At 34.2% G+C, this 54,938-nt stretch overlaps 4 protein-coding genes, 1 long non-coding RNA gene and 1 pseudogene across 5 annotated transcripts; 4 read left to right on the top strand and 2 right to left on the bottom strand.

Moving 5' to 3' along the window:
* Positions 1 to 2,639: 2,639 nt before the first annotated feature.
* Positions 2,640 to 10,635, top strand: LOC133191805 (uncharacterized). Its single transcript, XR_009721742.1, has 3 exons — positions 2,640 to 2,707; positions 7,368 to 7,397; positions 10,471 to 10,635. It is a non-coding gene; the product is annotated as an uncharacterized LOC133191805 (long non-coding RNA).
* A 1,811-nt stretch (positions 10,636 to 12,446) lies between these two features.
* Positions 12,447 to 13,251, top strand: LOC133191738 (carbonic anhydrase 14-like). The gene is made up of 4 exons (XM_061327474.1): positions 12,447 to 12,455; positions 12,575 to 12,638; positions 12,728 to 12,885; positions 13,042 to 13,251. The coding sequence occupies exons 1-4, from the start codon at positions 12,447 to 12,449 to the stop codon at positions 13,249 to 13,251; spliced, it is 441 nt and encodes a 146-aa protein (XP_061183458.1).
* Positions 13,252 to 18,390: 5,139 nt separating this feature from the next.
* Positions 18,391 to 29,547, top strand: LOC133191737 (arrestin domain-containing protein 17-like; annotated as a pseudogene).
* A 5,113-nt stretch (positions 29,548 to 34,660) lies between these two features.
* On the top strand, positions 34,661 to 40,199 carry LOC133191803 (arrestin domain-containing protein 3-like). Its single transcript, XM_061327538.1, has 7 exons — positions 34,661 to 34,829; positions 35,089 to 35,208; positions 35,329 to 35,555; positions 35,851 to 36,033; positions 36,544 to 36,756; positions 37,330 to 37,510; positions 39,779 to 40,199. Exons 1-7 carry the CDS (start codon positions 34,706 to 34,708, stop codon positions 40,003 to 40,005), a joined length of 1,275 nt encoding a protein of 424 aa, XP_061183522.1. The 5' UTR covers positions 34,661 to 34,705; the 3' UTR covers positions 40,006 to 40,199.
* Positions 40,200 to 42,919: 2,720 nt separating this feature from the next.
* Positions 42,920 to 46,566, bottom strand: LOC133191736 (uncharacterized). Its single transcript, XM_061327473.1, has 5 exons — positions 46,539 to 46,566; positions 46,106 to 46,345; positions 43,825 to 43,959; positions 43,460 to 43,716; positions 42,920 to 43,288 (listed from the first exon to the last, which is right to left on the bottom strand). Exons 1-5 carry the CDS (start codon positions 46,564 to 46,566, stop codon positions 43,094 to 43,096), a joined length of 855 nt encoding a protein of 284 aa, XP_061183457.1. The 3' UTR covers positions 42,920 to 43,093.
* A 698-nt stretch (positions 46,567 to 47,264) lies between these two features.
* LOC133191735 (uncharacterized) lies at positions 47,265 to 52,193 on the bottom strand. Its single transcript, XM_061327472.1, has 5 exons — positions 52,042 to 52,193; positions 51,791 to 51,930; positions 51,611 to 51,693; positions 48,367 to 49,511; positions 47,265 to 47,661 (listed from the first exon to the last, which is right to left on the bottom strand). The coding sequence occupies exons 1-5, from the start codon at positions 52,158 to 52,160 to the stop codon at positions 47,265 to 47,267; spliced, it is 1,884 nt and encodes a 627-aa protein (XP_061183456.1). The 5' UTR covers positions 52,161 to 52,193.
* Between the last annotated feature and the right edge of the window lie 2,745 nt (positions 52,194 to 54,938).

Below are 54,938 nucleotides of genomic sequence, written 5' to 3'. Positions count from 1 at the left end.
TAATTTACCAATACTTTATCCAGAATGCAGTTGTTACAAAAACCAGTGAAATTGTGTAACTCTACGGAAATCTCATTTTAGGGAACAGACCCCTAGAGAGAGAGAGAGAGAGAGAGAGAGAGAGAGATGAAGGGGGCGGGAAATGTGCACATCACATAAAAACACCGATCTACAGAGAAATCTATAAAATATTTGATTTCAAATAATCTTTGATCCGATGTTTGTACAGCCAGTGCTGTTGATAATCTTTGATACCAAACTATTTGTATCGGGAGTCTCTGCTCTACAAAATAGACTACCGGTAATCAAAGCTTAAAAATGTCTATAAGGCAAAAAATAATAATATTCTTATCATTTTCAAAACAGCTTTTAACAAGATGAAAATCTAAATAGCTTTTGAGACGTACGCAGTGTGGCTTTCTCCCTGACACAAGAGTATACCTCAAAAGATCCCTTGATTGTAGCTATATATTTTCCTTTAGTTAAACTGTCAATCAAAATAATAAACCAAAATAACTAACCAAAAGATAAAAATTAAAAAAAATAAAGCAAATAAAAATTTGATATGAAATGTTATCGTTATAGAATAATAAGAGGTATGTGGGCCACAACGCTCACGTGATAAATATTGCTGTTCCTCAGAAATGTTTAGGACTTTTACCCTCTTTATTCTCATAAAAGAATTTGACAAACCGAATATTGTGGCACCAACTTAATCCTGACTTAACCCAATCAGGATCAAAACATGGGGATGTTCTGATGTCAATATTACTAACATGGCTTTGCTGTTCCACCTGGAAAAGTATTTTTACAAAGTATTTTTTTTTAACACATGCAATATATAAATTAAAAAAATCTTCAATTTTAGCCCCCCCCCCCGAAGCCCCAGGGTCCATAATTTAACAAAATTTTATATAACATAGGTGTAAATGCCTATTAATTAGATTTAATTTGGCCCTGGCGCTATTGAAAAGATTTGTTCTTCCAACCTTCACTGTAAAACTCTAATACCCAGTCGTGGACCCACCCTAGCCCTGGGGAGCATGATATGATCAAACTTGAATCTACACTTCCTGAAAATGTTTCAATATAAATATGACTAATCATGACCTATCTGATCTTCAGAAAATGATTTTTAAAGATTTTTTTTCTCCTATATATTTCCATGTAAACCTTGAAGCACTATTGTGGCCCGATCATACTTTTCCTGAACAAAGTTGAATCTACACTACCTGAGGAAGCTTCCTTATCCCTGGCCTGCTGTTCATGAGCTGACGATTTTTAAAGATTTTATCCCCTACGTATTCACACAAAGTTGAATTTTCACTACCTGAGGATACCTGCCTAATACTCTAACTTATCATGGCCCTGCTCCTCTTGTGAAAAAGATTTTAAAATTTTACCCTATTTTTATGTAATATGTTTATCCCCTATTGAGCCCCTATACCGTATCCCAAGGAGCCATGATTTGAACAAAAGTAAATCCACACTATGTCAGGAAGCTTTCATATGAGTTTCATATTATCTGGCTCAGTTTGTTCATGAGAAAATTTTTAAATGATGCCACTAAATCTTCTTATTCTTAATTAGGCATGGCTTTTCATTTGAACAAAGGTAAATCCTCTTCACCAAAGAATGCTTTGTGACATGTCTGGTTGAAATTGGTTCACTGTTTCTGGAGAAGTCGAAAATGTACACAGTTTACAGACGACGTACGACAGACGGAGACCATTTTAAAAAAGCTTACATGAGCCTCCACTCAGGTGATTGGCTTAAAGGGAAAAAAAATCTAAGCTTGTATATTTACAGACTCGTAGAATGCCGGGGGGAGGGGGAGGTTGCAAATATACAAGCTTCAGACTTTTTCTAAGTATAGTATTTTGCTATAGTACATGCATAATAATAAATTTTCCTTTAGATACTGCTTGCTCCCCCCCCCCCCCCCACACACTTTTTGTTGCTGTAAGAAAATTCCAGGGTTTGGACAGGTAATTAGTTTTTTAAATTTTTTTTTTACATTTTTTTATTTGCTTGTTAGATTATTTTGAAAAGTTGCCCCCCTTACGTTTTGGTCACCCCCCCCCCCCCCCACATTTGAAGCCGTTCTAACGGGCCTGATTCGTTTGTATATCAAATGGACTCATTTTTTAAATTTTTTAATAGCTACGTTGTGCATTTTAACAACCAAATTAGGGCATGTAAAAAAAACGAACATAGATTTTGAACTACAAATCTGTGTCTACAACCTTAAAAGATAAAGCATTCAGTACAAAGTTGATTTTTCAATGATAACGGTCTCGTGAATATTGCATAGCCTGCAGCGAGGAAATCATTGTGGCCGAAAAAGTTTTTATTTCTCATAGCAAAGGTGAAAATTATTTCCATTGTCTGATAAAATCGAGGAAAGATTCCTCCACTCTTACAGATTATACAGGTATATAACGCAATAAATCTGACTAATTTCCTTCTTGGAAGTCATATCCAATGCTCTGGCACATGAACAAAGTCAATAGAAAAAAAATCATCAATACCAAAAATTGTGAATACTTTACGAATATTTGTGTTATAGAGTCCACACTCGGGAGCAGATATACATAAGAACATTGAATGCAATTTTCAGGTAATTGAAAAGATATCATGCACCGGGTGTTACCTTTTTATCTGCTCGTTCTAGCTTCCTGGATAAAAAACGCGGGAACGGGAAGTGGTAAGTTTTTTTTTTTAATTCATTTTTTTTTAAATTAAATATTAACATGTATATTGTTGGATGGAGTATTACACCCTGATTTGTTATGGATGTGCTCCCAATTGCTCTGGTAGGAGAATTTGTCAGAATAGAAGATGGTGACAAAATAAAATTAATTGTAGTATTTATTTATCTGACGAAAGCAATTAATATTCATATAAATAACGTTCACAATTAATGATGCCTATAAAATCCGAGTTTAAAAATATGTTTACCTATGTGGATTCTATTTTGCATATCAAGAAATAATGATTCTAATCAAGAGTCCACTCAATTCCTCAATTAAATAACAAAATTTATTGTTTATTATTATATGATTAATTGATATCGAGGCTTTTTTAAATCCATATTGACGACGTAGATTAATTTCATATTTGTTTTGTTATCTAAACTCTGCTGAACAAAGACCTCTCTCTCTTTCTCATTGAAATGTCGACTCGATATATTCCAGTGAGCTTCAAATAACAGGCCCGTAGGAAGCAATTTCAGTTGGGGGGGGGGGGGGGGCACAGCCATACATTTTTCAGTTGACGTTGAGGGGGCACTACCAAAAACTTCCTGACAAGCAAAAAAAAAAAAGGTCATCAGACGTTTTTATTGAGGGGGCACAAGCACACATTATCTATGTTTACTATAGTAATCTATATATCGGCAAAATTATTGGGAGAGGGGGGGCACCCCCCCCCCCCGTCCCCCCCGGTTCCTACGGCCATGAATAAAGATACCTGACACGTCTGTTTTCATATTTTGACATTTTACTAGGAAAAAAACGTTAATGGAAACCTAACAAGAAAACGTCATGATAAACGTGATGACTCCAACTTTTCCATCATCAACTTCCCTTACTTATGTAGCAATATGTACATATGGAGTTTATGTTTCCCAGTTGATCCGATTTGCAAGAGCATGCTTTAAGTGCAAACAATTTCTAAAAAGAGGCAAGTTATTGACAAACAAGTTGATGAAACAAGAATATCAAGTCTCGTTTAACGTCATCATGGTCGATACAATGGCCTTGTCAGCAAATACAATCTATCATTAAGTTGAATGCTGACTGACGTTTTTCATACCAACTGTTGGGGCCATTATTTACACATTGAATTGTCTACGGATTTTCCCTTTTTCCCGATCATGACAAGGAGCATACGGCATGTGTGACCAGTCGGTAGGGAATGCTTATTCCTCCATGGCACCTGATCTCACATTTGATGTTTATAGACACTCTCTACCATCGGCTCATACATTCACCCCTGTCGTTGGCTCGCGTATACCACACTGATAAGCACGAGAAATAGTGCGTTTCTTTTAATTCATTATAATTAAATGTCTGAGCTAATGATAGTCCTTAAGGATGGATATTTACAAAATAGATCTAAAACTATTAGTTTAATTTGAAATAATCCTTGAAACGTTATGTCAAAAATCTTGACGAGAGCCCATTGCAGAGGTGCCTGAGAGAGGAACGAGCGACAACTCTGCACAGGAGATTGGTTTTTAGAGGTCCGTGTTTACTCTGCTCCTGATTTGTATTTTTTGGACTTTTGAACTTGATTACTGTTAAATCTTCATATTTGACGTCGAATTTACGTCATTTTTGACAACATAACTAACTTATGACGTCACGATTGATAAAAATGTTTAATCCTTAGATGTCTGCATATATATCATCATGGCTAATTATGGGATATTTTTAAGTTTTGTGTAAATCACACAGATATACCACATATACATCTTTTTCATGAAGTGCAAGAAAGCATACATGTATTTCAAGAAGCGCGTTAGCAACGTGCAAGTCTGTGTGATTTACACACCAATAATTTACACTAATAAAAAACAATATCCCTATATTTACATTTATCACTTTTAAAAGCTCTGAAAATATACTCAATGTTTGAATTTCTTGCTGCCCTATATCGGTCTATTATTATATTAACGTCTCTGTAGCTTCATTGTGACGTCACTTTAGTGCCAGATTCTCCGTATATAATATTTCTTCGCTTGAGCATAGACCTAAAGCAAGGTCTTTGGCTTGAATATGTACACGAAGATGGCATTCAAATCAATTTCATAGTTGGTTAAGTAGTAAAACACAGCATATGTAAATATATGAATTTAATGTTCAATATACGTCAAAATGTCTAGATTGAATGAAAAACCCTTCATTGTGACGTCACTTAAGTGCGAGATTCTCCGTATATGATATTTCTTCGCTTGAGCATAGACCTAAAGCAAGGTCTTTGGCTTGAATATGTACACGAAGATAGCATTCAAATCAATTTCATAGTTGGTTAAGTAGTAAAACACAGCATATGTAAATATAAAAATTTAATGTTCAATGCGTCAAAATGTCCAGATTGAATGAAAAACCTATCAGCTCAACAATTGTATTTTATTATTACTATTTAAAACATGGAATTTAGCTAACATTAATTTTTCGATTTTATGTCCTTGTTATGTTTTGTTTTCTACTGAACGGTCTACGGATTTTTCCGGCTTTTGTTTCCCGATCATGACAAGGAGCGGGTGTGACCGGTCGGCAGGGAATGCTCAATGCACTCCTCCATTATACCTGATCCCACCTCTAAATTTTGAGGTCCGTGTTTGCTCTGCTCCAAATTTGCATCGTTTCATTGGACTTTAGAGATTGAATACTGTTTGTTATCTTCATATTTCATTTCTCTTTTGCAAAACCCATGTTAAGAAAACGCAATCGAAAGTGAGAAAAAAGAAATTCAGTCATTTTCACAATACACAAAATAAACTATCCTGATACCAAACGTCTATATGACCTTGAATGTTATAATCTCTTCTCTAGAATAAGTGACACAGAGCGTGTGATGGTGACGCATTATAAATGTTATGAGGTGATAGGAAGTCGGCTTCAGGCCAGGTATTTATCTAATTATGTCTGTCTACACTGTGGTATGAGTAACACGGAGCCATATCTTATCAATCAGAGAAATTTCATATCTTTTGATTTGAAAAAGTTTGTACTACTGCTTTCCTCTACATCCACTTTAAAACATATTATTTATCATTGTCGACCTGTTATATCAAGATTAAAACAAATATATTAAAGTACAGAGTCCTTCCCACAAGGAGAATTTATTATATTCACAGTTATTATCTGTATTTACAGGAAACTTTATTAATCAATGGATTGTTTGTAAGAGTTTATGTTCGTCCAGATTTAATCAAATCCATATTTGTGGTCGTACTTTTTTATGGGAAAGCTAAGTATTTCTGCTTTTCATTCCTATACAAACTATTTTAAAATTAGAATTTTATGAAGGGTACTTTTTTCTTGCATTCATGCCTTAATTTCAAGTTTAGTAAATATTTTGAAAAGAAAAATCAATTCAACTTCTCATTAATCTTCAATTTTTCCTAGTTGAAATATGTCTGAAGTTAGGTTTCTTATAAGATAACATTTATTGGCTTTTCGACATGTAAAATCAAAGAGAATATCTAATCTATTCATCCTTTCCATCCAAGGGAATGGTATTTATTTAGATGATAGGCATAAAAGTGGCACACTTATTGAATGCCAATAACCAATATAATATGTCCTTCACGCGATTCCGCACTGATATAATCCTATTTTATTATTCTAATAAACAAAATCTTATTTATTGGCTCCTTTCAAATCAATTTCTGCTGAAATGTTTTCAAAATACCCGCGAAGAGACAAATTTTATCTTTCGTGAAATTTACCTGCTAGAAATTAGAACTATGCAGACTGGAGAGTGTCAAATTTTAATCTGGACAAACATTTTCTTTTTAATATCTCCTGTGTTGGCGGGAGAGGTAGGTTATTATCGGGAGTTTATATTTGAAGATTTCAGAAAAAGTTAATTATTAGCTGTTGTCATATTTTCCCAAAAAAATCACAATCAAATTTTTGACTTCGCACTGTTCTGATCCAGAATTTGTTATTCTAATGAAGCTAATGATTTTATTGATATACACCAAAGGACTTAAATAAAACTGTACTTAAGAATAAAAATAGAATGATAACATATCAATTAGTTGATATATTTACATTAAACCATCTGTCTTCTTTTACCACTCATTAGCAACACTTAACATTATTCATATCATATATTTATTTATATATATTAATTGAGAATAAACAGACTTTATGAATACCTCGTAATATCCAAGAGAAGAAATCCTATTTTAATATTTCTCACGATTTAAGGCATTAAAGTTTTTTTTCCAAATTTTTTGATGTCTGAGTCTAGAAATGTGCAATGTGTCTGTAAGTAGAAAACATCTTTAAAAAGGGTAAATTGTATAGAACATGAAGTTACATTGGGGTTTTAGGATAATAAATAGGTAGAAAATCTTAGGTTCTACGCATTCAGAATCAGTTATTTCAAAGTCCAAAGAACGCTGACATATCATTGCAGATTTATGGCCAATTGCGAGATGTCTTCAATCATTCGCAACTGAGTACTGAGTTTGTAGGGAATTTCAACAGATCCAGAGGCAAAAAAAAAAAAAATCAAACATCGTTTTGAAGAACATTCCCTTAAGTTACAGGGATAACATATTTTCTCTTTTCAATTTTATTGTGGGTTAGATTGTATAAATTTCAAAAGTATGTTTAATTTTACAGGTAATGAGTGGGGCTATGCACCTGGAATTGGTAAGTGGATTCCTATGAAATGAAAATTAGAAAATTATACCTTTGTTTTCTGTTACAGTTTTCAAACATTTATTTACTCCTGAATTCCTGTTGAAAAAAAGTTAAATGCATTGTAAAAGTGTACTATATTATTTAATTAGTTGTAAAGTAAATGATATGTTCAAGGTGTTTTTTTTTTTTTAAATGAAAATGATCTTTCATTTAATATAATGATGAAAAAGAAAATACAATATAATACTAGTAATTCATTTAATATAATGATGAAAAGCATGTTCCTCCGAACAAGTAAACTTTTGATATTTTGGTGGTGAAGAGCTGATAAGATGCTTGTGTTTAAATGAATATAAATGACCGTTCTTTGAATGAAAAAAAGGCTGTAGAGTACATGTCTAATCAAATTTGAACACCGCCTTTATTGAAAAAAAGAACGCTAAATTCAGAAGGAATACATTGTATTTAGCTAACTGTACGCTGTCAATTGAACATCACATAGCTCTTGGTTGAAAATATAATCCATGGGAATGAGAAAGTGGTCATTTTTTTCTATGAAATGTGAAGATAACAAACAGTACTTATGCTTAAAAAGTCTAACTTAACATTACAAATTCAGAGCAAACAAGCGCCCCTGAAAACATCAGAGGTGGGATCAGATGCCATGTCGACCGGTCACACCCAACGAGCCCTTTGTCTTCGTCGGGTATCTTAAACAGTATAGTATGAAAACGATGGCCTAATACTAGTAATTTGTATTACAAGTTTCAAGTAAAACTAACCATAGGTTGCATTTGCAAACAAGGGCATTTTATTGACAATAGAATTTGAGATATTTTTCTCTTCAAACGAGATTGCAGATATCCTGGTAACATCAACGTATTAATCAATATCCTGCCTTGATTTAGAACGCAGAACAAGCTCTTATTTTGATGATATTAACAAAATCTGCACCTGATAATGATATATTGCTACATAAATAAGGGACTCTGATGATAGAAAAGTTAAAGTCATTGCGTTCATAAAAAAAACGGACAACTAGCCATTAACCAGCCGTGAGGTGTTAGTGAAAAAAGATGGCCAACCTCTCTCTATCAAATCGATCAAACAACTAATTATCAACTGTTCGATCTGCAACTGACTTCCCTGTCATCCAATGGTCTGTTAACTGTTAGCTGTGATCTCGTTTCTATATATTTTTAAGCAACAGTATACTTAAACCTCAAATAGTCATCATTTCGTTAAGTTCTATGGTCGATACAATGACCTTGTCAGCAAATACAATCTTTCATTAAATCAAATGCTAACTGAGTTTTATCATATTAATTCTTAGGCCATTATTTACACACTGAATTGTCCACGAATTTTTCCGTTATTTCCTGATCATGACAAGGAGCACACGGCTGGTGTGACCGGTCGGCAGGGAATGCTTACTCCTCCATGGCACCTGATCCCACCTCTGATGTCTTAGAGGTCCGTATTTGCTTTGCTCCTATTTTGTAATGTTTAATGGACATTTGAGCTCGAATACTATTCGTCATCTCCACATATTTCATTTCAAATACATTTATTACATGTAAATAAATACTCCAGTACATTAATAAAAACCACAGGGCGACATCTTTCAAACAATACTTTGAAAAAAATTGTGCCCTTACATACATTCATATATGTTGAATTAGCATGTAAACTTTTGATAATTAATAATTGCGTATAATCCGTAGAAAATGTGTGATCAAAGAAACCCAAACTATATACAAATACTTTTTATAAGCTCAATGCACAGCTAGTAAGGATTAGAATACTTCTTATTTTTTCTATTCAGGTTTTTGAAATCAGTTAAAGTCGTGTTAAAGAAAATAACAGTAAGCTTGAATATTCAGTAAGATCAACTCAGATATACGGACAATACCCAAGTGTTCAAAAGTGATCAAGATCATCAATATTCCAAAGTCAAATTAAGCATAAAAACAGAAGCTTAACAATATGTCTGAAACAAGTCAGTCAAAACACAACCCAATAATGATTATATATTTGCCCACAAAGTCATTATAACGACCGTAGAATCTATAAAATGCTGACTTCAAACTAGGCTGATGAATTTCCCCTACGTCAACCTATCTGTCAGAAACCTGGCTCGGTTTAAAAGTCAGTTGTACTCGGAGCATGCTTTTAAATATCGAATAAGTTGGAGACGTAGATACCATATGCAGGTGATAGTGGAACATCACTAAACAATCAAGGAAAGCTGACGATGGAAAAAGTTATCTCGCCCGCCATACAATCTGGTTGTCAGGTGACCCCCATCGTCCACAACCAGCAAAACATCAAAACACGAAACATGTGGCAGACTTTGTTGTATCCCTTATTTCAAGTCTACTTGACACAGGAATGGAAGTAACTATCGTCAAAACGTCGTCGTCGATATATTCGAATATAGAGCTGAAGGCTACAGCATGTGTCATCCTTCTGTCATGTAAAATTTTCGTGAATTCAGCTTCATAGGAATATAAAAACAAGTCAACTAATTATAACAAAGGAGCACAATTGGAAAAAAAATTCCAACAGTTTTGTTGGAATACATGGTCTCCAAAGACTACATAAATGTTGTCAATGAGAAACTCCAACATCCTTTTAATATCAACACCAGTGTACTTTTATTTAGAATCTGAGTGATTTTTAACAAAGTAATTTTGTTGATGACCAATCCCAAGATCAGAAAATTTCTGAATTCAATTTTTATTGAAGCAGTTATCTATGATATCAAAATGCCTAGTTTTTAATATAAGGAATGGTTGTTTTAGGTGTAGAAAAGTCATACATTTTGATGTTATTGACTTAAGAAAAATTAGGTTATTTTAAATTTTCTAAAAGTTCTTTGGAATTTTTGAGAATCCAAATCTGATTTATACTACTTCCAGAATATGTTGTAGCAAAGAACGTCCGAAGTTTCTCTTTTACAGAGGTTCAGTATTAATTCAGTATTAATAAATAACTCCGTAGAGAGGGAAATAAATGCTACTAATCTATAAATAAATATCATGCATTCTAAAAAAGCACCTGTATTTTGCTTTTGATCAAGGACCCTCAACATGGGTTAAAGACTACCCTCAATGTGGAGGTACCAGCCAGTCCCCCATCTCTGTGGATACATCTAAAGTTGTCCTTGACACAACTCTGACGGCCTTCAACTTCACAGGTTATGACAAAGTGAACAAAGTCAAGATGAGCATGAAAAACAATGGGCATACAGGTAAGATGTTTAGGTGTTATATGCTTGAGAATGTTTGCAACCATCACTTCTTGACCAATGTTACCTGTGTTTTTGCATAAAATTCTGATTAAAGATATTTTTCTTTATGAAAATTAAAAATAAAGCAGTACAAATGAAGTAAGAATTTTTTTGAAATATTTTCAAAAAAAGTTGCTTTTGAAAATATACGTTATAAATGTTCAACAAGGTGGAGAAAAAGAATTTGTCTTCTAATGAAACCCTTCTTTTTGCATATTTTTTTAATATCAAAACAAAACGTTGTCATTATCTTTAAAGATACGAATAATATTATCTTATTCATTCCAAAAAAAAAAACACAGTGAAAAAAGAACACTTCGTCAAACTGCACTAGCCCCTCATTTATATTTTGATATCCTTGTACTATCACCTTATTTGTCGATAGCTTGCCTCGTTGAAACTTTTAGTAGGTAGAACATAATCTTGCCTACCGAATCAACACGGAGACATAAACTTCATATATTGCTTCATTAAGAAGGTAAGTTGACGATAGAAAAGTTAAAGTCAATCGCCTTTTTCATTAAGTTTAATTGTTAGTTTGCCATTAACGTTTTTCTTTAAGAAAAAACATTCAAATATGAAGCAGATGTGTCAGAATTTGTGGTGTCTTATATTCCGAGTTCTAAGGGATACATTGAATCAACATAGGAATAAAAAAGGAAAATGATCATTGATAAAACACCATCGATATATCTAAATGTCGTATTGAAGGTCAAGGCAAGAGACTTCTTCTTTCCATGTAGATTAATAAAAAAAAATCTGCTTCATATGAATACAAATATAGGTCTGCATGGAAGGTATGGATGAAATACCAACAGAATGGACTTGATCTCCAAAAAACTACATATATATTGACAATCAGAAACTAGAGCATTATATCTTTAATATCAGTTTTGAAGCTACTTGTATAGTATCAGATTTTTTTAAAATATAATTTTGAACATGACCAATTACAGGGTATGTACATTTACGAGTTTCATTTTAATTTATTGAAAAACAAACCCAGCTGTCTATGATATCAAAAAGACCCTTTTTTGACTGAAGGAAAATAAAAGAACTTGTTGGAGAAAAAAAGTAACTATAAATAATGAGGTTGCTGAACCTACTTTCTTAATATTTTATACAGCATGTAACAGTGGAATATGCTTGAAATACGTTTATTCTCCATATTCCCCAGAAAATGTCTAGAGATTCTGAGGCCTCTTGTTAATCAAAAGGTCAAAGCTATTAACACCATTGATTTGAATCAAGCATGGGGCAACGTATGACTGTCGGTGCTTTAGTTTTTTCAAAATTATTTATTTCACTCTATTCTTCCTGTTTTCCTTTCTTTTCACTTTTTTTTTTATTTCAGTACAAATAGACCTTTTGGGTAATATGATGTCAATATCAGGGGGAGGCGTCAGCGACACCTACCGGGCTGAACAGTTTCACTTCCACTGGGGCTCTGAAGACAAGAGAGGCTCTGAACACGACATCAACGACCGCCATTTCCCCATGGAGGTAAACTGAAAATACACTTCATAGCAAGTTACCCTTCAACCAATCCTAAAATAAAACAATAAAGATAGAAAAAGAATAACAATCTCTTGCTATTTATCATGTTTATCTAAAGATGCACGTGGTACACTACAATACGAAGTACAACATTTTCGCTGACGCAATGAATAAGACAAATGGACTGCACGTGCTGGCGTTCTTATTTGAGGTAAAGGAATATTCAAGTGAAACTTAAATGTGATTTCAGATTTGTGATATACATTTATATGGCACATGTGAAAAAAATTGAAAATAATGTACTAGTTTACCTATAGCTGTGTTTTACATACAAGTATACATACAGGTATATGAAATGATTGTACGTACCTAGGCTTTAGTATAATTTTCTTTATAGGTAGGAACAGAAAATCACCATTTTGATGAAATCATTCAACATTTTTACCAAATTGCTCATAAAGGTAGTTTTCGTTATTCTCTAAATTTTTCTTAACATTTATTCAACATGTTATCATTGAACTTTTAAATCACTACATTATATGAAAAACAGATGATCACGTGAATCTGACTACATTTCCATTGGCTGGGCTATTTCCGGAAGACCTACAGGTTTACTTTCGTTACCATGGTAGCCTAACCACTCCTCCTTGTTCTGAAAGTGTCATCTGGACAATCTTTAAAGACACCATAAAAATTTCCGAGGACCAGGTTCGTATGAATGCTAACACAAATATCCAATAACTTTCATTACTACATGCTTACCTAAAATGAAAACACACAAGTTGTTACATTAATATTTTACTATTTATACATAACTTTATTCCCAAATGTGAATGGAACTGGTTATTAATATTGGTATTTCAGTTGATGAAATTCCGTCATAATGTACACCGGAACTACGCCAATGAGGAAGATCGAGACATATCTAACGACTTCCGGCCAACACAACCTCTCAATCACCGCTATGTTTATGCAAGCCATCCTAGCGCCATATCTCTCTCTACAACACTGCACAATATTTGGTTAAATATATGTACACTTAGCATTATTTTCATGATCACAGCTTTTTTATAGAGTTGAATTATATACAGTTCAATAATAGATAAATTAAAACATCTCATTAAAATCTCAGAAATTAATTACATATTTTACATGTAATATTCTAGAAATATATTTGTATGGACTCTAGTAGATATCAAATCATAGAAATTAAAACCGGTTCAAGTTGTTTGCTAGATTTTCTTTCTTTTGGTCCCGTGCTTTGTTAATGGAAATATGCCTCCGAAAAAATGACTTATCAACGTGCTATCTTAATCATAATGTGTTGAAAGTGCGACCGCAAGGGCGAACGCAGATACTTATTTAGTTTCGATTTAGATCCGTTTCTTCAATTTGGTACATTTGGTACGTCTATAGTACTTGGGTCTTAGTTTATAGATATGTATACCTATTGATATGTAAAAAAAAGTATTTTTTTTTTACATATCAATAGGTATACATATTTATAAACCAAGACCCAAGTACTAGGCTCTGACGTCAAATGACGTCGTATGCAAGGTTCATTAGCAATCCGAAGCCTAAACAGTGCTTATTTTAAAGAAAAAAGTTTATTCTATCTATTTTCTGCAGTATCCATGAAATCAAGATGAGTTTATTTTTTGATGAACTAAATATATTGTTGTTTCCGCGAGAACGTAGTTTACGGCGAGATGCAATTCACAGATGATTGTGGGTCCAGCAGTTACTTCGGAAAAAAAATTCGTTTGGACCAAAGTGCAAAGTCAGAATTTTCTCTTCGTCCAGGCTTTGCTTAAGAGCTCGCAGTGACGAGTGGAGCTTGGCGCCGCTCGCTGCGCTCGTTATTAATAATTTTAGAAGGTTTATTCTAGTGTTCCAGAAATTATTGAAAATTGTTTTAATTTAATTTTTTTTAATCAAAGGACAATGTTTTTCTTTCTTATGATGCATGCAGTTTTCATACCTTCCTTTTACGTTGTTTTCATTGTTTCCTGACTACTGCTATTTAGTGACTTTGAAAACAGAAAGCCTATTAAAGATGTGCATTATTAAGGATGGTTTTTGTCATCTTTATTGTATTGAAAAATTCATAAATTTTTCACATTGATAAATAAAACTGACTGTTTAATTTTAGTAACAAGTTCAAGTCCAGATCATGTTTTTCTTATGATGAAAAATTACTGCTGACAGTTATGTGATAGCTTCTTCTATTTTTAAATTGTGGTGTATTCTTATTTTAATTGCATGAAAAGATAATACCATATAAGGTCTTTCAAATAAAATTACTAATTCAGCTAAAATAGACCAACTAAAAAGAAGATGGGCAAAAAAGTGCGAAATGTCTATATACATGGAGCTTCCAATTAATAAAAACCAAAGAACATGCATGTAGGCCTTATTGTTGAAAGGTATGAGATTTTGACCGAAAATGTAATTATAAAATAAATATAAAAAAAATATTTAAAAAAAATGGGCGAACAAGGCGAGCAAAATGCCTACTGTGCAAAAAGCAAGAAAATGAAAAATTAAATATCAATTATGACAAAATATAATTTTCTTTCATAATTAGTTTAACATTAATGAATGTTTACTTTAAGAAAAATCTCAACAGATCGGACCAATCTCACAAAGGTTGAAATATTCTTCTGTGAAATAGCATACATACACCAAAGAGGGTACAGATGATCAACTCTTCGTACTAAAACACAATTTTTCCATATCAGTGGGTCTTCGCTCCATTTTGATGTATACTCAAAGTATGCATAAAATATACATTCCTCGGTTAACAAAAACATAAAGCATAGACCCACTATATCCCGAAAATACACTTTTATGACACAATATTCATATATTTCCGAGAAATTATCTTCAGGAATATTAAACATATGTCTTGTGTACAATCTTCAGATTCCCAGTTTTGGTATAGAACCAACAGTTCATACAAAAAATTGAAGGAATGCAATGTTTCTATTCGAGATACATTTGACGATTCCTTTTCCGATCTCATGTGTTCCATTTCAAAATGCTCTGTCAAAAACTGTAAAAACTGTGATATTTTTTTCACTAGCTCTTTGTTTACTTGTAATCTTACTAGACAGAGCTTCTGTACCAAAAACGTGGGAAAATCTGAATTTCAAATTCTCTAACGTTGTCTACGGAATAGAATGTACCCTTTGTGGACTTATTTTTGTTGGTGAAACCAAAGGGTCTATTAATAAAAGAATATCTGGGCATAGATTTCAAACTCAATGAAGACTTAAAATCAATCATCGTAGAAGGTCCTAAATACAGGGAGCCCCGAACTTTCAATTGGCGACAGAACTTCATTTCTAATCATGAATTCTGTGGAAAATTATGCCAAACTTTGGGATAAATATGAAAAGGAAGACCTGAACACGTTGTCAGAATGGATTGAATGTTTTAAAAATATATCAAAAAATCGTATAAAATTAAAAGGCAAAATGTAACCGTCTATCCCTCCGTTTTCACTAAATCGGATGTGATAAAAGAAAAATACCACAGAGACTACATGAACAATATGTTATAGTTCCAGCAGACTGAAACAATATTGTCTTTGTTTGTAAGGCTCATTATAATTAGAATTGCATTTTAGAAGAACTTGGTTTTTATTCCATGTCTGGATTTTTTTTTCGTTTATCCCGTTCATGACAAGAAACACACGGCGGGTGTTTCCGGTCGGCAGGGGGTGCTCACTCCTCCATTACACTTTATACAACCATTCCTTACGATAAAATAAAAACCAAGCTTTTTGATATCATAGACAACCGCTTTTTCAAGAAAAACGGAACTCGGAAATTTTCTCGTCTTGTGATTGGTCATTAATAAAATTACTTCATAAAAGGTCACTCTGATTCTACACACAAGTACTTTGAAGTTGATATTAGAAGGATGCTGCCATGCTGTTTCTCATTGACAACATTTATGTAGTCTTCGGAGACCAAGTCTTCCAGGAAACTAATCCCGATAACCACTAGTTGTACTCCTTTATTAGCAGACCTATTTTTGTATTTGTATGAAGCAGAATTTATTCAAAATCTTATACACGAGAATAAGAAAACACTTGCAGTGGCCTTCAACTCGACATTTAGATTTGGTTGCGACCATGACAAAAGGGCTTTATGACAATTTTGCTTAAACAGAGAAATAACGTCATAAAGATGTGACGTTGAGATCGATGTGCAATGTCAACGCAGATTTTTTGCATTGTAAGGCTCATTATTTAAATTGTATTTTAGAGGAACTAAGATTTAATTCAACAAGTAGTAATCCGACTTATACCAATAGCTCCCTTTCTAAGGATGAAATTCTTCAAAATCATGTCAGTTTTTAATATTTTTAATATTCCCAACAACAAACATGAATTTGAATTACCACATCTATATTGGATTCCGAAACTTCATAAAAGTCCTTAAAAACAAAGATACATAGCGGGTTCCAGTAACCAAGCCTCTTTCTTTACTCCTCACTAAAATATTAAAAGTAGTAAAGGAAAAACTTCAGGAGTACTGTGCAACAATGTAATCGAGAAGTGGTGTAAATCAGATGTGGATACTTAAAAATTCCAAGGAACTTTTGGAAAATTTGAAATCGCAAAATTTTACCAAAATCAACAACATAAAAACGTACGACTTTTCAACTTTATATTAAACCATTCCCCACGATAAATTGAAGTCCAGGTTTTTTGACATCCTTGCCAGCTGCTTTTTCAATAAAAATGTAATTCATCAATTTACTTACCTTGTCATTGGTCTTTTGCAAAATTATTTTGTTAAAAATCATTCTGATTATATACACAAGTACTCAGAAGTTTATACTTCAGAAAAGATACTTGAGTTTCTGATTGACAATGTCTTTGTGGTTTTTCGGAGACCAGGTCTTCCAACAATCTATTGGAATTCCCATGGGTACCAATTGCGCCCCGTTATCAGCAGACCTATTTTTTGCACTTGCTGTGGCCTTCAACTAGACATCTAGATATATCTACTGCGTACTGTCAATTAACATTGGTTATTTCCATTCGTATGTCGATATGATATATCCCAGTGAGCTTGAAATAAAAGATACCACAGAGTCTGACACATCTGTTTCATATTTAGATATTTTACTAGAAAAAGACGTTAAAATAATCTAACAACAGAGCTTTATGATAAAAGTGATTACTTCAACTTTTCAATCGTCATCTTCCCTTACTTATGCAGCAATATACCTTCATCACCTGCATATGGGGTTTATGTCTCTCAGTTGATTCTATACGCAAGAGCATGCTCTACGGATGAACAATTTCTAAAACGAGGTAAGTTATTGAGAAACAAGTTGATGAAACAAGAATACCAACAGTCTCGTTTAAAGTCGTCATTTCGGAAGTTCTATGGTCGATACAATGACCTTGTCAGCAAATACAATTTATCATTAAGTCAAATGCTGACTGAAGTTTTTCATACTAATTGTTAGGCCATTACTTACACACTGAATTGTCGACGGATTTTTCCGTTTTTACCCGATCATGACAAGGAACACACGGCGGGTGTGACCAGTCGGCAGGGGATGCTCACTCCTCCATGGCACCTGATCCCACCTCGGATGTTTTAGAGGTCTGTGCTTGCTCTGCTCTAAAATTTGTATTGTTTAATGGACTTTTGAGCTTGAATGCAGTTTGTTATCTCCATGAAATATATGGAGATAACGAACAGTATTCAAGTGATAGGATATATATAGCAACTTATTTCTCTTGCTTTCGGGCAATTTATCTTCATCTCTAAGTTCATTTTTTTTAAGATTTTAATCTATGGGTCCGCCAGAGTGTTCTATCATACTCAGTTGACGTGTGCGTGTGTAAAGGTGTATATATTGAGCTTATCTGTCACATTTGCAACTTAGAGTACTTTGCATTAACCCCAAGGAAAAATGGTTATAAATCAATTAAGTGCATATGAATAGAAATCAGTTTGTTTACTTAACTGGGCAAAATACCTGCAAATGAATTGTTCAATCTATTCATCTTGACCTATTTAAATGTTATGGATGCTTGATTTTATCAAAAAGTAAGTAATAAACTGCACATTTTAATTTATTTTATTCTTGATCAAAGGGCAGGTTACTCTATCTGCATAAAAATGCCACAAAATCAGAACTCTTAAGTGTGCAGTGTATTGAGGGCTCCAGAAAGTCCAGAAAATGATAGACCAGTTAGCATACTTCCCATTGTCTCCAAAATTCCTGAAAAAGCTAGCTATATATACACAGCTGGAACATTATTTGACTGAAAACAATATTTTGTATGAATTACAATCTGGCTTCAGGAGCTCATTTTCCATGAAAGGTAAAACAGCAAAAGGTATTTCTACAGGAATGGTATTACTTGATCCTCAAAAATAGTCTGATACAGTTGACCATCATGTATTGTGCGAAACTTAGTGTTATTGATGTTAAATCAGTTGAATGGTTTAAATCATATTTGTATAACAGGAAACAAATTATAAATGCTAACAATACAAATTCTACAGTATGTGATGTCTCATGTGGAATACGCCAAGGAAGTGTGCTTGGGCTTCTCTTATTTTCATGTATACGTGAATGACTTACAGACATGTGTAGATCAAGAATTCAAAGTATTACTATATGCTAATGATACTGCTATACTTTTTCCCCACAAAGATCCAGTGGCTATTTCTAAAATACTATCCTGTATGTAAGAACACTGTCAAGATTGGCTAGTTGATAATAAACTGTCTCTCCATTTAGATAAAACTGAGAGCATATTGTTTGGTCCTTGACGAAAACTTGATGAGGTTGATCTGGAATCTTTTTATTATAATCATGGTCGTAGGAACCGGGGGGAGGTGCTCTCCCCCCCCCAAATAATTTTGCAGATATATGGATTATTATGGTAAACATAGATACTATATGCTTTTGCCCCCTCAATAGAAACGTCTTTTTTCTTTGTTTGTCAAGGAATTTTTGGTAGTTGATGCCTTTTTTTGGCTTGTCAGGACATTTTTGGCAGTCCCCCCTCAACTGTCAACTGAAAATGTATGGTTGTGCCCCCCCCCCCTTCCCAACTGAATTTGCTTCCTACGGGACTGATAATTGTACATGTATAGAGTCAGAATTGAAACAAAAACGCGTGTAAAGTATTTAAATGTACTTTTAGACAACCTACCCTCTGGTGAAAAAATTGGTAAAAATATTATCAGCAAGACAAATCAAAATTTCTTTTTAGATATTAGGACTGTTTATCTTTTTATTTTGTCACAAAAATACTTGTGTACAACATTAATCGAATGTCATTTTGACTATGCTTGTTCTTGTTGGTTCGAAGGTTGTCAAAAAATATGAAAAATAGACTATATAGATTGCTCAAAACAAAGTAATCGGGTTTATACTCAATAGTCATCCAAGGAAAAGAGTTTCTTTCGAAGAATTTAAAAAAAAAAGTTGGCTTCTTGAATGTTAGTAAACGAGTTTCTCAACTTCGTTTCAACCACGTGTTCAATATTTTTCATGATAAATGCCCTAATTTTTTATCTGATCATTTTACACAAAATTCTACAAGAACAACTAGAACAACTAGATCCAGTAAGTTAATTTTTCCCCCCAGAATGGTAAAAACAGAGTCAGAAACTTTCTATTATAATGGTATTAAGGGGTGGAATTCACTTCCAGTTAAGATAAAATCCATCAACAACAAATCTATGTTCAACAAAGAAAAAAAAAACACCTTTTATTCAAAATGAGATCAATGTCTGAAAATGAGTTTTTATATTATTAATAAGTTATAATACATGTCTTGTCTTATCTAATTACTTATGTTTTATTTAATTTTTACAAAATTATTTTGTTAAAAAGCATTCTGATTGTACGCACAAGTACTCTGAAGTTGATATTAAAATGATGCTTGAGTTTCTGATTGACAATATCTATGTAGTTTCGGAGATCAGATCTTCCAACAATCTGTTGGAATGTACCAATTGCGCCCCGTTATTAGCAGACCTATTTTTTATATTCATATAAAGCAAAATTTGTTCAAAAACTTCTACATAAGAAGAAGAAAACACTTGCTGTGGCCTTCAACTCGACATTTCGATATATCGACGACGTATTATCAATTACATGTATAACAATAGTTACTTCCATCTATTCATATGTCGACTCAATACTAAGTACGAGGGGTGATCAAAAAGTTCGCGAACTATCTCTATATTTACAAAACCACAATTCACATCAGAATGAAATTTGGCATACATATAGTCATACACATGTTCTATAAATAACAGATGTTAAATAATGTTTTGCTCCGTGTTTGTGACGTCACAATATGAAAATGACGTCAATATGTAGGCCACTTATGACAAAAAATGATTGACTCAGTTGTACTCGAGCAATGAACGGCTGTAAAGTTTAACGTATATCTTGGAAATTCCTTTGCAGTAGAATATGATAATTTGTACATGGTTTATGAAGACAAAAGACTTACCAGAAGTTCAATCATTAATTGGATTGATTGTTTAAGTGAAGACAGGGAGATGGTTAAAAATGATGTTTGTTCTGTTGTCCAGCGAAAGCAAGCCGGGGAAAAGATATGTCCTTAGTTGAGTAATTTGTTATAAAACATCGTCAAGATACAATTAGAAAAATGGTTGAATATCTTAACAATAATATAATTATTAAATCCCTAAAATATCGTTCACTTTAGACTTTAAACATATGAGATATGATAAAAAGAATGCGCCCACACTTTATCCACATTGGATAAACGATGCTCTCGAGACAGAGGACTCGGGTTGTGATGGGTCACCATACTAATTGTGGGAAGGGATATCCTTATCCACCCATCCTATTGCCGAAATTTGGCCATTCCTGACAGATGGACTGTTCTTGTTATAAAAAAATAATTTGCACGGTAAGAACTATAAGACTCGGAAATTCTTTTTAGCTTCTGTGAACAGACTGCTACAGACTGTTGCTTTAAAAAATGATAAACACTGAAACCTCATTTTATTTCTTTTAAGGAAGTAATTCAATTAGTTCGCGAACTTTTTGATCACTCCTCGTATATCCCAGTGAGCTTGAAATTAAAGTTACCACAGAGTCTGACACATCTGTTTCATATTTAGATATTTTACTAGAAAAAGACGTTAATGGTAACCTAACAACAAAGCTTTATGATAAACGTGATGACTTCAACTTTTCAATCGTCAACTTCCATTACTTATGCAGCAATATACCCTTATCACCTGCATATGGGGTTTATGTCTCTTTGTTGATTCGATACGCAAGAGCATGCGCTACATATGTCCAATTTTCTAAAACGAGGCAAGCTATTGACAAACAAGTTGATAAAACAAGGATATCAACAGTCTCGTTTGAAGTCATCATTTCTCAAGTTTCATGGTCGATACAATGACCTTATCAGCACATACAACCTATCATTGAGTCAAATGTTGACTGAAATTTTTCATACTAATTGTTAGGGCATTATTTATACTCTGAACTGTCTTCGGATTTTTTTTTCGATCCTGACAAGGAGCACACGGCGGGTGTGACCAGTCGGCAGGGGATTCTCACTCCTCCATGGCACCTGATCCAACCTCTAAATTGTAAGGTCCGTGTTTGCTCTGCTCCAATTTTTTATCGTTTCATTGGACTTTCGAGATTGAATACTGTTCAATTATCTTCATATTTCATTAGTGCTAAAGCAATTACAATTTATGAGGACCCCATTGGAAATAAGCCTCTATGGCTTTCATGGGTCATCTTCGGGTATATGGTTATGCACAATGTCTGTATTTATGTTCATTTAGATATTTAACAATTTTTCACAATTATTTATATTATTTAAGGAATGAATTTAATAGCTACCCAAGTTATACTGGTATAACCTGAGTTGGGGCAGTTTACGCTTTATAAAAAAAAGTAAACCGTTCCAACCCAGGTTATACCAGTATAACTTGGGTAGCTATTAAATTCATTCCTTATAATTTACTTTTCCATCATTAAGTGTAAAAAATAAGACAATTTCTCCTTCAAAAATGCCTTCAAATTGTACATATTTTAAATGTAACGTCAAGCGGATTGATACGTTTTTGACCTAAGTCATTGTGACGTAGGCAACCCAGATTATACGATATATTCTAAATTTTTTTATCCAATCAAATGATGCGTTAAAACCAAAGTAAAATTATAATACAATGATATTGATGCATTTGATAGGTTTTTATGTAAATGTTTAAAGTTCCATTATATGATAAATATGAAAATCATGAGTTTGTATGGGTTATTATGAATATACTAGAATAGAGATGTCTACCTAACGATTACAGACTGTTGCCAAATACCACTTTTAACCAGAAAAACAACATTTGAATAATTTTATTTGATTTGGCTATGGCTGCGCTACGGAAGCCGGTAGGTGCCAGGTAGAAAAACATTTTATCTGTTGGCCGCCACATAAATAACTGACGGCCGCCAGAAACTTATGTGGCGGCCGCCAAATAAGTTTCTCGCGGCCGCCAGATAAAAAGAAAATTATATGGCGGCCGCCAGAAATTTATTTGGCGGCCGCCATATAATTTCTGGCGGCCGCCAGATAAAATATTTTTTCTACCTGGCACCAACCGGCTTCCAGCATTACATTTAGATAATTTTGATTTAAGCTATTGAAAATGATGAACATATATATTCAATTTTTCTTCTCATGCTATTTTAAGATTAAGCAACGTCTTAAAATTATCCTTTCGACATCAATGATTTCGTGGCGCAGTGGTATGATTGCTGGAACGTAAATGTGCTGATTCCGAGTTCGAGTCAGGTACATTTTTCATTTATGCCTTTTAATGTTTTCCCTTATTATTTTTTGATAAGAATAATTTCAATAAGTTCTATTATACATGTTATATACTTGTACTTATAAAATCCTGGGAAACGACAGTTCTGATCAATTTCATTGAATTTTCCAAATTTATAGGTACTTGTTTGATTTGAAATTCAGTTTCTATAGGCCTTGTGTCTCAAATTAGAACATCTAAAACAAACCCGTAGGAAGCAATTTCATTCGGGGGGGGGGGGGGCACAGCCATACATTTTCAGTTTGAAGGGGCACTATCAACTACCAAAAATTCCTTGACAAGCAAAAAAAAAAAAAAACAAAAAAAAAAGGTCAGGCGTTTTCAATGAGGGGGCACAAATATATAGTATCTATGTTTTCTATAGTAATCTATATATCGGCAAAATTATTGGAGGGGGGCACGCCCCCCCCCCCCCCCAGTTCCTACTGCCATGTAAAATGATTGTAATATATATAGGATTTCCCATGATTTGTGGTTGGATATGATTTTTTATTTTTTTAATTTCCGAGCCTTGGCGTGGGGATAAAAAACACACAGAGAGTTGGATAAAAAATCATATCTAACCACAAATCATGGGAGATTCTTTTGATTACATGTTTTATACATTACTATCAAATTTTATACGTTGTTTGCATATATGACAAACGGGATAAAGGGGAAAACGAGTGATAATGACTTTATATAGTCTGTTCCACTGGTGCGAACGTCATCACTTTTTGCATCGTATCTCAAAATATTTAAGAAATAATGTATCATCTTTAAACATCTATCGGGATATAAATACGGGTTGGTCACGAGATCAAATTCCACCAAGTTCTACCATTTACTGTCATTAATCATCTAGATCTCAACGCTTTTCCTGATTCTGTGGTAAGAGTAAGAGTAGATTTAAAGCTTGTGAAATTAAATGTGCAATTTGAACTTAAAGGGTTAGAGAAAACTGTATAAAGATGCTGCAAAGAATCTGAAGTCTGTCGACTCTCCATTAAGTGACAATGATGCATAGATGAAGATTTTAGCAAATAACTATAATTGAACACTGAAAACCCCCCAGATATTTGTAATCTGTTTTATTGATATTTCATGTGTCGCATGAAAACATGAAACATAGTATGGATATATTGTACAGCAATCTGATTAAAATCAGATCTTTGTTATGCTCTGAAATTCTGATAGTCGCTGTACAGAGAGTATCAGAATTTTGGAGCATAACAAAGATCTGATTTTATTTTTAATCAGATTGATTGTAACTTTGATACAAATATGATTGCAGTGTCTCTGTAATTCAGATGCCAATCATGCAGTATAGAAGACAAGAAATATCAGGCTGTTGTTGCTCAGAAGGGGAGATAATTGCTCAAATGAAGGTGAATAAGTCTGGTTTTGTCCCCGGGGAACCAATCGTTGTAGAGATGGACTTTAACAACAAGAGTGAGAATGCCGTGCAGGCCTGGAGTGTAGAGCTTATACAGGTTAGACACTGGCTACTAAGTGGTATTATTGTGTAGGCCTGGAGTGTAGAACTTATACAGGTTAGACAATGGCTACTAAGTGGTATTATTGTGTAGACCTGGAGTGTAGAACTTATACAGGTTAGATACTGGCTAGGTGGTGTTATTGTGCAGGCCTGGAGTGTAGAGCTTATACAGGTTAGACACTGGTTACTAAGTGGTATTATTGTGTAGGCCTGGAGTGTAGAGCTTATACAGGTTAGACACTGGTTACTAAGTGGTATTATTGTGTAGGCCTGGAGTGTAGAGCTTATACAGGTTAGACACTGGCTACTAAGTGGTATTATTGTGTAGGCCTGGAGTGTAGAACTTATACCTGTTAGACACTGGCTACTAAGTGGTATTATTGTGCAGGCCTGGAGTGTAGAACTTATACAGGTTAGACACTGGCTACTAAGTGGTATTATTGTGCAGGCCTGGAGTGTAGAGCTTATACAGGTTAGACACTGGTTAGGTGCTGTTGGAGTAAACATGTCATTTCAGTGTACACATTGATCAGCATTTTAAAATTTTTATGCAGACAATTGACTTAAACTATGTTACCTGAATACCAACAAATAATGTTTATTGTATATAAATGAAAGAAAAATCTGCTAAAAAATAAAGTAAGCTTAATCAGAAATTTACTCAAGTTTTCTCAAAATCTTAAAATATTGAAAACTTCAGATAATTTTTTAATGTAAACAGATATTTTGGTTGACAGACTGATTCTTAATCAATATGTGCAGGAGAAAAATTGATGAACTTGATTTTCTTTTCAGGATGTGACTTACACAGGATTTTCTCACAGTTTTTGTTCCTCTGGCAATCCATATTACAAAACTAAGAGTGAAACTTTCACACTGTATGTGAATCGAACATTGGCAGTGGGGGCGGGGCAGCACCAGGTCTTCACCCGGGCAATGCCTGTCCACTCGCTGCCTCCTTCCTACTTTAAAGGCTGCAATATTATAGACCTTCAGTATAGACTCATTGTAAGTACATGTAACATCATAGATATTCAGTATTCACTTACTATAAGCAATATCACAGACATTCAGTAACTTACTATAAGTTACATCATAGACCTTCAGTATGCTTTTCTGTTAGTAATATCAAAGAGAGTGCACTTACTAAATGTAATATAGTAGATATTACTTTTACATTGTTGATTTTAGGGCTGGATATTGGTAGGGAATTTCGTATTGCGATATATTTTTGGAACTGTATTGCGATATGTATTGCAATATTTTTAATAACAGTTAAAATGCTCTTTTCTTATTTTATTAACCTCCATTTATAAGCAGAGTGTATAAAACTTTTATATATACCACGTAGCAATAAAATTTTAGTTGATTTCACTACAGTTTGGCAACAAAATGCAACCATACAACAGAAACCTTCACCGTCTGGTACTGTTTGGCATGATTGAAAACGTTTCTGACATCTTAAATTTTATAATTAACTTTATAAATCTAAAGCCCAAGCATTTTGCCAGTATATTGGTACTGGTAAAATGTATCGCAATATGATATTTTTTGTTAATGAATCGCAATATACAGGAATATGGATATTATTGCGCAGCCCTAGTTGATGTACATAAATGTACAGTAATACTACATATTTACACTAAATAGTTTTTTTTTTACACTCAAACTTGAATATTGATTGTTGTTTATTGTTTTTTAGCTCACCCTAGCCGAACGCTCAAGTGAGATTTTCTGATCACATTTTGTCCAGCATCTATCTGTTCGTCTGTGAACTTTTCACATTCTCAAGAACCACTGGGCCAATTTCAACCAAACTTGCCACAAGTATCCTTGGGTGAAGGGGATTCAAGTTTGTTCAAATGGAGGGTCACACCCTCTTTCAAGGGGAGATAACTAGGAATTAATGAAAAATTAATGCCATGATTTAAAAGTCTTCTTCTCAAGAACCACTGGGCCAGGAAAGATGAAATTTATGTGGAATCATTGTGAGGTAGTGTAAATTCAAAGGATGGGACCACAATGGGCAAACAAAGTTTTACATGGTAATATGTACAGGAAATTTCTTTAAAAATTTTCTTTTCAAGAATAGCAAAGCCATGATTAGTCATATTAAAACAGAAGCATTCTCAGGTAGTGTAGATTCAAGTTTGTTCTAATCATGACCCCCAAAGGTAGATCGAGGCCACAGTAGAAGATAAAACCTAAAAAAAATTTCTAAAGCCATTAGTCAAAGAAATATGGAAGTATCCTCAATAAGTGTAGATTCAAGTTTGTTCAAATAATTTCCCCCTCCACCTCCCACTAGGGCAATAGGTTTGGACCATTTTTTATATACAAAACTGATTTCTGATTTTTCTAGCCAAAATGCACAGGTGAGCAGTGTGGCCCATGGACCTCTTGTTATGTAGTTTAGAATATCCACTGGATGGGATACAATTGCCTTGGATAATTCAGTCATCACAGGGAGTGTTCCATTGAGAAACATATCCCCCCAGGTGATCCAGCCTGTCCCCACAGACCCAGAGGTCCAGGAGTATCCCCCACCATTAGGGAATCAGGACTTCTCACCCACTTCTTCTTATCCTGATGGTAAATGTATTATTGAGTATTCTGGAAATTTTATTCTTGATAGCATGCAGAACAATTACTTTAATGATTATAAATACAATTTACAAAAATCTACATGGAGGCTCAGTAGCTATGTAAACTGCTTCATATTTACATGTCTGCCTTTGGTGTTTCTTTTGTTTTTTAGCTCACCTGAGTCAAAAGCTGAAGTGAGCTGAGCTTTTCTGATTGAAGGGTGACCAGTGTCCATCTGTCTGTTATGTTGTGCTTTGCCCATAAATTTTTCTTGTTTTCAATTTCTTACTAAGGACCACAAGGCAAATTTATCAAATTTGCCACAAAGCATCGTAGGGTGAAGGGGAGTCAGTTTTTAGCTCTTCTGAACTAAAGGCTCAGAGAGCTACTGCTATGGCCTTTTGTGTTAGGTGCAGTTAGCATAAACTTTTTGGAATATGGGCCATATCTCAAGAGCCCCTTGGTCCTTTGCAGATATTTAGTACACAGTGTGTAGATGTGCATATTACCAGGAAATTCCGATTCCATTATTTTTGCCCTAAGAGTTTTGCCTATTATTGAAGAAATTTTTCAGCTATGTAATAAGGAAATCCACTGGAATCAGCTTTTGTAATGAAATTTTATGTGAAATATTTTATGACCTTAAAAGACCCCTATTGAATTTGAGATCAAAATATTAATGATTCAACACACACACACACACACCCTCACACACACACACACACACGCAATATTGGATAGTTCTCTCTCCACCCCCCCCCCCCCCCCCCAATTGGTGCTTTGCCTTAAATAATTTCATAAGTACAGTATATAAACAAATTCATATGACTACATCATAATTTTGTTTCCATCAATTATTTAAATGTGTTGGACATGGCCGGACTTACACTCATTAACAAATCGAAATCAATGAGGAATTTGAATAACATTTTGTCAGCATAACTCCTGCACTGAATTTCCTGAAACTTTGTAGGTATTTCAGACATAATATATAGATTTGTATATTACCAAGAAATTTTGGTTCCATTATTTATCTAGAAACTTCAGCCCAATTAAATTTGCAACATACAAAGATTTGAATGTCCTTATATGCAAGAAGTTTTGATGTGCTGATTTTTTGCAAGTAATGCCCCTTTTTGAATTATACTGTGTATTTAAAATGCACTGTGCCATTCATTACGTGTTGCATTGTCGAGTTTTGGGGAAGCATGGGGTATGTGAGCTTGCTCACTTTTTCTTTCATTTATATTAAGAATAAGGATGTGACCCTTATACAAGGGGAGATAATGAGGGAAATAAAAACAAAAGTGGTTACTAAAAAATCTTCTCTAGAACCACTGGGCAGATTATCACCAAACTTAAACACGTTGTAGATTCAAAATTGTTCAAAAGTCACTTTAAAATTATGTTTTGTTAAAACTTTGATATTTTGCCCACTATAGGAAACTAGAATTATTAAATCTTGTCAGTTGATGCATCTTAAGACTTCATGTCATGTTGACTCAAAAGTATCTTTGGGTGTTGAAACAAATTTGTCAAAAAGTAGTTCACAGTGACCTACTTTTTTGATTTTTGCAGGTATTCTTTTTCAAATTGTTTTAGAGGCATATTATTGACACTATGAAGCTTAGGATCATCAAACCTTGTCAGTTGCTGCATCCTAAAGCCTCGGAGTATATGTTTAATAGTAGGTCACAGTGACCTACTTTTGAAATTGTGTGGCTATATTTGAATATTTCATATACTAATTGGCTTGGAATCATCAAACTTTGTCAATTGATGCATCTTGAGTCCTCTCAGTATTTCAACCAAAAAGCTGGTCGCTATGAACTACTTTTGCAAGTTCATGTGTACGTTTAGATATTTCAGATTCTAATTGGCTTAGAGTTATCAAACTTTGTCAGTGTATGAATCTTGGGTCCGCAAAGTGTGTCAACCAAAATGTAGGTCACCATGATCACTTTGTTTGAAAAATGATATAACAAGACACAGTAGAAGATAAAACTTTAAAAAAAAAAATTAAGATCCAAATTTTAAAACATAAAATAGTCATCAGAGCAGGTACATACATGTATAAATGTAAAAATTTTGTTAAAGAGGAAAACAAAAAGTTGAAAATCTGAATTTTTTTTGCATGTTAGAGAATCCTTGGAGAAAAAAAGAATTATTTTACACACAGTTTCTGTTGCAGCTCCCCCTTCTTATTCTGAGTGTGTGTCGGACCGGTAAAACTGGATAGGTGTAAGGGAGACGAGGATGAGGATGATGCTGTCCCTTGCCTACCCCGTGTATGAATACACAGCCCAGGTCAATCAGGTCAATGCTGAATTGCCTTCAACCACGACACCACCTACAGCCCTGCCCACTGCTCAACCCATTGCTCCATCCACCTATGACAAGATCTTATTCTCCAATACTAAATAGTAAACAAATGATTTTTTATAGACCACTTTGAACAAATATATGACTACTTGCATATGTTGACATGTATTTGGGCTCTTTTTATGTATAAAAAGAAAGGTTGATTTCAATTTGGAAAGGCAAACCCGTATTGACATTCCCCATAAATGTTTAAAAATGATACCTTATTACTTATATTTACATTTGTGACTGATTTAAACAATTATTTGTGACCTAGACCTTGACCTTGGAGTTTGACCTACTTTTGAAAAACTTTAACATTGGCCATAACTTTTAAACAGTTGGTGCTTGGGGTTTCAAACTTCACATGTGTATTCCCTGTGACAAGACCTTCCTCTGGATATCAACCTCTTGACCTTTTGACCTTGACCTAGGAGTTTGACCTACTTTTGAAAAACTTAACCTTGGCCATAACTTTTGAATGGTTGGAGCTAGGGCTTTCATACTTTACATATATAATCCTTGTGACAAGACTTTTTTTTTATACCAACCAATTTGACCCTTTGACCTTGACCTAGGAGTTTGACCTACTTTTGAAAAACTTTAACCTTGGCCATAACTTTTGAATGGTTGATGCTAGGGCTTTCATACTTCACATATGTAATCCTTGTTACACCACCTTCCTTTGGATACCAACCACTTTGACCCTTTGACCTTGACATAGGAGTTTGACCTACTTTCAAAAAACTTTAACCTTGGTTGTAACTTTTGAGTGGTTGGTGCTAGGGCTTTCATGCTTCACATATGTAATCCTTGTGACAAATCCTTCCTTTGGATACCAACCACTTTGACCTTGACCTTGACGTTTTACTTACTTTCGAAAAACTTTAACCTTCACCATAACTTTTGAACAGTTGCAGCTAGGTCTTTCAAATTTCACAGGTATATTCCTCGAGACAAGACCTTTCTTTGGGTACCAACATTTTTTATATTTTGGCCTGGATTTAGACTTGCATTTGCAAAACTTTAACCTTCGCCATAAGCTGCCATACGGGGGCATCAGTGTTTCACAAACACATCTTGTTTTTTCATGTTTTATACCCTGGCCCTTTCATCGTAGAATGACTGTGTTGTGGATTACAGTTCTGTTTAAGTGAAATGTCTTCCTTGGTTATTTTCCAGAAAGCACAAAACATGTTATTCTAGTTGTAAAAAAAAGGGGGGGTATTTTGAATATTTGAGAGAAAACAATTTGAAAATATTGTAAATACATTATAAAAGCGTTTTCAACAAGTTTATGGTTATGTTTCTAAGAATAATTTCAATGAATTCATTTAAAATGTTTCAATAATTATACTTTAAATATGTGTAATTTGCAATGAATTCATTTAAAACGCTATGAAAATTATATTTTAAATAAGTCTAAATTTGCAAATATTAAATATTTTTGTTTTAGGGTACGAAAATGAAAAGCCAGTGTGAGTAAGGAACATGTTGTACATAGCAGTTTGTGACAAGCCATGTTGTATATAGCCAAGTGGCGAGTGCTGATAGCAAGTATTAATTTCTCCACTGTCCAGCTACCTTTCGCTCCCTAATTCCAGGCATATTCTTTAACCAACTTGTTCATGCTTCCACCCCCTAACCCTTTATAGTCGTCTCTACAGAGCAATAAACTCGTTTTTCTTTCTTTAATTTTCTACCATCCGACAAAAAATATTCACAACAAACGTGTTTATTGCTCTGTAGAGACGACTATAAAGTATTAGGAGGTGGATAAGATATACATGTTGGTTAAAGAATATGCCTGGAATTAGGGAATGAAAGGTAGAATTTGATTGATTGATTGATTTACAAATGCTTGAAAATGGAGAAATTCTCCCCAACCGTCATCCTCGCAATGCCAGATCGAGGTCCTGAGTCAACACGTTGCCGTTAGACCAACAGCAGCTTGTTGACTCAGGACCCCTGTGGCATTGCGAGGATGCCCAACCGTCCGCAGAAAATCTTGCGCCGTAAATTGCACCATATTTGCATTACGGGATCTGTAGCGTTATCGATCAAAGACTAAAATATAAAATCATGACGCTACAGTTCTGTAGCTAGAAAGCCATAGGTCCAACCAATCAAAAGTTACATAATGGCCAATGTTAAAGTTTTTGCGGACAAATAGACAGACGGACGGACAGGGCAAAAACTATATGCCCCCGAATCTTCGATTACGGGGACATAAAAAAGTACATCATTGATCAGATGCACATGTCAATCCCAAAAACGTAGCTTGAGGAAGCTCTAAACACTAACAAAAAGTGTTTTTTGGACTTGGATAAAAATATATCATATAAATGTGTGCATATTGAGACTATTTAGTGCATTTTCAATATAGGGCACCTGCCTTATTTCCGCAGGAAAATTGTTCAAAGACAAATGACTATTCGTGAACAGAAATCTAATGGAAATAATGAATTCATTTACCTATTCTTGGTCTAATATGATGCTGAGAATATTTTAATCTATTACAAGTAATAGCTTTTTAAAAAGCTTGCCTGACTAAATCAATCAATATCTATGGAACGTATAAGTAAGAGAAGTGCTAAACGTTCTCGTCATCAAGGAGCGACATAGTTGCGATACTTCATTACACAAGATGCACAATTGACTTTCTCAAATGTCATTACCAAATACTACAGATTAACGATATGTAAGACATGCCACTGTGTGGTCATTTATTAGTTAGCCCTCGGGCTGACTAGTTACGTTGGGATGAAACTGCAAGTGCACTTGCGTAGATTGGAATGGCCAATTCTGGGAAAAATAGTTTGAAGAGTCGTTCTTACCAGAGGGCGCGCTTTTCATGCACACTCTCTGGTCAGTGACAGATTGATGAGACGGCCTCTATTTATAGACTGGTCTGTTCTCCGTCGTTCTCGACGACGAAGTAAATTGTGAACAGTTTTAACTAGGAAAGATGTCTTGAAGTGTTTGAGACAAAAATGCTTCAATGCTGCTCTAGGACGCAAAGTTAATGGTCTATATACTTTATAGATAGAGCAAAACAAGATACTAATCCCCCCCCCCCCCCGCCCCGGACAAAACTCACTTGCGATGATGGTCTTATCATATATTATGAATGAGTTTAAAATATATCTTTATGTACAGTTTTAAAATCGTTTAGTTTTTCTTTTCAATCGATATCAGGATTTTTCTCATTTCTTCTGTGATAACGTGTTTTTTTTTTGTTTTGTTTTGTTGTTGTCTGAAATGAAAACCAGTACATATCGTCTTCTGAAATCATTTTGCCGATATTCTTTACATAGAACCTTATGGGAGTGAAGCCCATTCCCTCCACGGGTACTGGCCTACACTCTTGTCACTGCATAGGCGTCGGAACCGGGGGGGGGGGCAGGGGGGCTTAGCCCCCCCCACTTTTTTTGCAAAGATAGACATAAGGCCAAAATAAAAAATACCTTTGTTTCCCCTAACGCGACCGACCCAACTAAATCCCGCCGACTGACAAGTTTTTTTTAAGAAGATTATTCAAATACTTTTTTTTTTTTAATGTTTATCAACTTTTATAAAATACAATTTCATCAAAATCCGTTCTTATCAGAAATTCAGAATGTATTTTCAAAGCTGCTGTCAGAAAAAAAAAATATTTACCTACCTACCTACCCAACTTCAGATTCTAGGGTCGGGTTAGGGGAAACAAAGATATTTTTAATGATGGCCTAATATAGGCATTGAAAATTGGGGCTTACCTTTTTTCGTTGGTTTAGCCCCCCACCTTTCAATTAGCTACCCCACTTTCAATTTGCTTCCGACGCCTATGCACTGTATTAAAAGGAAACCCTTGTTTATCACAAAGCATTGAATAATATGCTACTGGCTGGCTTTCTAAGCTTTTTAAAAAAGCTAACCTTGTAACGTACATTATTTTGTAATACTGAAAGAAAAGGTGGAAAACAGACTGAATCAAGAAGCGATGTCCCATTTACTAGGTGGAGGGAGTTTGTTTATGATTAGTACAGTTAAGGGGTAACCGGGAAACAAAATAGTAAGAATGATCAGCAAATCCGGTCCATTGCTTTAGTGTTGCCTGCACATATACAATGTGATTTTTTTAATGAGATAAAATTTGCAGTTAATAAAAACTCTGAAGCTTAAGAATCAGGTTAAAGAACAAACTTTATTTCCATAGAATTATCACACCTATTCAACAGCTGTTCAATATAGAACAATTCACGAAAAAGGCGCGAAGATAATTAATTGACTTGTGATATTTGGCGCGATATGATTGACCTGTGTCAGACAAATGGACTGCTCCAGTAGTTTAGAAACGCAGAAAAAATGTTACACGGACATGTCCGTATAAAGAATCGCAAAGAATAAACAGGTGCATGCAAAAAACTGAAGGAAGTAAACGCATCATTATTTTGTATCAGTAATATGATTCTTTCTTCTGCAAACTGTATTTATTTAAATGCAGGTAACAAATTCCGATGTAAATCAACTGGCACAAAGTCTAGCTCACTAAGTATGATCGCTTAGTTTCGGACCATGGAAATTTTGATCCTAATACTGCCTGAAGCACGTGGCGTCGGGCAATAAATTGTGTAATTAACAGTAAACAAGCATTTTTGCTATCTTACTTCTAAGGACAGACCACTCTTACTGCATAAATCTACCCAACAAGTAGAACTCTTTAGTGTGCAGTGTTTAGAGCTTCCTTCAAGCCTTTAAACTGTTAAGCCGTCAAAGAACACAATTCCGGATATTTGAAAGCAATGCGTAATGGGTTCGGAAGTTTAGTTTTCTATACAAGCTTCCTATGTGATTAATCCAAAAATCTATAAAATTAAAAGAAAGTACCTGGAATATATTACCAAACTAAAAATAAAAAAAATGTGGTAAGTAAATTTTACTTAACCTCAGAATTTGGATACTCACTTTTAATGTTTTTTAAATGTTTGTTTTCAAGGTAATAAAACAGTATGATCACCTGATCACAGGGGCTTATGTATTCTGAGCAGGCTATTTCTACCTACGTAGCTATTAGTTGAAAAACTTTACGGGTTTAAATCTCAATTTTATTTAATACTGGTGACTGTAAGTTTTAATTTATAGTGTTTAGAATTATAAGTCTGATCAAAATCAAAATATTTTCAGGTAACTATCTCAAGATGGTGGTGAACATTTAACAGTGTTTAACAATCGACAGGAAATGAAAATACAGAGATTTGAGATTCACGTGGATGGTCAGACTAGTAGAAATATAGTGGTGTTGTCGGGGACAGATCTGAGAGGCACAGTATACATAAATGTCTCCCATTCACTCAAAATTCAAAGTAAGAACTAAGCTTGTAACATAACTGATAAGTGTGACATTCATTTTCATAGTTGATTTAAACATTTGCAAGTCAAATTGTGATTGCCTGTAACAATATGATTTTAAGTTAATTTTACAATCTTAAATCAGACATAAGTCATGAAAAGCAGTGATAAGTTTGATGCATTGTATATTGTTGTATATTCAACATTATCTGATGTAAATTTGATTTAAGTTGCATATATGGATATGTTTGTGAAGAATTAGAATTTTTGTAGGCATCAGTGTCTATGTATTTGGAAAAGCAAAATGTAAGTTTGATCGTAGATCTGATAATGACAAGAGGGAATTCACGGCAAAAGAAACTTATGTCAATTACAAGCTCTACCTGTTTGGAGGTTGGTATTATTATTTTGTTAAAAAAATTTGATAACCAAACAACATTAACATATTAATATCTCCATTTAGCTTATGACATGTGAGTTTCTCAAATACATGTATATTAATTTTTAATTTAGGATCTCAAACCCAGGCTCAGACACTAGAGGCAGGGGATCATGTGTACCCCTTTGTTATCCCCCTCAGTACTACAGGGGAGCTTCCATCATCATTTGAGGGCAGAAAAGGTTATGTGAGGTACACCCTTCAGGGTCAGATAACAAGGCCTTGGAAGGCAGATGAGAACATAGTTCTACCATTTACTGTCATTAATCATCTAGATCTCAACGCTTTTCCTGATTCTGTGGTAAGAGTAAGAGTAGATTTAAAGCTTGTGAAATTAAAAGTGCAATTTGAACTTAGAGGGTTAGAAACAATTGTAGAAAGATGCTGCAAAGAATCGGAGGTCTGTCGACTCTCCATAAAGTGACAATGATGTATAGATGAAGATTTTGGCAAACAACTATTGAACAACAAAGAAAACAGATATTTGTAATCTGTTTTATTGATATTTCATATGTCACATGAAAACATGAAACATACTAGTATGGATATATTGTAACTTTGATATAAAATACAGTGTCTGTGTCTCTCTTATTCAGATGCCAATCATACAGTATAGAAGACAAGAAATATCTGGTTGTTGTTGCTCAGAAGGGGAGATAATTGCTCAAATGAAGGTGAATAAGTCTGGTTTTGTCCCCGGGGAACCAATCGTTGTAGAGATGGACATTAACAACAAGAGTGAGAATGCCGTGCAGGCCTGGAGTGTAGAGCTTATACAGGTTAGACACTGGCTACTAAGTGGTATTATTGTGTAGGCCTGGAGTGTAGAGCTTATACAGGTTAGATACTGGCTACTAAGTGGTATTATTGTGTAGGCCTGGAGTGTAGAACTTATACAGGTTAGATACTGGCTACTAAGTGGTATTATTGTGTAGGCCTGGAGTGTAGAACTTATACAGGTTAGACACTGGCTAGGTGGTATGATTGTGTGGTTAATGTGTCATTTCAGTGTACATACTAATCAACGTTTTAAAATTCCCATGCATATAATATCATTATAAATGTTACCACCAAATAATGTTTTATTTTTTGTTTATGAATGAAAGAAAAAATTGCTTTAAAATAAGCTTAATCAGAAGTTCACTCAAATTTTTCTTAAAATTTTAAATTATTGAATACTCAAGATTAGTTTCTATTGTAAACATTTATTTTAGTTTACAGACTTATATTTTTGTACAAAATGTGCTGGAATTTTTTTTTTTCAGATAAACTTCTTATTTTCTTTTCAGGATGTGACTTACACAGGATTTTCTAACAGTTTGTTCTCCTCTGGCAATCCAAAGTACAAAACTAAGAGTGAGACTTACACACTGTATGTGAATCGAACATTGGCAGTGGGGGTGGGGCAGCACCAGGTCTTCACCCGGGCAATGCCTGTCCCCTCCCTGCCTCCTTCCTACTTAAAAGGCTGCAACATCATAGACATTCAGTATACACTTACTGTAAGTAACATCATAGTCATTCATTATACACTTAGAGCCTCCTTGCAGGGTTCTTCTCTCAGACACATCTGCAATGGGCTCACATCAAGATTTTTGACATAATGTAAATACATGATATTCCAAGGATTATTTCAAATCAAACTAATAGTTCTAGAACTCATAGTAATATATACCTTAAAAGACGATCATTAGTGCAGGAATTTACCCGGTAATTATAAGGAAATAAAACAATCGGACTATTTCTTGTACTTAACACTGTGATATACGCAAGCCAACGACAGAGGTGAATGTATGAGCTAATGGTAAACAGTGATACACTAGATATTCAGTGCAAACTTTTGTTAGTAACATCATAGATGTTAAATATAAACTTACTGTAAGAGATAGCAAAGGCATTCAATATGCACAAATTTTTGTAATTGCAAAGACAGAATGACATTTAGATATTACTTTTTTAACATGATTGTAAAATCATAAAACTCCTTCGTGCATGAATCTTCTCAGTAAATATTTACCTTGATAGTATTTTTTACACTAAAACTTGACATTGTTTGTTATTTATTTTTCCTGTAGTTTAGAATATCCACTGGCTGGAATACAATTTCTCTGGATAATGCCGTCATCATAGGGAGTATTCCATTGAGAAACATATCCCCCCAGGTGATCCAGCCTGTCCCCACAGCCCCAGAGGTCCAGGATTATCCCCCACCCATAGGAAATCAAGACTTCTCACTCACAGCTCCCTATCCTGATGGTAAGGGGATATTCTTGAAGCCTCATTCTTTGATTTAAAAAATAAATAAAGTGTTTTATGCATCGCTTGAAATTGTATTTATCTTAACAATTACATTAATGATTATAAAACACTATTTCATTAATCTACATGGAGTTTCAGTAACTAATGAAACTGTTATTCCTATATGTTTGCCTTTGTTTTTTTCTTCAGTTTTTAGCTCACATAAGCCAAAGGCCCATGTGAGCTTTTATGATGAAAGAGTGTCCAATGTCCATATGTCCATTTTACAGTGTTTTGCCTGTGAATTTATAACATTTGCAACTCCTTACTCAGAACTACAGGGTCAATTTATCAAACTTGCCAGAAAACATCTTTCGGTGAATTGGATTCAGTTTTTCAGAGAGAATTTTATTATAGCTATAATTTTTTTTACCACTTTGTTTGAAAAAAGAAAATACAAAACGACATAAATTTTTGTTCAGTTGAAACCTAAATTATAAAGATAAAAAGGGATCAGACCAGGTACATGTAAATGTATAAATTGTGTAAGAAATGAAATATTACACATCTTATAAATGCTAGCATTACTAATGGTGTATTTCCATCCCGTTTAAAACAAGCAAAAGTCACTCCTATTTTCAAAAATGGCGACCACGCAGATCCAGGGAACTACAGACCCATATCCATTCTTCCTACATTATCAAAATTAGTTGAAAAACACATAGCCGATCAAATACGTAACTTTACCTCTAGCTTTGATCTTTTATTTAAATCACAATCTGGATTTCGAGAGTTTCATTCATGTCAAACGGCTCTAACAAAACTAACAGATAATTGGTTACAAGCTATGGACCAAGGAAATCTAGTAGGCATAACTTTCCTTGATTTTAGCAAGGCATTTGATTTGGTAAATCATGATATCCTTATAAGTAAACTTCAATCATATCACTTTGACCAAATGGCTATTAAATGGTTTCATTCTTATCTAACCTCAAGGTCTCAGTGTGTAAAAATAGGTACATATTCCTCTGATTTCTTGCCTGTCACAGCAGGAGTGCCCCAGGGATCTATCTTAGGTCCCCTATTATTTTTATTGTATATAAATGATCTCCCTTTACATGTAAATAGAACAGATATTGATATGTTTGCTGATGATGCAACCTTACATACACATCATAAAAATGTAGAAGGTATTGAGAATGCACTTAACTTTGATTTTTGTGAGATTGAAAATTGGTGTTCCAAAAATCAAATGGTGTTGAATACCAATAAGACAAAATGTATGCTTATGGGAACTCAACATAGAAAATCAAAGATAAATTCTCCTGAATTAAATTTATATGCTTCAAACAAATTAATTGAAAATGTTGAATCTGAAAAACTTTTGGGAGTATATATTGATCATTCATTGCGCTATAATTACCATATTGACTCAGTTTGTAAATCTTTGACGTATAAATTATATACCTTACGCAGGATTAAAAAATTTCTCCCATTACACACAAGAAAACTATTCTATAATGCCTACATTCTGCCTTCTTTTAATTATTGTCTAACTATTTGGGGTAATGCGCCAGGTGCTGGCATAGATAGAGTTTTTAAATTGCAAAAAAGGGCAGCCCGGATTATATTAGATGTGGCTTATGATGCCCCTTCACTACCATTATTTGAAAAACTTGGATGGCTGACCATTTATGAGTTGATTGATTTTCATAAATATGTATTTCTGTACAAAACACTTCATGGTATGGCACCTGATTATTTAAGAGACTCTTTTGAATTTATTTCTTCTAATAATTATGTTTTACAATCTGAAACCAACTATGACCTTCGTCTACCGAAATATCGCACAAATCAATTTAAAAATTCTTTTCATTATTCCGGTGTTCATTTATGGAACAAAATACCTTTGTATATACGTTTTTCACCAACTGTACACACATTTCGTAAAAATGTGGAAAAATTTATTATAACTTGCCGCAACACTGTTTAAGTAACGTAATTCCATGTCCTAAACTTTTAAATGTACTTGTATTTTTACATCATGTTGTATTATTTAATTAGTGTACAATGTTTTCATACATGTAATTGTATTATTATTAATATGTTTAGAGGGCCCCGAGGAAGACTAGTGCATTGCACTAATCGGGTTACCCTCTTTAAATAAAGTATTATTATTATTATTATTATTATAAACAAAAGTTGAAAATTGGAGCATTATTTTGTTCCATTGGAAACAAAATTTTTAGAGATAAAAGAAATATTTTACACACTCTTTTATCACAGCTCCTCCAGCTTATTCCGAGTGTGTGTCGGGGCCCGTCAGGCTGGAAGGGGGAGAGGAAGATGAAGATGAGGATAACGCTGTCCCCCTAGCTAACTGGACCCCCGCCTACCCCGTGTATGACTACACAGCCCAGGTCAATCAGGTCAATGCTGCATTGGCACCACCTACAGCCCCACCTACTGCTCCCCCTGCCTATGACGAGATTCAGTTCTCCACCATTAAGTAGTAAACCAATGATTTTATGTAGTCAGCTTTGAACAAATATATGTTAATGTGTTTACCTTTATCTGTGTTATGTATCAAAAGTAAGGTTGATTTTTGTTCAAAAGGAAATCTTCTGAAGTCAATGTTTCTTTGTTAGTTGACTTATTTAGGGTGTACATTTTGCGCTTTATTTGTCGTAGAAGACCTTAATGTATTTATATATAAGCATGTATACTGCTTTTATTATTATTTAGCAAATGTTGATTTATAATATTAATTCATAACTTTAAGTTTGACCTTTTCATGAATGAAAAATATGAAATTTTATATACGTATAGTTCAGAGTAAAGGCATATGAAATCTTTTTTTTTTTTTTTTGGATTTTCAGGAAGTAATTATACAGGGAGAGTTTGTGAAGTGGTTATTACATGAATCTTTTTAAGAAACATTACATTTCATGTTTGTTTTATTGGAATTTGGGCTTCCAAATGTCTCAAGCTGTCTGTGTTACGTCCAATTACATGTAGCTCATCATGCTTTAAGTTTTTTAACTTCACACTTCGGTCATCACACTTTTTTTGAAAATGTAGAAAATTATTGTATACATTAACCTTTTACTTTTAAAGAAAACAAGCTGTGCATCATGGTATTGTGACCTTCATTGACCTTTTTGTTTATGTTGTGAATATTTTACTGGGAACAATATTTAGATTCATACTCCTTATACTATGTATATGTGTATTATATCACTTCATAAAACTGCTTATACAATACAGTGATATTTACTGATAGAAAACAAAAGGTGGCCTCATTCATTGAAAGATGATTTTTAAAACTGCATCAGATAATTTTAAATGAAATTTCTGAAACTGTGGGGAAGGGGGTTTAAAAGGGATACCTATCATTGAAGGATGTTAAAAAGTATATGACCTTTTTAGGTTGTTATAAATACTGAAATATAAAATAAAAGAAGGCTGTTTGTGCATTGCAAAATTTAGTCTTACATGTAGTGAGAATAAAACCTATTATAACAGATAACTGCATGAAGCCACTTCCTTATATTCCTAATTTATCAAATCTAGGTTAAAATTTGTAATTTCCTAAAGTTGAGAGAAAAATAAATGTTGCTTTGCTCTAAGAATTCATTTTGTTTGCTATGAACTTGTCTAAAGAGAGCCAGACAAAAAGAAATACTTAAACTAAATTTTTATCTCTTATAAAGGTTAATTTCAATATTTTGCACACTAATATATTTGCTTCAAATTACAGAAAATGAAGAATGTTATTAGTACAGATAAGATTAATTTCTAAAAATGATTGAAAAATTGTAATAATTCCTCAGGTAAGACGAATTCATTTATTTAGTGAGTACAAGATTCCTTCACTTTGAATAGTTTTCAGTTTCTGATGATTAAAAGAATCTCATATGAATGAAGTGTTTTTATAGAGAAAACATTTCATGTGTTTTTTTAGCTGTATATTGTTAAGAACTTATTCAGTACTTATTTTATTTCTTCATTTTATCAGTGCTAGAGATGCCAAATCTTAGATACATACATGTTTGCATTAATTGTTTGCATATCAATTTATATAATTTGTTTATAGTGCAGAGTGCTTAGTAACTAGTTGAAAGGAACAAATATACACCTTCATATAACCAGACCTGATCAGTGTTATGTTAAATTTGATTTTTTTTTTAAGAATGGGTGACTGTATTAAGGAGGAAAGGTGCAATTAGTTGTATTTTATTGTTATCAGTAATGGTTACAAGTTATTTCTGTTTTGTTTATGTGTGAGTATTAGTGGCACATTTATGTCACATGAAGGTAAGAAACCAATAAATGAACAAATAAAATTTGTTTTGTATGAATTAAAATTCACTTGGCATTATCAATTAGCCAGCGAGTTGGTGACCTGATACTATAGAGTTAATGAATTTGTATGGGGAAGTGTCGTAGTTGGATTTTAGTTATGTTTTCTAATATATATAAGTCTTGCAGTTGACGCTAAAACCCCAGAAGTAGATGAATTCATTTAAAAAAAATTCCCTTTGCTGTGTATAAACTGACCAATGTAATACGATTGTGATTCAAGATGTTCAACAGACAGAACATACAAAACGTAAAATAAGAAAGAGAAATTCATTTGTAAATCAGACTTTTGTGCTGCATAAATCCCTATTTTAAGTTATATATGGATATCGAGATTCATTTTTGTATTTGGTGATATACCCATATTCACACACTGGATTGATTGTGTACAGGATATAGCTAGCATTCAAGCCAACCTTTTCTTTTTCAAGTGAAAAATGATATTTTAACATTTTTTAAAAAATCGTCACAATTTTGGCAAATAAGAAAAATAGACTTTTGTTCGTAAGGTATTTTCCCTTTATAATTATACACAAATTTAAGGACCATATCATAACAGGAGCAGATATAATGAATATTGTAAAGTTACATATTTTCGTGGGGTCAAATTTTTGTGGTTTGAGGTAGAACATTGGTTCATGGGGATTCGATTCCGTGGATGATGAAGTGTTAGTTATTATTTATTAGAAATTTTACATTTTGTGGAGGACATGATTTTGTGGGTTTCTTCATACCACGAAAGCAACGAAAATTAAGCCCTCAATAAAATTAGTGATTTCACAGTAGATGTGAATAAAATTTTTGTGTTCTTTAAACTGCAAAGAAAATCCAATGCGCTAATGATTGGAGTGATTTATCTCCTACAGTCAATAGTGACATTTTTTTCTTTTTGCCTGTAGTTTCTAGAATCTTTTTCACAAAGGAATAAAAGTAAATTTTGCTGTTTATGTCATGTTGTTAAGAGTTATTCAGAATCTTTTATTGTTGATTCATTGTCAGTAATCGTAAAAAAAGAAAGGTTCAGAAATTCCTTTTTGCATCTCATTTTAATTGATTTTATGTTTATCATACTTTGTAATCAGCATGTTACGTTTTGTTATTAATGTAATATTTAACACAAGTATCAAATATTATCAAAAGAAACATCATACTATACATCCACGAGTATAATGTTTATCAGAGCTGTCATAACACATAAGATACTAATCATAAATCACTCTAGAATAGCTAACATATTTTCTAGTTGATGGGGGTTTTGGTTGGTAGCGGTCCTTCGCTTCCATCCACTGATGTATCGTTGACCACCACCGAATATGCAGGTGGTGAAAGAGTATAAAGTGGTGGTTCCTGTTTAAGTGAAGGTGGCATCGACAATACTATGTCTGGTTTTGTCATCTTGGCGTCGTTTAACGGCAACGAATGAATTTTTCTTTTCTGTAAAATATGTTGATAAGAGTATTTGTTTTGAATTAGCAAGTTAAGTTTATCTCTACTGGTATATAATTTGTTCTCGAAATCAGACGTAAAACTCTCTATTCCATGAAATTTTAACCACCTACGTCACATGATGTCGTGTCGTAAAATAACTGCGTAAAAACATCATACCGTTAATCTTGTACGTTGTACATGGCCCTGTGTTTTTGATTTGTTGCAACATATGCGATATTTAGGGCAACAGCAGCATAAAACGATCAGGGTGAGTAGTGAGCCAAGACACATAGCTCCAATTATGGCAGCCACCAGTCCGGACTTCCCTTCACACTCGTCTGAATCGTCCCCACACTGGTCATAGTCGTCACAATGCAGCGATTTATCGATGCATGGTCCTTTGGCACACCGGAACTCGTCATCCCCACAAATACCTAAATAAGAGCACAATCATTAGGCCAACTTAATTATAAATGTATGCATGGCTATCTTAAAATCCCTGATACATTAAAATATTTAGGTTTTAAAGAGAATATTTTTACCTAAATGGAAACGTGTGATATACAGTTCAAATCCATCATCATTTCGAGAAGCGTCACTTTCAAAGTTGACAGTCAATTGCGAAGCGACGGTGTACATTGCCTGCTCTGGTTCATGTTTTCCACAGAAGTATAATGCTAAGTCAAAAAAAAAAATCTGATAATAAAAGCAGCAAAGAAACATTTGAAACTGTCATGTATTTGTTTTGTACAAACTAAGTATACATTTTGAGTGACGCCCAGATCTCTCTTCTGGCCCTTATTTGATTCTGAAACGAAGTATATGTATGAAATAATGAAATAATGGTCTAACAGCCGAGCTTTATGATAGACGTGATGGCTTTGACATTTTAATCGTCAGCTTCCCTTGCTTGTGCAGCAATGTACCTTCGTCGCCGGCATGCGGGGTATGTGTCTCTCGGTTGATTCGATGCGCAGGGGCATGCTCTGCGTATGAACAATTTCTGGGGCAAGGTAAATTGTTGACAAACGGGTTGATGAGGCGGGAGTATCGGCTGTCTCGTTTAGGGTCATCATTTCGTAAGTTCTGTGGTCGATGCAGTGACCTTGTCAACAAGTGCAATTTGTCATTGAGTCAGATGCTGACTGACGTTTTTCATACTAATTGTTAGGCCATTATTTACACACTGGATTGTCGACGGATTTTTCCGTTATTTCCCGATCGTGGCAGGGGGCGCGCTGCGGGTGTGGCCGGTCGGCGGGGGATGCTCGCTCCTCCGTGGCGCCTGGTCCCACCTCTGGTGTTTGGAGGTCCGTGTTTGCTCTGCTCCTATTTTGTATTGTTTGATGGACTTTTGGGCTTGGGTGCTGTTCGTTGTCTCCATATGTTTCATATGAAGATAACAAACAGTAATCAAGCTCAAAGGTCCATTGAAACTGTACAGATTTGGAGTAAATCGCCGTGTGCTCCTTGTCGTGATCGGGCAAACGGAAAAAACGTAGACAATTCAGTATGAAAATAATGGCTTAACAATTTGCATGTCTTGAATAAACGTCAGTCAACATTGGACTTAATGATAAATGTATTTGCTGAGGGGTTATTGTATCAACCATAAAACTTGCGAAATGTTGACTTAAACGAGACTGTTGTTATTATAATTTGTCAATAGCTTGCCTCGTTTTAGAAATTGTTCGTGTCCGGAGGACAACTCCAAATGCAGGTGATAATGGTATATTTTGTAATATGAATAAGGGAAGTTGACGATAGAAAAGTGGAAGTCATCAAGTTTTTTTCTAGTAAAATATCCAAATATAAAGCAGTTCAGTCAGACTCCGTGGTGCAAAATTATCTTGTTAAAACATTCTGATTGTACACACAAGTACTTTGAAGTTGATATTACAAAATGCTTGAGTTTCTGATTGACAATATCTATGTGGTGTTTGGAGACCAGGTCTTCCAACAATCTTTTGGAATTCGCATGGGTACTAATTGCGCCCCGTGGTTAGCAGACCTATTTTTGTATTCATATGAAGCAGAATATATTCAAAATCTTATACATGAGGAAAAAAAATCTCATTGCTGTGGCCTTCAACTCGACATTTAGATATATCGACGACGTATTATCAATTAAGTTATTTCCATTCATATGTCGGCACGATCTATCCCAGCGAGCTTGAAATAAAAGATACCACCAAGTATGACACACCTGTTTCATATTTAGATATTTTACTAGACCCTTATCACCTGCATATGGGGTATATATCTCTCAATTTATTCGATAAGCAAGAGCATGCTCTACGTATGAACAATTTCTGAAACGAGGTAAGTTATTGACAAACAAGTTGATGAAACAAGAATATCAACAGTCTCGTTTAAAGTCATCTATGGTCGATACAATGAACTTATAAGCAAATACAATCTATCATTAAGTCATATGCTGACTGACGTTTTTCATACTAATTGTTAGGCCATTATTTACACACTGAATTGTTGACGGATTTTTCCGTTATTTACCGATCATGAAAAGAAGCACAAGGCGGGTGTGGCCGGTCGGCAGGGGATGCTCACTGATCCATGGCACCTGATCCCACCTCTGTTTTTGGAGGTCATTGTTTGCTCTGCTACCGATTTGTATTGTTTTGATGGACTTTGAGCTTGAATACTGTTCGTTATCTTCATATTTCATGATCATTTTTCATAACCAAAATCTTTCTAATTTCAGAATATTATTAAGAACCATAACAACACAAAGACGTAATCTGAAACCATCATATGAGATAAACATCACAAATGAATACTAGTAAGTCTTAATCTATTTTTAACCTTTCAGAGGAGTAGACGTGTTTCCATCTAGCAGCCTAAGTTTATCCCCGGGACATATCGTCTCTAGTTTATGGACAACCACCATCAGGCGCGAGGGATTTCCAGAATGAGTCACGTCAGAGGTAACAACAGAGGCTGTGCAGTTAAAGTTGTCTGGGTAGTCATCCCTTCTTGTCAGCTTCAGACGCGTAAAGGACCCTGGGAGCATCAAGGTCTTACCACAGTAATCCTCCAGATAAACTTGGAATAGACAATTTCAGTTTTACTTAAAATGATTATCTATCTTGTCCTCTCTTCACAGTGGACAGAAAATCCTTGGCTAGAGAAAATGACATTTACAGTTTCCTTATGCATTTTGGAAAAACATAATATCTTCTGGGAAGTTGAATTATATAAAAGAAGAGAATTGTATTACCTTCAGTAGTATCATTACCTTTAGTTGAGTGTCCTTTGGCTATCATCCACAAAGATAGAAATATAAAACTCCGAAAAAATGCAAGTATCATCTTTCTTCTTTTTAATATTACATAAAACATGTAAAATCAAACAGGAAGATTGCAATGTAGGGAAAATGTGCGAGTTTTTAGCCGTTTTCGTCATATGCAATAAAAAACCCTTATCAGCTGGTCGCTCCGGGTACAGATAAGCATACCCAAAACTGTCTGTTAGAGTACACCTGAGTGATATATATCAGGAGTGATATATATAGTCTTACATGCCAAATAGTCCCCATGATAGGGTTGGTACAGATAACCAAAAATTTACTGTAATCACTAGTTAAATTTAATCATAGCAGAACTCTTCTCGATTTAAGATAAAATACTTATGGCATACATGTTCTATTGGATATAACAATGACTGTGTTTCCTTTAGAAAATTTATTGTCCTTTTTTATGACTCCTCTTCTTCTGAAAATATTACATGTATTTCTAAAGAATGCACGAATCCTTTGATTTACGGCTTTTACATTGCCTGGTTTACGATAAATTCTACACGTAGTTCTCTTTACTGGATAAAACATTCAAAATAAAAAAAAAACAATAGAAATGCAAGTCAGTTTAATGCTAGTCAACATGATTCCACATTTAGAGTACAAGATCTGGTTAAATATATGAAAAAAGATAAAAGATAATTAAATCCGCTTTCTTGTGGGTTTATTTTATGCCTGGGAGGACTTTGGGCTGTCGTGACTCCTGCTTTTCTCCATGTGCGCTTTCTGTAGGTGAGGCGGAAGACTCTTTCCAACAGAGGAACTGTAAGATGACAGGGGTGCTAACATGGTCTGTATCTCCTCCTCCACCAACCTAGTTCTTCTACTTCGCTGGTTTTCGACTGTATTGAAGTCTTTATCGTTTTCAATTTCATGCAGACTTTCTGACCCACCCTTTACCTCATGACCTACAGTGTCCATCAGATTGTATCGTTTAAAAAACAAATGCTTGTTATTTTTTTCTGTAGAGGCAGATTTGGCCGGTTGTGCTGTTGACAGCTCAGCGGTTAGCCTATCTAGAGGAAATTCATTTATCTCAGAGTTCCCTCGAGTCATAGTTTCATCCCTGATGGAAACAAAATTGTAATAATTAAATTATAAAGATAAGATAAACCATGATTATACATTTCAGAATTTACGTTTTCAATTCTATCCCTTAAGATTCCCTAAAAATAGGAATGAATTCAGATATATATGGCAGTTAATTACATTTTCAACAGTGAAATACTGTAATGTATTTTTTTAAAAAATAAAAGTGATATTATGTCACAGTGTGAAAGGATATCAAAGTGTCATTACGTCACAGTGTAAAAGAATATCAGAGGTGCTTCAAAACTTAATTTTCTTTCCTTTCAAGAAGAATTGTGTCCAAAATACTCATGCTCTATATAGGATGTAGAGAGTATATATACCATCTTGACATAGACTAAAACTGTCTACGTTTCTCCAAATATGTTGATATCCATGTTTTCAATTTCACAATGGCTAAGTTATGACGTCTTAACCCTAAACTATAATATCACTACCTATGACAATCAATGAGGAAAGTGTGATAAACAGAAAATTCAATATGCTGTAGTTGTATCTGATATATTTCACTCTTGAGACAGGATTTTTTGATATTTTTACTCATGTTTCTCACTTGCGAAAATATAAAATAACCCTTCAACAGTGAAATAGATTTTATATCCAACCACAAACTTTTGAATATTCTCTATATTAGCATATTATATGAAATAAACTTCGCCCAAATAGATATTTAACAACTCACCAGATATTGATTGGTGCGATTTTGTTGTTCAGAGGTCGCTTTTGCAGGATACAGCGTCTTATCAGAAGGACAACTGTAGCCATAATAACAAAGAATCCTACAGCCAGGCCAAAGGATTTGGCTCCATTCAAGGTGCAATTATACCGTCCAATTAAATTGTTACAGTCGTAGAATACAGAACAGGGATTTGGAATGCACTCATTGATGTCTTCCTGACACCATTCACCTCGATATCCTGGATAACAATCACAACGATAATTCTCGAAACTGAAAGCTCGTGATTTGTCCATGCAGGGAACATTGCTTGTATTTGCACAAAGGCCATGAATACAGGGATTAATTAGAATGTAAGTGCTGATCCTAAATTCCTTGCTGAAAGAAACTTTTCCTCCATCAAATTCATCATGGGCACGGGCTGCAAACTCTGCAAGGCCACTGAATGACTTGTGTATGTGTTGCTTGATGCTATATTCCCTATGAATGCCGGTATGACCATCAATCGCCTCATTGTCCCTTTGTTTTTCAAGCAAGAAATAACTACCAGAAGTGCTATTGTGCTTAGTCCCTAGATGTACAGTGTCATTGCTGTCTACATCGTCCAATATGAGAAATCCAAAGAAGATATGTCTAGTTTCATTTCCATTCAAAAGAACTTCCAAAGTTATGTTGTTTTTGGTGCAATTCATGTTAAGATATCGTTGTTTAAATGTCAAAATAGGTTCATCATTTTGTGGAAGAACTGTTATTATGATGTTCTTTTCGATTTGGAGAGGTATCAGTGGAGATGTGACATTGACTTCGCTGACTCTTACAGTTATGGCGTCATCTCCATTGAAGTCTCGGCGAGATAGGTAAGTTAGAACACCATCTGTTGTAAGGTTTGCCGATCCATGTATTGGTGACTTGATTAATATGATAGATAGTGAGTCATTCTCTGGATCACCCACTTTGATTAACTTTGACGATGTTACATCTTCTTCGTACTGAATTTCAGTTGTTGTAATGAATGGCGGGTTATTTGGGACGGTCTTAGATACCTTTCTTAAAGCAAACATTCGAGGGGATTGCATTAGTCCTTTTTCAGCAGCGCTCCGTTTTTGTCTCTCTTCATGCCTCTTGTCAACGAGAAAGATATCGCCACATACCTAAATTAAAATACGACATTTCATCAAATTGAAATAAAGAAGACAATCAGTATTGTGTGAACGAATTATTCATAATTTAAATGTCCTGTCAAGATGGAGATTCGATCAGCTGACAACAGCTAGACAAACTTTACGAAGAAACACACACAGGAAAATGTAACGTCATATTAAAATACATAGTCAAAACATTGCACTACAATTATATTTGAGTCTGCACCTCACATAATAAATAAACAAGTATTGTAATATGTTAGGGCATAGAAAAATGCAAATGTATTAGACATCAGTGGTTGGGAATAATTGCTTTCGCTCTCGGTACAAAAAAATATTTTTAAAAATCAGACTGAAAAACAATTTGATTGATTGCTAAAAAAATTAAAAAAAAAAAAAAAAAAATTAAACTCTCCATGCGAAGATCGAACAAAAAAAAATACGATTCTTCACTTTCATAGACATGTAACGTATATCACTGTGCTATCGTCTCTTCATACTTTTTGGGTTTTAAAACGAGGAAGCATCGTATTTAAAATGCCTTTTTTCATAAAGTTAATGTTTATGGTATCTGCATGGATCTTCTCTTCATTCTTTAAAATGTTCCTTCGTTTCTTTAAATTTGAAAAACACACAAATGAGGTTTTCAAATCGAGGAGAGTTAACCAGGTGGTAGCAAATTTATCGAAAAACGCATAGAGGCATGGGCACAAATTTGAAATATTTCTAAAACATTTCGATAGAATTTTATGAATAACATACTAGCAAAAGACGTTAATGGTAACCTTAAAACAAAAAATTATGATAAACGTGATGACTTCAACTTTTCAATCATCAGCCTACTTATGTAGCAATATACCCTTATCACCTGCATATGGGGTTTATGTCTCTCAGTTGATTCAATACGCAAGAGCATCCTCTACATATGAACAATTTCTGAAATGAGGCAAGCTATTGACAAACAAGTTAATGAAACAAAGATATCAACAGTCTCCTTTGAAGTCATCATTTCGTAAGTTTTATGGTCGATACAATGACCTTGTCACCAAATACAACCTATCATTAAGTCTAATGCTGACTGACGTTTTTCATACTAATTGTAAGGTCATTATTTACACACTGAATTGTTTACTGAATTTCCCGTTTTTCCCGATCATGACAAGGATCACATGGCGGGTGTGACCAATCGGCAGGGGATGCTCACTCCTCCATGGCACCTGGTCCCACCCCTGATGTTTTTTACAGGTCCGTATTTCCTCTGCTCCGGATTTTTATTGTTTCAATGAATTTTCGAGATTGATTACTGTTCGTCATCTTTATATTTCATGTTGCAGATATATCATATAAGCGTGCTGAGATACTTCTTTTACTAAGTATTTGAATTTTTTTTAACTAAGGATTTCGATGAAACATATTCTTACACTTCCACAAACTAAAATTTGAAAAAGGGAAGTAGTTTTTGGTGTGTAAATAAAAGATATTAAAACTTTAATCAAGAGAAGTCAGAATAGATAAAGCCAGAGTCGTATGTTCACGTTCAAGGATGTTTGAAGCATGTGCAGTGTTAGCAAATCAAACACTAGCCAATAAAACATAAACATAACAATAACAGAACTCGTGCATGTTTACTAATACTGTTTGTTGTTAAACTATGAAGAATGTTGTCATTGGATATTAAGAATTTTCATATAATTTCAATGCAGTAAACTGAAGTTAAAATAGAGAAATTTGAATAAGTAAACAAACCAGCTATGCAACCTTGTACATACTTCTTTTAAAATGTAACATTTAGTACAAAATCACTCATTTATCCATTATTTGAAGGCATATTTAAGCTGATCAAAACGCAAAATCAGAAAAATATTTCCTTTTCCTTAAGATCACAGGAATACAATACATCGAAACTTTTAATATCATGTGATGGAACAATGAAATTTTCAAGTGCGCATGAATTCATGCCAAATATCAAAGAAATGCACCCTATACCAAATATCAATGAAATGCACCCTCATTCTTTTATTTTATCACAATTTTAAGAATAAGATAATTTGGGTGACTTACGCTTCTAACAATTCAAATTATATGTAAACCATAATGAGAATAAAAACCTGTATTGTCATTGTTCCTCTCCGGTAATCAATGGCCGATGGTGTCTTGCAGTTTGTTTCAACATCTTCCCATTTCTCATTTTCTATTGAAAAAAATATACAAATATCAATAAAAAAATAAGGCAAAACACAGGTTAAAACGTTAGCACTTTATTATCATCAGACACATATGTGACGTACCTTTGTTCCAGAAGACCAAGAGGGGACGCTCTTGATTGACATCGTAATTGTGATGGTTGAATGGCAAATCTAATATAAACTTGCTTTCGATATTGGTTATTGGTGATAGGTAAAACATATGTTCCGTATTGCCAATGAATCTGTTTTCAAAGCATTCGGAATAAACACTCTCATTCAAGCAATTAAAAAATAGAAATGTTTCAGAATCATTCTCGACTGGTTGCATTTTACATTTTATTTTAAATTTTTACCTTTTCTGAAGACTTCTTTCGGTGTTGTTCTGGGTGTCAATTGGATCCACTATATACCGCTTATACCTGTCAGAAGCTGCAGTACCATAATCACGCATGACATCCGACTTTGAAAGCATTCCAGCAAGTATTATATTATCTTTACCTTTAAATGAAAAAAAAAATATTAAGTTATGAAAATTATTTCAGGTTTTCAATCTAGATAAGTTTACATAAAGGGATAAATATCACGGTATCGAGTGTCGAAAGAAAACGGTGGTAAAACATTACCAGTAATTGACAATACAGGCATTAAAGTAAGTGGATCGTTTAACGTTTCCTTCGTTGTTTTGGTAAAATCAATCTGTTCATCCTGTCCACCTGTAATTAATACATCATTCAGAAATAAAAATCTGAGGTAACCATTTGCTTTGATATAATTATCAAGAGTAAAATGCAGTGATGTTATGAAATTCCGAATACATGCATTTTATTTTGCTTACGAATTATGCATGTCGGTTTAGGAAGTACACTGCTTGATAGATGTGACCTCCCAACAGCAAACAATTTAATATGCAAACATAATCCTGGCTCCATGTTGAAGAACGACTGGTTTGGTACATCTTTATGATTGGTTTTGTTTTTTGAGGCAAAGGCGCCCACTGTTGCATTTAGAGATATATCATCAATCAGAAGTTCACCACCTTTAATAGATGCTTTCTTGGAGTCCGTCAGTCCCACTTTTATTCTTGGAAATATGTCGTCAGCATCTTTCTCAGATCCAATCTGCCATTCTAAATATGGTGATAAAGAGTGTATATGAAATGTTTACTTATATACTTACAAAAGGCATAGTTTTAGAATTTTTAATCTTACCATAAAATTCAACGTCATCTGTGCCATTTTGCCATTGAAGTCCAATTTCGCTGGTTGACAATGAAACATCAAAGGTTTCCTCATCGTCTTGGGTAAACATGTTTTGCACAATAAGGTTTTCGACATCAGGTGGTGATAATTCCACTGTAACATTACAGGATCCACTTCCAACCATACCAGCAGAATTCACAGCCCTCACCGTAATATAATATGTTTTACCGTGTTCCAAAGGAGCCTTCAGATCAGAGGATAAAAACTTCCTTCCTTTTCCGACGAGTAGGTCACTCAATATGTCATTATTTTCTGTAATGGATTAATATTTGAGAAATAGAAATTCAATAAAAAGAAGAATTAAAATTAAAATACGTTATCTTCATACCTGGTGATGTACCCGCATCTATTTTATAGTCGACAATTTGTCCAACATCTTCTTTGCAATCCCAATATGCTCTTAAGCTGTCATTGGATCCCTGATAGAGGGAGGGTTCCTCTGTTGAAGACAGGGGATCTACACATCGGACATAATTAAATTCTGGTGGGGTGTTATCAATAATTACACCCTTAGAAGCGGAATGAGTAGTGATGCCTGCAGAATTGACAATTAAGGTGTGGATGAAATAAGTTGTAGAATCATATTGAACAGCGCTTCCGTTTGTCCTATCGCCAGACATTTTTGATGCTGTCAGGTTAAGATTTTCAATGGTAAATTGTAATATTTCAAACTCTGTCGTGGAGGGCTTGCAATCTTGCCTACATCCAATATTGCAATTTTCAGCACATTTTTGACAGAATGTAGCATATAACAAATAACCATCAAATGAAGCATCTGTCTCATTCTCATACTCAGACACCTTAACCCAAAACTCTTGAATAAAACTGTCCTTTTCAAAAAATGACGACCCGAACATACAGGGCTTGTCAGCAGGAATCGGTTCTTTCATGATCTCTATGGTACTGCTAGCTTCAAATGCAATAGGAAAATCGATATTTTCTATAGGTGGCACGTATTCATTTTCGTTCCAGTTATAGACACCAAACGTACCATATTCTTCAAATCGCAAACCACTAAATTCTGCTATCTGTTCAGATCGTATGAAAAACTTAACATTCCAGACATTTTTTCCAACAAATGTGCTGTTTGTTAATTGGATAGTATATTCTGTATTTGAATTGGTTGGGTCAAAATCTACTGGTATTTGTCTTGATGTTGAAATATACTGGTCAAATACCCATACAAAAACAAACCACTGCTTATCTATTGTGTACCCTGGTATATGAAAGCCAAAGCCAAAAATATCATTCAATCCTAAAACAGAACTCTTCTCCGTATTTGATGTATGGTTGATATTTTTGGACATGCCCGAGTACTCTATACTTTTATTTAGCCTTTTCGAATCATTCATCATTTCCGTATTGGACGTTTCAAAATTTGTTATGTTTGGAAAGGAATCAGATGAAGCATTGTTTAAAACATAATCGATGTCAGTTTGATTTTCTTGAACTTGGAAATGTAATGTTTCTTTAACAAATTGAAATCCAGTCGCAAGAAAAATTGAAGTCACCATTTGTTTGCCTCTAGCAGTTGTGAGTTTACTGGAATAATTTCCCGCTATAACTTCTTTCTTCATCGATTCTACACCCCCTTTTATAATGCCGCGTAAATTATCATCATGACGGATTTCAATTTCCACTTTGGATCCAGATATCAGGACACATTCAGATTGGAAACGCCCTTTCATAGGTACCAGTTCATTTTGTGCGTCCAATGGTCTTTGACTTTGACACTGATATGCCATGTCTGAATGTGCTAATGCAATAGTTCCATTTAGTTTATCTGTAAAAGGCTGAAATGCAGCTTCTTTGAACCAGCTGTCACCAACTTTGACTGTTCCTTTTGTTGGTGGGGTTGTATCGCATCTGATGTGTTCCGACAAACTTGAAGTCTGGAGTCCAGCCCTACTATTAGCTGTCACTTTGACAACGTAGGTTTTGAATTGTTTTAGAGGTAATTCATAAAACGTTATTTTGTTTACATTTTTGAC

The sequence above is a fragment of the Saccostrea echinata genome, unplaced genomic scaffold (genome assembly GCF_033153115.1).
Source record: "Saccostrea echinata isolate AGI-Se365-2 ecotype Australia unplaced genomic scaffold, CSIRO_AGI_Sech_v1 ptg000024l, whole genome shotgun sequence".
NCBI lineage: Eukaryota > Metazoa > Mollusca > Bivalvia > Ostreida > Ostreidae > Saccostrea > Saccostrea echinata.
The sequence above is the reverse complement of the archived record's forward strand: the minus strand, read 5'-3'. Positions and strand labels throughout refer to the sequence as shown.

What these genes read in the sequence shown, in the direction of transcription:
- LOC133191803 (XM_061327538.1), top strand. Translation starts at nt 34,706, where the DNA reads ATGAAAATACAGAGATTTGAGATTCACGTGGATGGTCAGACTAGTAGA. An exon ending in CCATTCACTCAAAATTCAAA is followed by an intron (nt 34,830 to 35,088) that starts GTAAGAACTAAG and finishes GAATTTTTGTAG; the next exon opens with GCATCAGTGTCTATGTATTT. An exon ending in GGAGTGTAGAGCTTATACAG is followed by an intron (nt 36,034 to 36,543) that starts GTTAGACACTGG and finishes TTTTCTTTTCAG; the next exon opens with GATGTGACTTACACAGGATT.
- LOC133191738 (XM_061327474.1), top strand. An exon ending in TTACCAAATTGCTCATAAAG is followed by an intron (nt 12,639 to 12,727) that starts GTAGTTTTCGTT and finishes TATGAAAAACAG; the next exon opens with ATGATCACGTGAATCTGACT. An exon ending in TAAAAATTTCCGAGGACCAG is followed by an intron (nt 12,886 to 13,041) that starts GTTCGTATGAAT and finishes TTGGTATTTCAG; the next exon opens with TTGATGAAATTCCGTCATAA.
- LOC133191736 (XM_061327473.1), bottom strand. Translation starts at nt 46,566, where the DNA reads ATGATAGCCAAAGGACACTCAACTAAAG. An exon ending in CAAAGGACACTCAACTAAAG is followed by an intron (nt 46,346 to 46,538) that starts GTAATGATACTA and finishes GTCTATTCCAAG; the next exon opens with TTTATCTGGAGGATTACTGT. An exon ending in TATCACACGTTTCCATTTAG is followed by an intron (nt 43,717 to 43,824) that starts GTAAAAATATTC and finishes GCTCTTATTTAG; the next exon opens with GTATTTGTGGGGATGACGAG.
- LOC133191735 (XM_061327472.1), bottom strand. Translation starts at nt 52,160, where the DNA reads ATGCTTTCAAAGTCGGATGTCATGCGTGATTATGGTACTGCAGCTTCT. An exon ending in GAAAGAAGTCTTCAGAAAAG is followed by an intron (nt 51,931 to 52,041) that starts GTAAAAATTTAA and finishes CTTTGAAAACAG; the next exon opens with ATTCATTGGCAATACGGAAC. An exon ending in GAGGAACAATGACAATACAG is followed by an intron (nt 49,512 to 51,610) that starts GTTTTTATTCTC and finishes ATTTTAATTTAG; the next exon opens with GTATGTGGCGATATCTTTCT.